The 72,089-nt window shown below is 47.4% G+C and overlaps 1 protein-coding gene and 1 long non-coding RNA gene across 4 annotated transcripts; both read left to right on the top strand.

Moving 5' to 3' along the window:
• The first annotated feature begins 13,738 nt into the window (after positions 1-13,738).
• Positions 13,739-16,568, top strand: LOC122365155. 3 transcript variants are annotated; one of them, XR_006253694.1, is made up of 3 exons: positions 13,739-13,753; positions 15,591-15,717; positions 16,309-16,568. It is a non-coding gene; the product is annotated as an uncharacterized LOC122365155 (long non-coding RNA). The 3 variants fall into 3 exon arrangements; XR_006253693.1 differs by lacking the exon at positions 13,739-13,753 and adding an exon at positions 15,019-15,061; XR_006253692.1 differs by lacking the exon at positions 13,739-13,753 and adding an exon at positions 15,038-15,405.
• A 24,820-nt stretch (positions 16,569-41,388) lies between these two features.
• Positions 41,389-45,701, top strand: LOC122365152. The gene is made up of 2 exons (XM_043336119.1): positions 41,389-41,603; positions 44,001-45,701. Exons 1-2 carry the CDS (start codon positions 41,512-41,514, stop codon positions 44,596-44,598), a joined length of 690 nt encoding a protein of 229 aa, XP_043192054.1. The 5' UTR covers positions 41,389-41,511; the 3' UTR covers positions 44,599-45,701.
• The last annotated feature ends 26,388 nt before the right edge of the window (positions 45,702-72,089 follow it).

A 72,089-nucleotide genomic window follows, 5' to 3' on the forward strand; every position in this document is an offset into this window, starting at 1 on the left:
AGGTGGGCAGGGGTTTTTGCACTACGGCTGCGGTTGAACTACCGTCTGTGGTAGAAACTTCAAGACGATGGCGCGTTTCATACGAAATCTGGCGCAATGTTTGTTTGCTTCTGAACTATGGGAGTGTTTCAATAACAATTTGTGGATTATTTGAGTTTCTTTATATAAATAGGATAGTATTATGAAACATTTTGTGGAAACTGCAAATACTGATATGATCAATTGCTTAGTTTGGGAATTGATACACATTTTGTAGAGATTTGTCTGGCAAATGGTGTAACAAACCTCAAGCCTATCATGATCTGAAGCTGTTGTAACAAATCAAAATTGCTTTGATGTTACATAGTACCTTGTTGGAAAGACTGGAGCATGGTTCAAGATGATGCGTAAAAATTCAAGATTTGTGCGAAAGCTTGTGACTGAAGAACGAAAACAGTTTGATATAATGGCTCAATCAAACGTCGAAATGGACGACAAAAGTAGAGTTTCAAACTTTCAACATTCCAGCATGTGAGAATAACTTCAAAAATTCATAGTTCTTGTAGTATTGCATTCTTCTTATGTACAGTTATAGGTTTTGTTAGGGTATTTCAAATTCATTGTGTCAGTTGAGATATAGATGGATTGCGGAAAAAATTTAGAATCATTGCATGGTAGCTAGGTACTTGTTCGGTAAAAAGGTATGTGATGAATGCCATGAGGTTTTTTGTGATTTAATATATGGTTGTTGTTGTACCTACAAAAATGCAAGCTTACTAGCAACTAGTTTCTGAATCAAATGGAAAGTATTTGCCATGAATGTAAATATGTACCTGCAAAGTATGTCAATAAATTTGTGTGATGTTGACCAGAGTTTAATCATCTGGGCATTTATGTCGCTTCTTACATTAGACGTGTTAAGCAAAGTAATTACGGATGAACTTTGTGCCAATATCTTCAATGCACAATGTATGTAGCATGTCTACAACCCTCACTGATCCTGCTAGCTATAGGCATTTGGCACCAGCTTGACCAAGAGCATGAACTTCACAGTTGCACAACCTTTTGTCATGTACCACCAGTCACTTTTTTACTTAAGGTGCACATAGCAGTGCACACAACAATGTGCAGAGGGCCTACACTAAAACAACATGATTAGTGTGCACTATGCACAGCATTGTACCCTGATTATTTGAATATTTTGACCACTCAACAGTCAACAGTCAGGAGATAATTATTGAATATCACATTTATTATACATCACTTGTCAAACAAGAGCATGATGACACACATTTTGACAAGCAATCATGGTAGTATTCCAATAAGTTGGACAGTCACCTCCCTGGGCGTCATTTTTCCAGGAAGGTACCTCTGCAGGTGTTGTGGTAGGCTAGGTTGAATTGGGTTAAGGTAAGCGAAGTAAGGTGGTTAGGACCAGGCCAGACCGTAAGGCCTAGGGTCAGGTTGATTTTAATCTTTCATTCTAATTTGACATAGATAGGTCTATTACCTATGTATTTGCTCCAGCCTGAATTTCATTAGGTAATGAGTTAATTTTGCTTTGTTTTTATCTGTCTTGTTTTGTGTTTTTGTCCCTTATATTTTGCCCCATAGGCAAGGGTGGAGCTTTTCCAGGGAAGGTGGTGGAGCATGATTGGAGGCGCTCAACCAGACGGCATAGGGGGGCACGATTTCTGAACGCGCACTGATGCCTGATTCAAGCCACGCTGTCTTCATGCGGGGCGGCGCGCTCAGGGGGCGTCGAAGTCTAGTTCCTACCAACCTGGCACTCCCATGCCTACGTCACCACGAGGACGCCCGAGGGCATTTACATGTTGAAGATAGGGAAATTGCCATAGTTTAGAGCCGCCTGAAGGGCAACCTTGAGTTACATGATAATGTAAATGTGTGCTAATATGATCATCAACATGCTATTTATCCAAATCCAGGGCCAATTAATCGATAACTTGTCACGTTTTCCAGTGGTGATGCGCTAACTTTTGTGGTTCTTGCAGCCAATAAGGGTGTTTCATAGTGCGATTCAGCCGCATTATCGACTTTAGTGCCATAAACCGCCACGGAACATACGATTTGCAGCTCCCTGGCGTGATAGCTGCCAGTAGGGCTCCGGAGTCGGAGTCATGAAGCCGGTCGGAGTTGACAGTTCTGACCTGAGTCGTCGAGTCGGAGTCGGAGTAGATTTTAAAAGCTGGAGTCTGAGTCAGTCACCGAAATTCGATCCCCTCCGCAGACCTTTCAGGGTTCTGTAGTCGGAGTTGTAGTCGGTCGGAGTCGACAGTTCTGACCAGAGTCAGCGTCAGAGTCGATTTTGAAAGCCAGAGTCGGAGTCGGAGTCACCAAAAATCCATTGCCTCTGCAGACCTGCTAGGGCTGTGGAGTCGGAGTCTGGATTAGAGCCGACATTTGAAATCAAAGTCAGAGTTGATTTTTTAGTCTGAGTCAGAGTCGGAGTCATCAAGAAACCCATCGACGATCCGCAGTACCATGCAGTAATTGGGCGCTGCCGATCGATGCCTTGAATTGCCTATGAATTGAATAAATAGATGACAATTAATTAGGTAGGTACCTTCTGTTATTCATCCCCTGCCACTTGGAGGACTTACTTTCAGTAGAAAAAGACGCATTATTTGTTTGTTTATTTATTGACAAATATTTTTTGAGCAGTTAGGGATACAGACACAAAACACAATGATAGCACCTCGCTGGTGCAAATCATTGCTAGATAATGTTGAAATGTGTTGCCATTGAAGAATCTGATTTTCCTGGCGGCTCTCGTTTTCAAGTAACTACTGGTCTTGTAAATATCTCTTGATTGCTCACCGTCTGGCGTCTTCCAAGGTTTTCTGAAAGCTAATCAAACGTTACCATGGCTGCTCTTGATTGCATGGCGCTTGCTGGTTCTGGGCTCTTAATTGGTGGTTCTTGCGTCTGATCCTGTTGTTTCATGTTCCATCACATCACATTAAATTTCTAATGGAAGACACTTATACCTTTTATTTCACTATCAGTCGACTTGAATTTACCCTGTGGCCTGCTCGCCCTTTTATTTCCACGCTAGAATCTACCAATTATTGAAAAAGCCTCGGATAAAAAAGCAAGAAAAGTATGCCAAGTTCAATAATTGAGACGATCCTAGAAAACCAGAAAAAAAAAACAAAAAGCCGGTCCATCTTACTTCCCCCACTTCATAACAAAAACCAGGCAGCAAAACATGCGAAAGAGTCCTTAGCAACGCCCTAGCAACGCATTTGTCTGAAATGCGCAATATGTGTCACATCTGGAAAATTTAGTAGCTACTTGATTATTCAACTAGAGTTGGACTATATCAGCTAGGCTTTTATATAAAAATAAGTGTTTGCTTATCGAATTTATAGCAACTGGTCGCTTAACTTCGAAGTAATGATTTATTACAGAAAAAGCTTGTTTGCGACATATTTGTAAAGAAACAACGGAAATAGCTTTGACTCGTGCGCTATTCTAGTACATTTTTGGTAGAAAACTTCGTCCAACCTTATGTTTTAGGGCCTTGGGCGCGCTACTTAAAGGAAATAGTTCACTTTCACGAAATCATTTTTTTTGCAATGGATTTATGATTTTTTATGTTCAAAATGATCAGCAAAGAAAATAAAACCTTTTTATAACAAAAGATTATTTTCTATATTTTTGATATAGGAAGAACTTTTCAGTTTCTGTAAGGCACACGCGATCCAGTATGAAAAGAGCATGGGTCCCGAAAATTCTTCAGAAGCTAGAGAAATTATCGCGGCCACCGGCATTTGGGCGATCTGCTCATGCTTTTGTTACTGGAGCGCCTCTTTCCCCGAGATTGCGCCGGCCGCCTGCCATGGACGAAAAATACACGACTTTGAAATCCGGCTGATCGTGGGAAAATACCGCCGGAGGTCTCGGCTATATGCAGGAATTCACCGGGATGTATAGTACAGGGTGTCCACATAAATTTGATACTCAGGTTTTCTGACATAAAATCTAAAATAAACATGTCCTGTCAAAAATTCAAACAACGTTGTATTCCAAATCGAATGGCAAAACGAACGATATCCAACATAAACGTTTACACTCAATCGTTCATTCGTTGCAGCCCCTCAAAGTAGGCGCACGATATATGGTTGTAGGCGCCATCCTGACGGACCACCTGTGACACTTGGGCATGGACAGCAGTCGCACATGGTTAATCGTTTGCATGGTTAATTGACTGTCTCTTTCGTTTCTGGCGAATGTAACTCCTAAATGGATGATGTAAGAAGGCAGGCTTCAGTGGCAGACCTCGCTCAGCCCGCTCCGTGCAGGTTATCGGACGGGTGGAGCGGTCCATCACGGATAGCCCGGAGAGGTCTGGGTGGCACCGGGCTCAGTCTCGGACTGAGACGGATCCCTTTGCCGAACACAATCTTGCCAAAAACCTGCGTTTTCTTCCATTTAGGATTCAAGTTTGACAGAAACGGACGAAAGAAACAGTCGATTAACCGCAAACTGTGCGACTGCTGTCCATGCCAAAGTGTCCCAGGTGATCCTTCAGGGTGGCGCCTACCACATATCGTGCGCCCTACTTCGAGGGGCTGCTACGACTGAACGGTTGAGTGTAAATGTTTATATTAGGTATCGTTTGTTTTGCCATTCGATTTGGAATACAACGGTATTTGAATTTTTGATATGACATGTTTATTTTAGATTTTATCGCAGAAAACCTGAGTATCAAATTTATGTGGACACCCTGTACATACCACTGCCTCGATGTATAGGCTATAGCCTGCAAGCTGGCTTTGGTGCAAACTGCAAACATGTCAAACATGGTATAGGGCGGATTGTCGATTAATGTAAGCGAATCAGACGTTCAATTGACAATTTCCGATTCTTATTCGATAATTACGGCCAATTATATTTTATTTTAGGAAGTGTTATTAGGAGCGGAGCAATAAAATCTCATTTCTCCCCTGTCTCTTTACCTATCTCACAAATCCCTTGCTCACTCATCTTTCCTCTCCATAGGCGGCGGAACGGGGAGGGCATCGGGGCACCGTCCCCCCCCCCTTTGATTTTGGCATTTTAACATTAGCCCTATGGGCGTTGCATGGAAAGAATGGGACCAAAAGTTGGCAGTGCCCCCCCCCCCTTAATTGAAGGTGTTCCGCCGCTACTGTTCCTCTCTGTAGGTATCAGTCTCCTTGCCGTCCTCCCTGAAATCTCTGTTAGTCTTTTCCTTTTCCTTCATTAGTCTTATCCTCCTTTCTCTCACCACCTCTCTCTCTCTCTCTCTCTCTCTCTCTCTCTCTCTCTCTTTCTCTCTCAGTCTCTCTTTCTCTCTCAGTCTCTCTTTCTCTCTCAGTCTCTCTCTCTCTCTCTCAGTCTCTCTCTCTCTCTCTCTCTCCTCTCTCTCTCTCTCTCTCTCTCTCTCTCTCTCTCTCTCTCTCTCTCTCTCTCTCTCTCTCTACCCGTCCGTCTGTCTATCTCTTTGTCCGTCTCTCCGTCCGTCCGTCCGCCCTTCCGTCTCTCAGTCCGTCCATCCATCCGTCCGTCCATCCGTCTCTCTGTATGTTCGTCCGTCCGTCTATCTGTCTCCCCAGACCCCATCCGCCCGCCCGCCCGCCCAAGGCCCTAAAACGAGTCCTCAAATTAATAGGTTAGGGGCATATGCCCCCCGGACAGGAGCCTGAGGGGCATTCAGTACAAGTATGCCCCCCCCCCATTCAGACTTACACTTCTTACGCCTATAACGAGGAACTAAATAAAAATTGATTAGAAAGCCTTCCTAGTAACTAGGTACTTTTGTGATCAGAGTCGTTTTAGTAACCTCAATTTAGTTGTCATTGCCTTTATTTTGTCTAAAAATATGTTGCTTCTTACCACAAGGGAGCAATGCCGCTTCAACCCTATTGACCGTATTGCGTAACGACGGCAGTCATATTGCGCAAGCCAGGAATCGGCCGCCGCCTATGCTTGGGAATAGGGACGGTTAGAATACGATTTACCTGTATGGCCGCAGCCAGCGCAGCGTAAGCGGGGGGGGGGGGGGGACACAAGGGGCGCGTGCCGCCTCATTAGATGCATGGTGCCCTATGGGCCCGAGAGGCCCTGCAGTGCCAATTAGTGGCCGCTCAGGGTCCAAGCGTGCCTCATTTCGACTGATATAAGACCCGCAGGACTCGTGAGAGCACCTCACGGAGACACGGGCTCCTGAGTCGCCACACATCACACATCTCCATAACGGCCCCACTCCGACTTCTGATAGCCCTGTGCTGGCCTCTGAGTGCTCTTGCTGACCCATTAAGCGTCAGCTCAGCTCTAATTAGGGTCCTGACCCATACCCGCATGGAACGGCTTCGCACCAGTGTCTCTGAGGGTCCATAACGGCGCCTGTGAGGGCCTCACACCGGCGCCTCTGAGAGCCCAATACCACCAATCTGAGGGACTAGCACCAATGTTTCTTAAGGGCCTACATAGGCGGCGGCTCTGAGGGCCCCACACTGGCGCCTCTGAAGGTCTTACACAAGCGCATCTGACGGCTACCTACCTGCAACTCTGTGGGCCCCACACTGGTGACTCTGAGGGCTCCCAGGGAGTCCTCCCATGAGAGCCCTCAGGCGTCGCTGCAGCGACGCCTGAGAGTCCCATGCCGATCTATAAGGACTCCACAGGGCTCCTGAAGATAGGCCGGCAAGTGAGGGCCGGCAAGATAGGCCGGCAAGTGTGACGTCATCTTTGACCTGACCTGAAAATGACCTCAGTAAAAATTATAGACCTTATCCATTTGTACCCTGCACCGTTTACCGCTTGTCGCTATCTTGCTTTATTCTCGAGATCTCGCTGTCGCTCCCGCTCGTAATAATGGACAGGTCATAAAAAATACCTGACCTGAGGTCAACGCAGGGCGACATCCACTTTTTTATTTTCGTATATGAATGACAATTGATAAGGCTTTAATCGTCATCAGACAAAATTACAACTTTCAGTGGGGAAAATAGCAAGGTCACTCTTCGAAAAATAGGTCAAAAGGTCACGTGATCAAAATTTTCAAAAATTGAAAATGCGAGATAGCCAAAATGTTTGTTGGCTGATTGTGAGTTGAACCATATAAAGTTTTTATCGTAGAAAACCAATAGTTTCTGAGTCGCCAAACATAGGGCTGCAGCGCGACCTGCTGGAATTGCCCGAGGCTATATCTCGGAAACCGTTGTTCGAAGAAAAAATCCTTGTCACAGCTGGCTTCCCCGCCCATCACAACCCCTTACACCAGTTTTCAATGAAAAATAAAATATGAGGGTGCAAATTTAATTTTTTATTTGTCGATTTGTCGTGGAACGCCCCACGTGTAATAGCAGCGTGTTGCTATCACCGGTGAAACAGGGCCCAGGTGGCCTACCATTTGTTTTTTTTTTTAAGAAAAAAAACTATCGTATCAGGGCTATGACGAAAAATAAGTGGCCTAAATCCGATGAGAAGACAGGATTTGGGGGTACCCTAGGAGAAGGTTTGGCTCCGTGACCTGGTATGCCCCCCCCCGCGCTGAAACCCTGGATCCGCCAGTGCGTGAAATAATGCATTAACCCGCGCCCCGCTGGGGGGGGGGGCAGAATCTGCCCCCCTCCCGTTTTTCGCCAATAACTTCTAAACGCGTTACGCCAGCGACGTCAAACTTTCAGTACCTTATCATACATCAATTTGACACATTCCTTGAAAATTTGAACGAAATCCGTCGGAAAATTTTTGAGAAATTGACGTTTTAGTGACGTCATGTTCGCCTTTTTCGCCTCAAAAACGGCAAAATTTCAAACGCCGCTAACATCTTCATTTTTAAAGGAATCAAGACGTAACAAAAAAGGTTATACGTGATTCCACGTTGTCTATCAAATGGCTATCTCGGTTTTTTGAAAATTTTGGATTTTGGCCCAAAATTTTTCAAAAAACTGATTTTTTTGGGAAAATAGTTATAAAATCCAAAATTTTGAGTGTATCGAAAAAACCGGAATATATGTCAGAGAAGTGGTCAATGTGCATCTACATACCAATTTTCAGAAGAATCGGTTCAAAAATGTGGGAGTTATTCAAAATTTTATGACGTCACGACACACAAAATTTTTGAAAATTGATTTTTTTGGAAGTTCTAGACCTCGTACGGAAACAGAAATAGCACCATTCGATTCGGCGTAAAAAACTGCATCAGATAGACACCTTTTTGGGCCTTAACAACCAACTTCAAAATTTGACCTCACTTGACCTGACCTTGACCTGACCTCGACCTGAAATTTATCCAGAGGTGGTCCATATCACTTATTGAGTGTGCCTATTGAATTCTATGAGTAAAATGAACCATAAAACATGTGTCGCACATGCCCTTTTCTATATTTTGTTTTTGGTGACCTGACCTGACCTGACCTGACCTTGACCTTGACCTTTGAATGACATTTTATGCAACGAATATTGTCTTGGTAGTCTAAGAACACGTTTTGGGCAATCAGTCTCAGTCCATTCTTCGGCAGCTACGGTGCAAGGCCGATACTGTAGAAACTTGCATTTTGTACCCTTGACCTGACCTTGACCTGACCTCTGACCTACTTAAGCAAAAAATTTTGGGTTCTTAAGATCCGCCTTGTTGAGAGCTTTCGATTGCCGTTTTCCCCGTCTTTCTACGACCATCGGTTCGGAAGTTAGACAGGGGGGGCAGAATCTGCCCCCCCCCCCCCCAGCAGGGCGCGTATGGCTGAATAGCCCAGCGGGGCGCGGGTTAAAGATTAAAGAACCATGCAAAGTTAGCCCTTTGACTAGTTTTACTGGCAAGGGCGATAATGTTCCCCTGAATGTCCTTATTGATCAGTACGAGAATTTCTCTAGAGTTCTCGTAGATAATTTCTCTAGTTTCTGAAGAATTTTCGGTACCCATGCTCGTTTCATACTGGATGCAAATATATGCAAGGCACACATCCTCAACGCAAGGCACCTTTTTCGGGACGAGAAATAGAATATCTTTGCGTAGGGTGATCGTTGGGCTGTAAAAGCTCCTGATTTATGCTCGTCTCAGCCCAAGCTACGGAACTGCTATTCCAGTTCAAAACCCATGTTAAAATGTGAACTATTTCCTTTAAGTCCCTAAAAGAACGGGAAGTGATGCCGATAGAACCTTCAATCATTCTGGGCTAACGCTTATGACTTGGAAAAAGTCGCGATCCCAATTCAATCGAAAACCTGTGGGCTCTTGTTCAGCAGAAGGTGTATGAAGAGCCACCAGCCATAAGCCAAGGCCATATAACCAGGTATGGTCATCAGGCTTTTTTTTACCGTCCCCCTACCGGGCCCGAATGACGTCACTGGGATGGTAACTCGCCGGCCGCCGTCCGTAGCCATTATGGAGGACGGACGTTTAAATGCGTTTTCAGCGGATTTTAGTGCAGTTTTGATGTCCGATGCAAGGCAGAACGGTGTGATGTTTCCTCAGTGAAGCAAATCAGGACCAGCTGTTACTCAAACCAAAGATTTGGCGACATTATTGGGATCGGACCGAGCCCACGTGCGCCCCGCCGGTGATCCGGCCAGCACAATGGCGGCTCTCTCGTAGATTAAAATCGCCATAGTTTTGCGCGAGGCTTCGGAGTCAATGGATTTCTGGTGACTCTGACTCCAACCGCGACTTCCAAAAACCAACTCCGACTCCGACTCCGGGCTGAGTAATCAACTCCGACCGACTCCAATTCCGACTCCGCAGCCCTGCCAGGTCTGCGGAGACGATGGATTTTCGGTGACCCCGACTCCGACTCGGTTTCCAAAATCGACTCCGAGTCCGGTCAGAACTGTCGACCCTGACTCCGACTCCGCAGCCCTGGTTTTACGTCTATTTCGCCCCGTAATTAAGAGAGGGTGTGTGAACTGCACAAACCGAAATTGTACCGTAACACAAGCATACACATTCCAAACTTCTGACTGGAACGAACCAAATGCGTACACAATATACCGGTTTATGTCATACCATAAATCGTAGTTATAAGTTAAAAACCATATTGGACAGATTTGGTAGAGGACAGATAAGGCACAAGCCTAATCTCTTGCGACTTGAGTAGGTACAATAAAATGCTCCGAACTGTCGGAAAGTTGTAAAGATGTCGCCTCTCCAAACACAATGTGCCGACTGACCACGCGACAGCCAGGAACCGGGCAACATTACACGTGAAACAGAGCGGTGGCACCTCAGCCCAGGCTCCCCAAGCTCGTCAAGGCGGCGAGAACGGTCCGGCAGGTCGGTAGCAGGTTCACCACGGCAGCGACAGGTCAGGCAGGTCGACAGCAGATTCACCAGGGCGGTGGCAGGTGCGACAGGTCGGCAGCAGGTTTACCAGGGCGGCGACAGGTCCGGCAGGGCGACAACGGACCTGTTTCACCAGGGCGGCAGCGTAGACGCGGCGGCAGGCCCGCTGGGGTGGCAGCAGGTCCCAGGGCGGCGACAGGTTCGGCAGGGCGACGGCAGTTTCACCAGGGCGGCAGCGTAGACGCGGCGGCAAGTCCCAGGGCGGCTCAGGCTCACCAGGGCGGCGACAGGTCCGGCAGGTCGTCGGCAGGTCCGTCGGGGCGGCGACAGGCTCGGCAGGTCGGCCTCAGCAGCAGGCAGTCAGCAGATTCTCGGGGCAGCCCTGGTTGAGGTGGGATGTCATCAGAAACTGCACGTCTGGGCGCCGGTGTCGGATGTCGTACAGACCACGCAGCGAGGCTTTACTGCGCAGCACGCCCTGCTGGCAGCGCAGGAGTGTCGGCAGCCCAGCGGGTGCTTTCGGGTCGCCTTCCTCAACTTCCTTTCGGAAACTGGCGCTCGCCACTCAGGGACTCGGGCGACGTCTCCAAAGCTGGGAGACAGATGCTGAAGTCGATATGATGTAATTTTATGCCCTCAGCTCGGTGCCAGTCATTGTGCTGTTATGTGCAGGTAGCCACTCCTCGCTCTCCTGCACGCCGTCAAGAGGACCAGCCCCGGACCTGCAAAACACATTACCAAGTTTATTAACATAAGGCAACATGAAAACAAATCACTAGGCGATGGCAAGCAAAAATAATCAATGCCCAAAGGTACCTTTTCTTCGATTGCCTTTTCTATGTGCTGACATGAAGCCTCAAAACATGTACCTATGTATTTATGTATTGTTTGCAGGCCTGACTCAGAATTCAGGTGAACCAAGCAAATAACACAATTTTACATTAATATTTTGAATTTGAGTCTGGCATTACTGTTCCATGCACAGGTGCGTCTGCGTATAAAATCATATGAAGTAAATGCATTAGGTTAATAGTCTCAACAAAGAAAAATTAGTAGTAGGTAACACAGGTGGTATAAATAGAAACCAATATATAGACAAGGATGAGCTTGTTTAGTTAGCAAATGTCAATTACATAATTTTTACATTAACAAGAATGGGATTTTCAGCAATAAGCATGTCAGAAATCCTTTTAAATTCAAAATTTGCACCCAAAATTTGAAAGTTTAGATACAGATGATAGAATCTGGCAACAACTAATATTGAAAAGAAGTAACAATAAACTTCAACTTTGCACAAAAGATGTGCCAAAATTTTGGTGAGAAATCACTTGCGCTGAATTTTGAGACATGAAAGCCCCTGACGCATCTGACAGTGTGTGAATTTTTTCCAGTCTGGGAGGTAAGCATAGATTGATTTGTTATTTGATACTATTTAATTTGACAAATAAGTAGTTATTTTCACAAAGCATTAATATTTATAGAAGCTAGCCATTTCCGAAACAATTTACAACTATTCCATCTCCTTCTCATTATCTTTTCAACAATGCTAAGGCATTTTACAACTTAATATGAGTTTATCATGCTTCCTTTGAAAGCCAAAAATGACAAAAAAAGGTTAAACCGGGTTGAACTGAAACGTGGCTGATCTGCCTATGATACTCATGCTTATACAGTTGAATTATTTAAATACCTGAGCTGAACTGCTGAAGCTGGTCATTCTTCATGATCTCTGAGACGACAAGTGTGTGAATGCCACTTATGTGTATGCTTTTCCGATCTTCAAACACATAAAAAGTGATATTATTATCAAATAAACAATATTCAAACTCCGTATAACAATACACGCAACGGCTGGAAAACACTGCGCCGGTGCGCCAGAATTGACAGCATCGCCTGAATCTCAGCGACCAATCAGCTTTCGACCATCCCAGTGACGTCACATTGGCAGCATTTGGTAGCAATTTTCCTCCTATGCCCCGGTAAAGGGACGGACCCCCCCTGCCATAAGCACTGCTCAACCCACGGTATATAGAGAACTAGGTAAAACCGGTTCGAAATTACAACACTAAGGTATTTTGACCACTATTTTCAGCTGACCTTTTAAGTCTAAAAAAGAGAACTAAGCAACAAATTTCGATAAGTTTTATTATTTGTATATATATTTTTGATTCATGATCACAGAGCACGTCATGTGTGAACCTGTGAAGCATTAACGAAAATAAATTGTTGGCTATCTCCGCCATTTCAAAAATTATATATCTTAAAATGCAAAGATTGCTCATGGACAAAATTAATTTTTTACAATCAAAAATTAAAATTGAAGGACAAAAAGTAATATCAAAGGCCGACACTCTTTCATTCAATTTCGAAATTATCATGGTTCTGAGCTGTTCAGCCTACCGGACCTGCCAATGCTCTACCTCGAATTGTCGAGTAATTTCAGTGATGTGGGGCTTCAATCATGGTCAATAAATATCAAAATTAAATTTTCTTTCAGATTATGTCAGTTTTGTTGCTTTTTAAGCGTTGGAAACTGCATTTAGTTGATGTTGAATGCACCACCGCCATTGGTGTCCTTGGTCACCCTGTTCCACTAAATGTAATATTTTTCCAAAACTAGACTATGTCGGTGTCTAAAACATTTACCAAAATTTACAAAAATTTTAACGCTACTACCTATCAAAATGTTGAAGCGCTATGATCTTGGGAAATTTTAGAAATGTATTTACGAATCTCGAACTTATATTTTTTGGGACCGATTACTCCTGAACAAAAACATCTCTATTTGGTAAACTTGTTAGGCATATGCTCTTAAAACGTCTATATCAAAATGAGAATTCAATTTTCTTTAAAAGTCCGCATATCTCATTGCAGTTTCGAAGATGTAAGGTATATTTTTTGGTCTAGAATGAATGATCTTCCATTCTGCTGAAGGTAACACTATGACAATTAATGGAATATTACTAAAAAACAAGACAATGTCGGTGTCTGGTTCAAGCTTAATAATTAACATAAAAGAATTCTCTATCTTTTGATATGAGTCATGAAACAAGATGAACTTGGGAAATTTACGAATTTCGGTATTGAAAACCGCAGACTACACTCAGTTGTGCATTGTCTACTGTACTGTAAATGCTGCTAATATACCTCTGTCGCTAGCAGACGCATGTCTTTGCATTCGATTGGTTGAACGGCATTTCGTTTGCTGATGGAGAACACCTTTGTTTTAATTTGTATTTTGTCATCGGTTATGTTATTTGTTTTGTCTGTTACACTGAACTCTATGATGGGGTCTGTTATTTGATTTATTTTGTTAGGTGAAGGTGGAAGGCACTGTGACTCTAAATAATGGAAGGTAGGTGTTGGTTTGGTACCTTGTTTTTAAAACTTATTTTTTCCTGAGATTTAGCCTGTGCGAGCACTAGGCTGGGTGATTTTGTGTTTTAGATCCTTTTCTGAATTCTGTGGTTCAGTTGAGATTCAAATCAAAATAGGTAAAAGGTAACTAGGCCAAGGCCAAAGGTAGTTGATGTTTTGATTGATTTGTCTTGTAGTTGTGGTAATTATCCTACCAAGTATGTAGTCTGCTCTACCCCAACGGCCAGTTGACAAAGCATGGCAATTTCGACGAGATGTTGTCATTGTCATCGTGGGGTTGTTCAGCTGGTGTGGGTTTGGTGCGATGCGGATTTGGCTTGGTGCAGCGCAGATTTAGTGTAGCGTGGTGCGAGTTTGGCCTGGGTGGTGTTTCACCAGTGATAGTGATAGCAGCACGCTGCTATTACATGTGTCAAACTAGGTTTCCATGGAGACATCAACAAGCCTCATTCACATTGCTCCAACACAACCACAAGTGTGACGTCAGCAGAATAGCAGCGTGCTGCTATCGCCCGTGAAACACCACCCTGGTGACGGACTTGACGGGGTGTCAATAAAGCTGGAGTCACCTTCAGCGCTAGCCAGTAAATGTGTAGATAAAAGGAAGCTGAAATTTAAAAACAATCTAACCTTACCTAACCTTACCTATTGGCTATTAACATACTAACCTATACAGTATACCCTACACCCTACCAACTGACGGTGACGCCAGCTTTACCATAAACCGTAGGTTGTAGTTTAGTAGGTAAGGTTAGGTCAGGTTAGATAATGTTTTGTTCTGTTAAAGACTAGGTAGGCATTTGATTAGATTTAAAAGTGAATTTTGTGTAAATGTCTCAAGAACTGGAGAGTCTAGCGACTTCACAAATGGGTGGCAGCATGTGAGATGCCTGCTATATGAATACCAGAAATCCTTCTCTATGCCTCAACCCCCTGTTCTGGGCTGGGCAGACACTTTCATCCCATGTGGGAAGCTCCCCTAGGAGCATACACGGAGCCAGGTGCATTGTCAGGGGCTGGGTGCCCTGTCCACTGGATGGGCTCAGCCCCAATGACTTGTACCAGGGTGCTTGCCCATACCAATAGCTCCCCCTAATTCCTATCATTCCTCCAACTCTGTAGTCTTTTTGGGCCAAAACTTGAAAGAGCCCAACCCAACAAAACTTTAAATTGATTTTGTAACTTGTGGCATAGTACTTACTATTTTGCCAGTCTGGCAACATCCCGTTACTGCCTTGACTGGCTTTCTTCTCTCTCTGGCTGATCCTGTGTCACAGAGCCACATAGATGAGCAGCTACCCATCGTAGGATGCACACTCAACCTCCTGCTAGTTTCTGAGCCAAGTCGGCTTGACAGAGGGGTATGCTAATGCACAGCCACCTAGCCACTGCTGACTAACAGATGCTGGCTGGGACAGACGCTCATCAAAGGTGTTCCACACGACATGGGCATTCTCGTTCTGCATCAAGCCTCAAGGTGCCTCAGCCAAACGGCAGTGAGAAATAAGGGTTGGAATAAAAGAAGAGGACTGAGGGGAAAATCCATTTACCACAATTTTATCACTGTGGACCATCGCGAATGCGTAGTGTAATATACCTATTAACTTAGCAGCCCAGCACACTCAAGAGATCTTGGAAACTGGACCCCAGATCAGTAGATGCAGACATGCACATGCAGACGAAACACCAGCGCCATGCATGGGGCCCAATCTCACCATGGAAATGCCAAAGCACACAGCTCAAGCCATGCTGCCATCCACATGACGTGCGGCCAGGTATCCATATCAGACTAGATATGTGATATCTGAGTTTTTATAACATAACCATTTGCAATCTTTTGTGGCGATGGAACTTTCTTAGCATAAAAGACCGCCGTTGTGTACCGTGCCTGTGGCCAGCTTAGTCGTTTCCATTGTATGCTTTGTGTTTTTTTAGTTCTGAGCATGTTATCTTTCAACAGGCTCGTTGCTGTCGGCGGTTCTGAAGACAGCGGTTCGATCCAGCTGAAGGACGTCACCTGGCAGGAAGTTGCAGTGTGGTGGCCAGTATCAAGCCACATTGTCCAGAAACCATCACATTATCTCCAGGTCAGAAATTGTGTGAAGGTCAGTAATTGTGTGAACCGGGGGGGGATGGGGGGGCGCAGCTGCGCCTTGGTCACCACTGTGTCGAGTTGTGGACGCCTGGGCCACTGTGTCGAGTTGTGATAGGAAAATCCTGCGAAATTCCTCCCACTTCTCCGTATGTCTCTGCTGCTTTAACACAGGTGTCCAGTCTGTGTCAGTGAGCTGCCAGTTGAACTGGTCAGGATCGACCCGCTGTAAGCACCGGCGTTGAACCGTCGGGCCGGTCGCCGCACGCCACCAAACCGCAGCCCCACGCGGGTAATAATCGGGCTTGGACTTCTTGGATGAGATGTTTATGCACAGGCTAATGTACTGTAATTATGACTGAGTGTGCGACAGAAGACGTTGTGACTATGAGTCATACTCGCCGTGGCTGGTATTTGATGACCGTCGTGACCTGTGACGGTCGCCGTGACTGCTGTGTGACGATCACCGTGACTGTAATGTGACGGTCGCCGTGGCTGGTACGTGATGTTCTCAGTAACTGTTTATATAACGGCCGTCGCGACTGAAAGGTGACGACGTGACGTGACGCGACTCGCTCTGTTACAGGTCACTAGTCGCCGGTGCTCGAGCTGACGGCGTCGTTCAAGGGCTCCACGGTGACAAGCGCCGTCACCGCTGCCGCCGCCGCCGAGACCATCCGACTCCTGGGCCCTGTTTCACGGCAGCGTACTGCAGCGCGCTACGCAGCGCTGCTGTGTTAGTGCGGCGATTGAGACGAATTCGGCTCGACGCTCCAGCGTTGCGAAACACCCGTGTCTATGAAGGATACGCCGATACGTCCCCCAGCTTCAAGCCCTTCCCGCCCCCCCCCCCCCCGCCCCGTCCCAACGGTGTTGTTGGCCGAGATTGGGGTTTGGTATTTTAACGGGCTCTCCGGTGACGTCCCGCAATTTGTGTTATGTAAATTGACGATTATGTCGTCTCATTCTGTCTCGATATGCTAATAAATGATAAATGGGACCGGGGACGGAGGTTGGAAGTAAGGTGTGAGTGGCTGTAACCGGCAGGTTTTGGCGAGCGCGATATTAGTTATCGTGAGCGCGCCAGCTGCAATCAATCGCGCGCTTCTGGCGAGAAAATACTTGCTCTGGAACCTAGAAGTTTGTCGTGAAATCCATGTACCTTTGGATTGAATTATTAGAACATAATTTACTTTCGGTGTCCAGCACTGCAGCTCTGGAAACAGAAATATGGATGTTGGCTGTTTGATGTAGCAAGGGCTAACAATCCGCGTCAAGAATCAAAAGCTGTATGCAAATTAAAGTGAATATATTTCAATGAATTTTTAAATTTTGTGATACAAAACATAAATGTGTCAACTACTGATTACACCCGGCTGCAAACACTGTAACGCTTGCAATGCTGTACGGCAAATAGATAATATAGATTCTCTGGCGGCCGACTGGCGCGATCCGAGGCTGCTGACTGTTGTTGTATAGGACAACACGGCTGAATGGCTACGATCGAGAGTACGGAACGGTGCTGGTGACTGGCGGACCAGCGAAAACAGGAAAGGAGATGAATAGCTCTAGCTCCCGTCTGCGCGCGGAAGGGCGCTGATTGGCGCGGCTCGCAGACTCCATTGGCTCATCAGACTGTTGTTGGTTTTCCTCCTCCCCTCCCACAGGCGTAGCCAGGTAGCTTAGTTGTGCGCGGAAGCGAGCGGCCAGAGCGGCGCTAGGTGTCGCCCTCCCAGCGACCGGGCAGTGCAGCTGGACGTGCCGCGAATGGTCCGCCTCTGATCTCGGCAGTCGGCACACTCGGAAGAGAGCGGCCGGACACTCCATGGAGTTGCATAGCGTCGATAGGCCGTATGGTGTCGCTGTCGTAATTATAAAAGCGTAAGTAGAAGGTTGAAGCAAGATATCGAATGTTTTTCTTTACATTTAATATCGCAAAGCACAGCTTTTTGCGCTGGCTACGATATGTGCGCGTCGGTTGCGGCAGTAATCATCGAAGAAATATATGGTTTATGAACGTTTCTTGATCATAAAATGATAAAACATTGCAATGTTTGCCTGTTGTGAAGAAAACTCCTATACTGCCGCTCTATCGTCCGGAATTATTCGTGTTTGATTACGGCGATTCCGCCACTCTATCAGCTGATTTTTGTTTCCGAGTCACGTGACCAACCGGTGTCTCCCTGGCTCAACCGCAGGCACAGGTTTAGACGGCGTTGGTCCGCATCAAAGCCAGTGTGCTGGAGAATTCATTGGCTGAAATACTCCAGAACATTCACCACTGTGTTTTTTATGAAAGGTGGCTACAAGCTCAGTTAAAAGAAAAAGTACCAGATTGTTTTGCTTTTTAATTACAGGCAGGGTTTCGGAGTCGTGGTAGTGCTCATCCGACTCCGACTCCTACTCCGACTCCGGGCTCCTGACCGACTCCGACTCCGACTCCGACTCCGACTCCGGGTCTGATACAAAGGGCAATGGTGGCTGCCAAAATTCCGCGTGATATGACGCTCCATGTTAGGTCTACAGGGTGTCCGGAAAGTCCTGGCGCTTTTCAACGTTTTTAAAATAAATGCCTTTGGTCCATAGATACTCAACAATAGAACAAAACAATGACCAGGAACACCAAGCCACAAGCTTCTTCTAAGTGCCCATTCATTGTAGCCACCGTCTGTGCCGACGACGGCCTCGACGCAAGGGCGGAAACGCCTGCGGGTTTTGACGATGCAGGACATTTCCTGTCCTCCCATGCTGTCATGATGCGAGTCTTCAGCGACTCCAGGCTGGGATGAGAGGTGGCCTAGAGCTTATTCTGCAAAACGCGTAGCATGCCTTAGTCGAGCGGGTTAAGACTGGGATAATAAGGTGGCCTAATCTCATTTCACTACAGTGATCTGGTCCACCGAGCTCCTCTGTCAGTTTGGTTTGGACGGCAGCGGTGTTGTTGGAGGGCGCTCCGTGCTGTTGAAATGCGAAATGACCCTTAGGGCAAGTCGCCTTGATTGTCGTGTCCAGGAACCCCTCGTGGACCAGCCTGTCAGTCATTTATTTGACCTTGACGAAGATGATGGAACATTTGTGTCCATCAGACCCAAATTTTCTTCGATTGTCGCTGAAATGCTGCTTCAGTCTCAGGTGGCTTTGGCATCCCGTGGTCGTAACTGAGTGAGAATATTTTCTAAGAAATTTCCGATCCGGAATGCACCTTTGCCTGCTCAACCGTTCGCTAGGAAACGCCGCATCGCGCTGCAACTCGCGCCTCGTTCAAGCCGCACCGGGCCCGGGCTCTCAGCGACAAGGTGCATCTTCGCCCATATACCTAGCACTGAAAACGGTTTCAGGGTCATATTTACGCGACCCCAAGCTGAGCAGTGAACGAGGGGTCAGATCTGCGGTGATTGGTTGAAAGTCCAATAATCACAACGCGCGTTAGACGACGTCCAAAAGAGGCGCCAGAACTTTCCGGACACCCTGTTCGCGCACCGGGAGATCGCTCCGGTTTCGTCCATGCGGTCACCATTTCTCCCACGTGGACGCAGCTGAATCCTTAGAGACCAGCGGCCGGCGGCCAGCTTGAAAACCCGCCGAGAAGCACGAGTGTGGCCGTATCATGACCACGGGCATCGCCATCATGTCGGTCTGTGTTTGTGTTAGGCACTTTTCGGAGCGATAAAAGAAGAAAGTAAATATACAGTTGTCATTAAGTCTTTGACACTGGATAGTAGAAGTTAAAACGCGAATACAAAATGCTTGCCTACTAAATTATGACATAACTTGAAATTTGTAAGATGCAATGTTAGCTTTTCAGAACAAAAACAAGGTGTGTGAAAAATACCTTATTTGTGATCACCGGAAGCGAATTTTACCGTGGGGCCACTGGTTAAAAACAACTGAAAAGTGATAGCACGGATTGACTTCAGTTAACTTTCCGGAGTCGGAGTCGAGGCAGCTGGACCGACTCCGACTCCGACTCCGACTCCTGGCTGCTTACCACGACTCCGGGCGACTCCGACTCCGACTCCGACTCCGACTCCGAAACCCTGATTACAGCTGCAAGAAAGGTGTCCGGATAATTTCGTTACACCCCCTGTAATGTTCAAATGTTTGCTAAATTCGAAATCAGCTCCAAAAACTAGCCTAGAAACATGTAAAACTCGAAAAAGAAACCGAGGTCACCAAAGGTCATTGAGCTGACCTGACCTTCAGGTAACCTTGACACCCACCCTAATGCATGGGACCAGCATCATATCACATGTTTCAACGCTTGAAACCACGTGGAGACTGCAACCGCGCGGCTAATGCGAGCCGACATACGCCGAATCGCGATTCGGGCCAAACATTGTCTCGAGAAATAGGTCACAGGTCAAAGGTCATTTGGGTCAGGTCATGAAATTTTCAGGGTAGGTGTAAAATTGATAAAATCGGGGGCATTGAAAGTTTCGTCGCGATCGGACGGTTTTTACGCGAGTTACTCACGAAAAACCGATAAAGCGCACCCAAAAAGGCAGAAATATGCACATGCGATATACTATACTGCGAAAAAAGTGCATCATTTTTTAACGTCGCCGACAAATTGTAATTACCCTAAGCTCAGGCAGATGTATGGTAGAAAATCCCCCAAGTGAAATACACTACGGCGGAAATAAAATACCCTACGGCGGAGCTCGGTTGCAATTTGTAAATACGCCGCTCGAATGCGGGAGCCGCCGCTTCAACAAACGCCAAACACTACTGCACGATCGAAGACCGACAACAGGCTTATATGAAAACACACTAGGTTGTAATGGCTGGGCTGTCTAGTTTGAAGCAATCCTGGGTTCAATTTAGGGTTGTTTTGCAGGAACGATTCCGGAGTCATTTTGATCTTTCATAATACGATATGGAAGCATTAAGTTCACCATTTTGAGACGCGCCAAATATTTTAATTGTTTTGCGTAAAATTGCCATACATTTTAATATCTTTTGACTTTCGATGACTATGCCGAATCACCATTCACCGAACTGTATCACATAGCATTCCACAAAACCAACGCTGATTGGTAATCGTCTTGTTTGCTTATGATTGCATTACCTAACTATTGCAGTTTATTTGACATAATCGTTGATAGGGAAGCGCTGAAATGGATTATGTGCATAACAGGCAGGGTTGTATACCAATCAAGTCGATTGAATTGATTGATTTGATTCACCGCGTATTTTGAGTTGATTGGATTGAGTCGATTGACTTTTCGAGATGACTGGTTGACTGACTCGTTTGACTTTAGCGACTGGTTGACTGATTTGATTCCCGAAAATTAGAGTGACTCGTATGATTGAGTCGATTGAATGGAAAGTTGAAATAAGTTTTAGTTGACGAAAAATAATTACACCAATTGATGACATCAACGATCACAAAACTACACTGAAAACTGCTTGTCATCACAACTGCAATATGGGGTAGATGGCCAAATAAAGAACAGGGCCTAAACATGAACAGCCAACTTTGACTTTCAACTGCAATAACTGCTCCAATCCTGTGATAGAACCTGGCGATGCACCTACCTACCTTTCTGCACTCAGCAGGAAACTTTTTTTAATCCAGATGATAAAGTGCAAGGCCCTATATACTAAAAAAGTGTGATTAATTACTAATTCACATCTCCACATCTCCTCAGAAACAACCCACTGAACTCTATAAATATCTGAAACCCCTACAAAAATAACTGAAACAAAAGCGCCGTTTTCGTCTCGCTAATTATTACATTAATAGCTAATTTGCTGCATTGTTTAATTTGCAGCAGAACGTTTGTTGATCCTTTTCTCCTGAGAGCCTAGGCAAAACATATTTAATATATTTCATTTTCCTTAAAATATTTTACCGAATATTATTAAGTGGTTTTATTTCAAATAAAATAATAATTAAAACGAAAATTGGTGTTGTACAACCGATTTATTTTATGATGATCTACCATACTACATGATAATCAATGACGTCATCTTACCAAAAAATCAAAAGACGTAGAATAAGGATTTATAAAAGCTTAGCATACTTCTTGGCAAAACGTTTTCTTTGTTTTTTTTTTCGCAGTCGCACCAACGGCATTTAATTTTCCTTGTTCTTCTTCCTTTGTCCTTAACTTATCCTGTGCTTCCAGAGTCCCTGTCCTTTCCATTTCCTTTTAAATATATTTTTAATGCTCATCCCTATCCCCCAGTCCTAACAGTTTCAAATTGTATTGCAATAAAATGTTTTGAATTCTTCACATATAACCTATCTACCTTCGTTGGTACTGTTGGTAGCCAGTGACACATCTAGGCAGGTAAGTAGGTACCTACCTGCTTTCCTGCTGTCTTCATAAAGCATACCTAATGAAGTTGTCAAATTTGTAGCACATTTTCAACACTTTCATATCAATATGGTGTCAGTGTGGCATGTAACCTAGCTAGGTTCATTATGTTCAGGGTTCAATTCAGAAGAGCTCCGCATAACTCACATAAGAGACAGACGGGGGCTTTACATGGGGTAGATGGCCTGATGACTTAGCTGGAATATGGCCAAAATTAAATTGACAACTTTTAGGTGAAAGGTGGTGATTTGGGTTAAGGGGCGTTTGTTGAAGTCAACTACTGGGTTATTTTGCACCCATTAAATGAAACTTCTGCTCCAATTCTACCCATTGAACCTCAATATCATGATCCACCTGTCCATCACTAGGTATCCTTCCTTATTACAAAGAAACTTTGAATGGCATGGCGATTTATAATTTTAAATGACAATATTTTTGTTTCTTCTGTAGGTAGGTAGGTAGGTAGGTACACCAGACTGCTATGGACACTTTTCCAAGTTGGTGGGGCAAAAAACCTAATGTATATCTTGGTTTGAGTCGTTTGATTGAGTTGATTGATTCCTTTCATTGTCGCGTTTGAGTCGATTGAATCAATTCCCGAAAACTGCTCTGACTTGATTGATTTGATTGGTTTCCCAAATTTGTCGTGATTGAATTGATTGCTATTGATTGAGTCGTATACAACCCTGAATTAACAGGAAGTAATTGCAAAATGATGCATTAAAATCTCCAATTAACTTGTGGGACCAGTTAAAAATAAGTCAAATGAAACCTCAAAACTAGAACTTAGCTGTTTCGATCCATCTAGTTTGAAAGGAATTTTTACTGAAATTAAAATGAAATACAATCGTACGTTTCTTCTATGCAAGCACACATTCACTGTAGCATACAAGTAAAATGCATTTCTCTTCTAATTCGAAACAAAACCATCGCTGCTTCTAGTAAGTGGGTTGGCTCTCGCGAGCACACTACAACGCTGTCAAGCCTTCTAATCTCATCATCTCCACACGTGCGTAAAAATCTCCCAAAAAATAACCTGAAAAATCTCGTCTTTTTACGAAAACACGCTAATTAGGGTCGTTTCGGGCGGGCGGCGGCGGGCGCCGTGCCAGGTTCGGGGCGGGATTGGCGTTTCTCCGCTGGCTTATCACCGTTGGGGAGATAGGATGGGACATCTAAGCCGAGAGGTAGCCGGCGCTCCGGCACGCATATGACGTCATTATGGCACGCATCTGTCATTATGGCACGCGGCTCACCGTAAATCGGCTACGGTTTATGGCAGATGATAGTCCTGGTCCTGGTTGGATCACGGGATGTGCATCAGCTGATGCTTTGCATGGCTCGTAACGAAGGAACAATCTTTACTTTAAGTTACTTCTCTTTACTTTGAAATCTTTACTCCGAAGTGGACAATTGAATTACTAACAGCAGATATTTGTAGGGGAGAGTGGGGCAAAGCGGCCACCCTAACACTTCTCACGATGCCAACGCTTGATTTTTAAACTTGGAAAGATTCTTTCTATACCAATGTGATCCCTATTAAGTTGCCTTTAATTTCAACTGCGTTTTATTTCCAAAGGCGTTCACATATGAAAGATATTGACAAAACTTTAAACCTATGCATATTGGCCACTTTGCCCCATACCCTGGGGCAAAGCGGCCACCGGCGTCTTCTCAAGTCCCGATATGAGAAACAAAATAGTTGCCTCGTGTACGACTAGGGTATTTGATGGTGACAAGGTTAAGCGAGGATGGATGGTTACTTTATCATCTTCCACCTGTAGGTAAACAAAGAAAGGATTTTCATGAAAATAAACATTTAATTGCATTATTTGGTAACTCATGCAACTGAAAAGTGGCAAAGATGAATGCATGACACACATTTGAATATAAATAATGTTTTTTATCCAGATGGAAGCAACTTATGCCCAATTGGGGGGTGGCCACTTTGCCCCGGCCACTTTGCCCCGCGCATACCGTCCGAGACAAAAATATTCCAGCTTAGCTATTAGTGGGGTAAAAAACATTAAAATTGGTAGAATACATGTACAATACCCATGCAATGCATGGACAAGAACGCTTATAAAAATTCCAAACGGTTATGGAATAACATAACATTTAAAAATTGTAAACATAGTTGGTAACCTGGCAAGAAATGCTTTTCCGTGTTTCACAGAACAATGGTGATGGGCCTGAAACCCCGGTCTGGCTCATTCGAACGACCGTGCAGAGAAGTATAATTGGAAACCATGAATTGGAACTGACGCCAGCTATGAAGGGCTAAAACGATGGGTGGCCGCTTTGCCCCGGGTGGCCGCTTTGCCCCACTCTCCCCTATGTCATTCACTCCCTTTGTAGCAGGTGTCTCAACAGTCCCTGCCAGCGATTGGCAACTCTAACAGTCAATTCTTAATACGCACACATTTCTATCTGGTTTTGGTGGAGCACTGGCTAGTAGGTGGCTCAGCCGTCACTGATAGTATTTGTATATGACAGCCCCTGGCTATATGTGTAGGAACGGGGCTGTTTAGCCTGAGCTGTCACCAATACCGGCATGCAGAGACTCGCTGTGACATCGTTATCGTCAGAGAATGTCCGAGTGGTCGTTGGCAGGCTTGGGCGAATTCCGTTCAGTGAGGTTTGACAGCGGGTCGAACGAATACGCCAGCCTGGGCGAGCTTATACCTACTGTTAACGCCAGACCCCTTGAGACCCTAATTTTTCGCGATTATTTTTAAATGCGTGGAAGAATTTCAACCAAGCTCAGGACATGGCCGTTTCAAGACCTGCCGAAACTTTTACAATTTAGATATTTTATCGCTATTTCAATATTTCAGGCACTTCTCATTGACTCGTAATGTTAAATTTCGAGCAAGATTTTCACCCGGTGTGTAGAGGCTATCACCAGTCAGTCTGTGATACGTTATGACGTCACAGCTAAGCCCCGCCTCTGTGGTCTTGGCCTGCGGCGGTTTCGGGCCGGCGCGCGGTCACTCTCGCTGTGGCGGGGAGCGGGGGCGGTCGGGCGGTGCCGAAAGCCGGCGAAGTTGTGCGTAACGTCTTGACTGACAGTGCCCTAAGAGCGACATGATGACTGAGGAGCCATAAATGCTCAATGCGCATTGCTTATACAATGCTGATATGTTAGCTGATATTTGTTTTATTTTTATAAGCTGCAAATGACGGGCAGATGGCATATATAACTGGCATAAGGTTAGGAAATATTAACCTGTATTTAAAGCCTATGACGTTGCAGATAATGCGATAATGGGATGTCAGATGTCACCAAGTAGCTGCCGATTTGTACATCGCTATACAACCATCGAACAACGCAATAATAAGTTAATTGCCTTCGCTTCACATCATAAGGCTCGCTCGTATTTCAAACAGATATCCTACATCGAAAATCGTATTTGTTAGGAATCGTTAACGTTTGTTCGAAGCACGTGTGAGTAGTAGGTTGAGGAGTGATGGTCCTCTTGGTCCTATATACAAGAGTCAACTCACATTTACTTGACCGTCTGCTGCAATTGATTCATGCACGTGAAGCGTCGGCGAAATTCATAGTCCTTTACAGATGGCAGGGGTGTCGTTTGTACAGAGGTCGCTGATGGGCACGGGTCAATGCCGCAGTCGTGGGCGGAGCCTAATGTCATGACGTATGAAAGCCTCTATCCAGGATGGAAAAACAGTTAACATTACGAGTGAATGACAAGTGCCACAAATATTTAAGTGACAACAAAATGTATTTGAAGAAAAAGTTTCGGCAGGTCTTGAAACAGCTACTTCCTAAATATGGTTGAAATTATTCCACGCATTTAAAAATAATCGCGAAAAATTAGGGTCTCAAGGGGTCTGGCGTTAACAGTAGACGAGCTTACAGCGCGCACCGGGCGAGAGAGAGAGAGAGAGAGAGAGAGAGAGAGAGAGAGAGAGAGAGAGAGAGAGAGAGAGAGAGAGAGAGAGAGAGAGAGAGAGAGAGAGAGAGAGAGAGAGAGAGACAAAGCACGCATTGGAGGATGATCACTGTTCATATATCTACATCCACAGCGGCACCTCTGAGCTTGCATTCAATACGCACTTACGCAGTGGTATAATGTGTCGCGAACGACTGCAGATGAATTTTCCGTCACACGTCATTTGCTGCCCACATTTTCTTTGGTCATTACCAGTCGTATAATGATCAGCCGTTGGAGGGTCACTAACGCTGTAATTTATTGAGCCTGCTGAGATAGATATGTGCACTGGTCAGATTCAGATTCTCTGTCTCGGTATAGGCAAGGAAAGATGTATCCACTCTAAGGCAGACAAATCCTTGTCATTTCCAGTGAAAAGTTTGATTTCTAAGCACATGGGAGTATGTTCACAAGAAATTTTAATAATGGTCCACTCCTAAAACGACAATTAAATTGTACAAAGCGCCAAGATGAGCATGACGAATTTGGAAATAGCTTGCGCCATAGCAAAGTAATAAGCTCAAACATCCCTATAATATAACCCAAACACAAGTCACGGTCCTGCCCAAACGTTTTCGTTGCCCCTGAGCGCCCGTCGCCCGCCCACCAGAGTGTTGTGTCCCGTCCCCCGCGGCGCGACGCACAGCCTGTCGACTCCGTTTGTTTAGTTCTGTCTCCGGTGAGAGCTAATCACTGCTGACTTCCGCCACCGGTTCGCAAAGTGCCCGAGGAAAGAGAGAGAGAGAGAGAGAGAGAGAGAGAGAGAGAGAGAGAGAGAGAGAGAGAGAGAGAGAGAGAGTGAGAGAGAGAGAAGAGAAGAGGGAGAGACAGACAGACAGACAGACAGACAGACAGACAGACAGAGACAGAGACAGAGACAGAGACAGAGACAGAGACAGAGACAGAGGAGGGAGAGAGATGGAGGGTGGGTAGAGGGCGATCGTTTCTGCCGCGGGGAGGGGACGAAAGCCCCACCAGTAAAGGAAAGGGCGAGAGATTAGGGAATATTGGCGCACATTAGCTCTGATCTCTGGTCGGGCGTGTTCCACGCGGTTCAGCCGGAAGTCAGCCGACTCTGGGGAGATAAGGACTGCGGAATAGTCAGGATATTAGGGAGCGCGTGGGTCTGCGTAAACGGAACGCTGCTGGAGTAGAGGCGGAGAGAGGGGGAGGGGGATGGTAAGTGGGCGGGGAGAAGGCATGACCTGATTCAATCTGCTTATTATCACAATCACGGCTTATTTTAAGAATAAATTTTCAATGTGACTTTGGGTGGATACGATTTTAGCAAACTCGGAGCTGTAAAATATGTTTTTTTTTTGTCGTAGTGGTACTGTTCTTTGTTCTCAATTCTGCTTTGTCATGAGAGAACTTCTGTCCCTGCCTTTTCTAGTCGTCCTCACTTGCTGCAGGCAACGTGTCTGTATTTGTGCATTATCTATCCTGCTCCATGATCTTTTTTCTTCTTTCTCTCTCTCTCTCTCTCTCTCTCTCTCTCTCTCTCTCTCTCTCTCTTTCTCATTTTCTCCACCAATCTCAGCTAGCTGTCTGCCCAATCAAAGTTCAGCCTTTTTTATTATCTTCTTACGTGAATACTAGGCCACTCATCCCATGTCAGTCCCAGCGGTGAAACTTTCCGTGACGAAGATACCGAACTCCCTCGCTTTCGACGCGTGGTAGCCTGGCCGAACAGTCCACCATTCAAACTATTCAGTCCTCGGGGATCCAGCCTGGATGGACCGGGGACTGAGGTCTCTGACCGGACCGCGCTGACTTCTGACCGGAAATGACACTGAGACACTGGCAGATTCAGCAAGGTGGCTTTAGACGATGCGGAAGGTACACTCCCCGATAAAATTATTCACTATAAAAACAGAGGATTCAGCTTTATTGTACGCCGTTATCAATTTAAACATACTGTTTTCTCGTGGGGATTATGGGAATTAATTTTTATGTGACAAAAATGGCATAAATCTGTCAATTCCCGACGCCGCGTAGTGGCGAATTGCCCAACTGTTCCTCCCCTGGATCCGTCAGTGCTCTGAGGTGATCCGCCGGCTTCAGCGCGTCATTTCCGGCCCGCCGCTGCCACGTGCAGTCTGATGGACTTCAAACAGAGCTGAGCACTTAATGAGCCCCGAGTACGGCTGTTTTGAGGCATCACTCCCACGCAGTTAATTACTGTGAAACGGTCAGACTGGCTGAGGTAAGTTTCAGTCATGGTATCACGGCAAGTTCGGGAAGCTCGATTTCAAACGGCAGCCTTGTTCATATTGCATTAGACGATTCACGATTAAGGGAACACTTTGCACTGGTTCAAAGCAATGAGAGTGAAAGGGTGAGCAATTGTTACGAGAGAGCGAGCGCAGCGAGCGAAGCGAGTCTTTTTACGAGCGAGCGAGCGCAGCGAGCGAAGCGAAGTCTTTTCAATGTAACGGAAAAATCTCAGTATGAGCGGCCCGGCCCGGCCCGGCCCGGCCTGTAACGCTTTTGAGAGGCTTATATCTCAGCAACCGCTGGACCGAATGGCCTGCGGTCTTTTTTGCTGGGTAGCCCCATCCCTTCTACCCCGTAATTGACTACTTTTGATACATCTCAGTGACCGTCATGGCACGTGCCACGTGAGAAGTCAAGGGTGTTCAAGCTGTTTTGCAAAAGTAGTGATTTTGAGAGGCTCATATCTCAGCAGCCGCTTGGGCGATTGTCTTGCGGTCATTTTTATAGGGTAGCTGCATCCCTTCTACCAAAGGTCGGATACTCTTCATCTCTGTGAGTGACCCCCACTGCACGTGCAAAATACAACAATAAGAGGTGCCAACTTTGTTCCCATTTCAGTAATTCGGTAATTACTGGGGCGATTTCGCTGAAATTTGGCATACAGGTAGGCACCCACCAGGCAATGCATTCCCATGTGTTGCGGTTAGGGTGCTACTGCACGTGCGCACGTGCAGGGGGCGTTTCCAGATCTCGAGAACGGCTGGGCCGATTGCGCTCAAATTTGGTACACGGTTGGGGACCGGTTAGTAGGGTGCCGTGCAAAAGTCATTTTGGACCCCGTTTGCACGTGCGCACGTGCAGAATGCCGCTTCCAGATCTCAGGAACGGCTGGGCCGATTGCGTTCAAATTTGGTACACCGCTAGCGACCGGTTAGAAGGGTGCTTTGCACAGGCCCGTTGGAAGTACCCTCTCGCCCTTCTGCACGGGCAGGGCTCACTATCTCGCTCGCTCGTTCTTCGCCCAAAAGGCGTTTTACTGGTTACGAGCGAGCGAGCGCAGCGAGCGAAGCGAGTCTTTTCAATATAACGGAAAAATCTCAGTATGAGCGGCCCGGCCCGGCCCGGCCTGTAACGCTTTTGAGAGGCTTATATCTCAGCAACTGCTGGACCGATTGGCCTGCGGTCTTTTTTGCTGGGTAGCCCCATCCCTTCTACCCCGTAATTGACTACTTTTGATACATCTCAGTGACCGTCGTGGCACGTGCCACGTGAAAAGTCAAGGGTGTTCAAGCTGTTTTGCAAAAGTAGTGATTTTGAGAGGCTCATATCTCAGCAGCCGCTTGGGTGATTGATTGACTTGCGGTAATTTTTATAGGGTAGCTGCCTCCTTTCTACCAAAAATAGGATACTCTCGATGCATGTGGGTCACCCCCAGTGCACGTGCAAAATACAACAATAAGAGGTGTGAAATTTGTTCACATTTTAATAACTCGGTAATTACTGGGGCGATTTCGCTGAAACTTGGCATACAGGTAGGCACCCACCAGGCAATGCATTCCCATGTGTTGCGGTTAAGGTGCTACTGCACGTGCGCACGTGCAGGGGGCGCTTCCAGATCTCGAGAACGGCTGGGCCGATTGCGCTCAAATTTGGTACACGGTTGGAGACCGGTTAGTAGGGTGCCGTGCAAAAGTCAGTTTGGACCCCGTTTGCACGTGCGCACGTGCAGAATGCCGCTTCCAGATCTCAGGAACGGCTGGGCCGATTGCGTTCAAATTTGGTACACCGCTAGCGACCGGTTAGAAGGGTGCTCTGCGCAAGCCCGTTGGAAGTACCCTCTCGCCCTTCCGCACGTGCAGGGCTCACTATCTCGCTCGCTCGTTCTTCGCCCAAAAGGCGTTTTACTGGTCAATATAACGGAAAAATCTCAGCATGAGCGGCCCGGCCCGGCCCGGCCTGTAACGCTTTTGAGAGGCTTATATCTCAGCAACCGCTGGACCGATTGGCCTGCGGTCTTTTTTGCTGGGTAGCCTCATCCCTTCTACCCCGTAATTGACTACTTTTGATACATCTCAGTGACCGTCGTGGCACGTGCCACGTGAAAAGTCAAGGGTGTTCAAGCTGTTTTGCAAAAGTAGTGCTTTTGAGAGGCTCATATCTCAGCAGCCGCTTGGGCGATTGACTTACGGTAATTTTTGTAGGGTAGCAGCATCCCTTCTACCAAAAATAGGATACTCTCGATGCATGTGGGTCACCCCCAGTGCGCGTGCAAAATACAACAATAAGAGGTGTCAAATTTGTTCCCATTTTAATAACTCGGTAATTACTGGGGGCGATTTCGCTGAAACTTGGCATACAGGTAGGCAGGCAATTCATCCCATGTGTTGCGGTTAAGGTGCTAATGCACGTGCGCACGTGCAGGGGGCGCTTCCAGATCTCGAGAACGGCTGGGCCGATTGCGCTCAAATTTGGTACACGGTTGGGGACCAGTTAGTAGGGTGCCGTGCAAAAGTCAGTTTGGACCCTGTTTGCACGTGCGCACGTGCAGAATGCCGCTTCCAGACCTTAGGAATGGCTGGGCCGATTGCGTTCAAATTTGGTACACCGCTAGCGACCGGTTAGAAAGGTGCTTTGCGCAAGCCCGTTGGAAGTACCCTCTCGCCCTTTCGCACGTGCAGGGCTCACTATCTCGCTCGCTCGTTCTTCGCCCAAAAGGCGTTTTACTGGTCTTATGAATCACAATAAACGGTTGCGTTTGAATAGTAATACGTTGTTGCTGCTGAGGTAACTGTTTAGGTATGTATAATGGGTATGTGGCATTCATACGTACAATTTGTTAAATATGCAATTGATTTTCATGAGTGACCAATATGTCAACTAAATCCTGACACACTGATGTCCACCATACTTCTCCGATACCCATCCACGCACGCTAATATCTCTCATGAAATTCCTTAGTCACCGGCAGTGCTTGCAGTGGCAGATATTTCTAAAGGGAGCGGAAGCACTCGTTAATGCTGGCCATATAACCGACAGTTTTATAGCTCTCTGTGTCACCGATTGCAGTTAGACCTGAATTACAGACGAACATTTTCAAATTAAAGCTGTGCTACGTGAAATAAGAGCGGAGGAAAAAATATGGCCGCATTATTTCTGTCTTTTGCACCAGTCCATAAAAGGCGGTGTACAAAATCACAACGGCATGTGTTTCATGTTTGAATTTATTTGAACTGGCTTCGTAATTTTTTATCTTTTCATCCCTGTCAAAAAAAATCTCAAAATACCGTCTGATTTGCGTTGTGAAATATGCTGATGTTTAATGCGTCAAATCAAATCCTTTAACGACATCAGACTCGTTTGGCAGCGTGATCAAATGTCGATGACGTGGTTTGATTCCGATTGAAACCTTCCTCATTGGCGACATAGCATTTGCAAAAAAGAGTGGATGGCATCAGGATGGCCTCTTCAATTCACGGTTGTATGGTGAAATCCAGGCATGTAGCCAGGATTTTGCTCAGGGAGGGGCCACAGATCGCGACCTAGTGTCGTATACCCCCTCCAAAAAAGGAAAGCTCCTCGGATTTGGCCCACTATTTGGGGGGAGGGGGGGTGCAGTTGTTTTTTCATTTAATTTTATTTAATTTTTCGCCATCAGGGGGAGAGCTTGGCCCTCGTGCCCCCCCCCCCCCTGGCTACGTCCCTAGTGAAAGCACTGATTGTCGCTATGAAATAACCACTACTTTAATGTGATTTACGTGTGGCATAGATGGAATGATCAGCAGTTATGCTAACGACTGGGTCTGGGTCATACAATGTCTGCAATCGCAACTATGTTTATCATGCATAACTTTTAATGCAGGAATGGTCTATTTGTCAGCTATAAAACCTGAGCCGGATCACTCTGCATATTGAAACTATTTCGACATGAGTACCTAACCTTACTGAAACCAGGAGCCCATCCTAAGACTCAACATTTCCATGAATATTCCCTGGCCACTGGTTACAACTGCACTGAACAAGAAGATTGTCTACTGCCCAGGTACTGCTGAATGCGAGCATAGCAGAGCCGTTAAACAAGCCCACCGGGATGAGTTTTATGAGGAAATTCTAAATAAAATAACTGACCATTAGAAAACACCACCTGCGAGATACGCATTATGAATGTACAAATCACACGGTAGCTTCAGTGATTCCAGAAAATTATAGGTAATATTACCGGCATTTTCTTGTTTGCTCCTATCCATACCAAAGTAATCTAGCCAATTTTAGCAATATCCACTACACTTCAACGACTGGCTAATCTCAGAGGAGAAATTCCCATACGCCGAGATATCCCTTTAGCATTATCCTAGCCGTGCGGGAAACATTTGCACGTGATCTTTCCTACACTGTTTTCCGGCACGGGTTGATGACCTACAGTTCTGGTGAATTTTTGATAAAAATCTTAAAAAAGGTGATTTCAATAATTAAATTGTGAGTTTCTGAATAGATATTAACCGACGTATGGGAAATATCTTACTGAACTTGCTCTGGGAAGAAAAATGGAAACCTCGGTCTTCAAAAAATCTCCGGCACTCGGCTACGCCTCGTGCCTACAATTTTTTAAAGACCTCGGTTTCCATTTTTCTTTCCCAGAGCCGTTCAGTAATATATATTCCCGCCGCCGGTACCTCGGCTGGCTGTAAAATTTCCGCCATATGCCGGACCAATAACGTGCCATTACCGCGTGATGTGCCATCAGTGAGCCGAGCTCTCCATCAGTGGCGCCGGCCCATGACGCGCCAATAATGCCGCTCCAATATCACCAGACCGGCGCGCCGTAGTTGGCAGCTGACGCGCCACATTCGCCCCTGATGCTGCGTCACTATCGCAGCCGCCGCGCCGGGTTTGCCTGCTGTTGAAAAGACGGAGGTTTAGGAGACGAGGCTGGGCGAGCTGAGGATCGCGCGCTTTGAAGCTATGAAGAGACCAGGCTTTCGCGAAAAAGAGATGCTCGCGCAATTCGATCTGTCTTGGTTCGGCCATCTTCATTCGGCTGTCTTCGTTTGAATGTCTCGGAGCCAGTACGAGAGTCCCTGTTAATTCGACGGTCTCGGTTCACTATTCGACTGACTTGTTTTGAGCGTTGCGATTCGAGCGCCCCATTTCGAGTGTCCCGGTTCGATCCACCCTGGTTCGATTCGTCTTGATTCGAGCGTCTCGCTCCAGCGGCAGACAGAGGTCCGAGATTCTCCGGCGCCACGCGATTGAACGTTGATGGTTCGACGATTTTCAGACTATGGCCAGTGATGGCTTCACTTAGCGGCAGCCGGCCCACGGGAGGCGATACTGACGGGGTGTATACGATACTGGCGCGGTGCGGATGATACTGGCGAGATGATACGAGAAAAGCAATCGATAGCTTTTGAACTCTTCTTTTGATAAGGTCATCATCAAAATTGACCTCAGATCAACGGTTTAGCCTCCAGAGGGCAAAAACTCAAAAAAATAGCTGTTTTTACGAAATGTGTTTTTCGACAATAACTTTTGACGTAAACCAGCTAGGACATTTCTATTGCCAGAATCGTGTTCCTCTCGACGAGACGCGTCGAATGAACTATAATTTGACCTTGAAAGGTCAACTTGAAAATTTGACCTCAGGTCAAGGTCATGACCTGACCGGAAAAGGTCATGTTGCATATCATTCGATGCGTCTCAACAAGACAAACACAATGAGACCATCCCCAGCGTCCTATCTCTTTCCAATCGAGAGTTATAGGCAAAAATCTGTTTGTAGCCTCAAATGACCTCGGATGACCTTTCTAGAGGCTATCAGCAAAAAACTCACCTTGGTCGTCACGGGTGGTCCAAATCATTGTGATTCTGAAATATTTGGACTGTTCCTATGCATACACACGGATTTAGAGGCATTTTCATTTTTCTCCGTTGCCTTATAATGGTAAGGTCACGCCACTGACCTGACTTTACGTCACGGATATAAAAATCCGAGATATACAAATTGTAGGTGCCCATAACATCATGCAATCCACCAAGTTTGAAACCTTTCTGACAAACACTGCAGGCTGGACATGATTGCAAACTTTTTTAGGCTTGGTCAGTTAACTTGACCTGGTGACCTGACCTGACATGACCTGGGGTCAAAAATTTCACACATTGTCCAAAATTGATGTACAAAAAGCTACCCCAAGCGGTGCGGCGCTGCGCGCCGCGTTTTTTTATTTACACACAAAAACGCGACAGGGTGGTAACATATGCCCCCCCCCCCCCCACTGGGGCGAAGGTTAAGCAAAAAAGAAAAGAAAAACCTTATTTTATACAGTTTAATTGGTTTGATGCAAATGGCCGCCGCCTCTAAGGCCGCCATTATGGAAGAGATGACACGTGACGTGTGTCAATGCTTCCGTAAAATTATGGACATTTTACTTAGATTTCATCGCGATATCATTACAGTGGTGTCTGCTATCTATCAGTGTGCCTCGTAAGTAATTATTTATCAAGTTTTGTTGTGTTAAACATTTGTTTATGAAGAAAAATTGGCTGCGTCAGTATCGTCACCAATCACCATGCTACTTGGGTTGAACTGTAGGTATCATAGGTTTTGTTTACATTAATGGTGCAGCCGAAGGTGTAGCCCATCATTGTCAATTGAGTCACCACTTTTGGATCATGATAACACACTTAACCCTGTCTTACTCTTGACCGGACTCGAAATGAATGACTTGAATTGAAAGAACGTTTGATGGTTCAGGCATGGACAAGATTCAGGGTTAAGTTATTGTTCTAACACCTCATGCAGATGACTTGAATCCACATTCCAGTTAAATAACTAACCTGAATATTTGTTAATAGTTACAAAATACAGTTATAAATGTTTTTTTTTGCAATGCAAATAAGAGATTGCCTGATTTGTTTTTGTTACCTTATTTGAAAGTATTAGGTACCTTTCAAGGCTTATCATATGTCTAGAGAAAGTTTGAAGCACATGTTTGATAATTCCCTGATTTCGGTATCTAGTCGGTATTTCCCCATATATTTGAAAATCGGTTCGGTTTTGGTAAACTCTTAGTGGTTTTGGTCGGTATCGGTTTGGTATTGGTTTCCAAAATTTCTGAAATTGACATCACTAGTAGAAATGCATCACCAAAGACTGCAAACGCATGGCTTAGTGAGCACGTGCACAGATAACGCATGTGCCGTCCCAGCTCAACAACATGTATAATCATAAGCATAGATAACATGAAGCATGTTATCTATGTCATAAGGCATGTACCGTTTGTGGTCTGCTGAGGATGAGTTCATTCACAACGATGCATCACGACGGTGTTACGGCAGCAAGATGCAGACCAATGGCCATGCTCACACAAGCAGATCCAAGAGCGCTGTCACGTGGGGTATATAGGTACTCGTATCATCCCTCCCCCACCCCAACAATATTCGAAAGAAAAGTAACAGCTCGCCGTTTTTCACATGAAAACTAGTTAAAACAGGATATCTGCTCGAACTTGCACAGCACCGCATAAGACGGCAAAATTTGAAAAAAAAATAGAAACTTTGAGATACCTTCTTGACATTTTTTGCATGAGTGATATAAAAGCTAAGATTCTCGTCGTCACATATCAATTTAAAATCATATTCATCAATTACAAAGAGGCTGAGTTTACACGAAATCCGGGAGCACTGATCATTTCTTAGAACTAAAAGAAAGAACTAACTCTGCTCGAACTGATACAACATACTTATTTCGTTGCGCTCCATGAACTCCAGACTCCAAATGGGCGATGAAAGGTCACGGTAACTAGCCAAGCTAACTTGCTTTACTGCAAGTGGTTACAGATTCAAACCGTTCACAACCACCATATTGCTTGCCTAGGTTCCCAGGGGGCAGGGAGTACACATGGCCTCGACACCAACCAGCCACTACATACACAAACATCTCCTCACCTTTACATGTCACGCTGCAATCTTCTGCCTCCAACCTCTCCCCTCCCCTCGACAGTCCCCTCTCACCCTCCACCCGTACCTGCCGCGCTACCGTCGGCCTCGACACTGCCCTCGCCGCTGCCGTCGGCACACTGAGCGTCGAAAGCGACGAGCGGCGGCTCGACCGGAGGTGCCGCGACGACGGCGGCCAACGCTGGCGACCCGCCCGCGGAAGTTAAAACCGTCGGCACGGCAGGCCGGGCTACAAATCGGGCGTAATTTGTCCGGGGGACAGGTCATTTAGTGCTTCTTTTCTGTTGCTCTTGCATGACATTATTTGTATAATATCGTCATAATTGAACTTTGATAGAATTTAACCATGCGTACTCCAAAAGGGATAATGAACGAACACAACATAAGTTTCCCGTTCAGCATTTTCTGCATAAAACTGTTTTAACCCTCGCCCGCACATGGGGGGTGGGGTGGTTGCCACCCCCCCCCCCAGGTAGTCTTTCTGCTCTGCACTCAACATTTTTAGAGCTAGAAGACTGATTTTTCGTATAGCTGCTCCTCTATCCTTTTTTGATGTCCACTGAAAATTTCAAGTTTCTGTGATTTTTGGTTTCGGAGATATGACCTTGTTTTTCAGGTCATGTCATGACCCAAATGGCCAATTCTCAACATCTTGCGTTGGCTATGAGCCTTGTGAGCTTTTGACACCTTGATTTCAGCCTTTTTTGCCAGTCTTACCTCCCACCTATCATCGAACATGCTGTTCGACGATGTACAGATGTCAAGGTCAGGGTCAAGGTCAACCTAGGTCATCTAAGATAATTGCGTTTTAGGCAAGCTGAATTTACTTTTTGTTAAGTTTTTTGACTGCATTTTTGGTAAAAGCTTGTCAGATCATGATTTCATGTAATATGGACACATAAACAATCGGTGCACACATCAGTATACACACAGACACACACAGACATACAAACACATATCATTGACCTTGACCTAACTTGACCTGAAATGACCTCAGCGGCAAAAACCTGGTCGGATAGTGTGACAAAGAGGTTCTAGCTGGCTTGGCACCAGAAAAGGGCATCGTCATCGGTATATGATAAGCAGCGCACTTGATATCCAACGGTGACCCAAAACAGCAACATTTTTTAGTTTGAACTAACCTGGAAGGTCAATGACTGACCTGAGAAGGTAAAACTGGGTATCATTGGATTCGTCTCTTCCCAAAAAATCTTTTTGGTCCTTACCGCTAAGCTCTATCTCCAACAGGAACGAAATGGCGCGGGGGGGTGGCAACCACCCCCCCCCCCCCCATGTGCGTTCTAGGATGGGAAAATGGCATGTGCGGGCGAGGGTTAAACTGAGAAGCGAAACTTTTTTGAACTTGAAGGTAGCTCATAAATATGACATGGAAACGTATTTACGATTGACCTATGCAGACCCCAAAAACCCGCTATGTTATCTTCAACAGTTTCGCCAGTGTCGTGACTTTTGGTCCAAAATTCATCTCTCCTGACTTACTATCCTCCCGGTGTGAACAATTAAGACTCGTACAATTTATGGAGACATGAGAAGTAGAGATGCAAACGAAAATCCGGGGATATTGTGACACAACTTCTTCGGGATAGTTTTTATTTCTTGATGGGTTTGCCAATTCCTTTATTCTTCTATTTCAAGATTATTTTCCCAAAGTGGGAAAATAATTTCTATCAAGTAGAGTACTTTTGACAAAAAATCGGGGAACCTTTCGAATTGAACAGTCTTCAGTCGCATGACCATAGTCGCGGTGACCATAAATGTCGCATATTTCTGACCGCAGAGCCATCCCAGCCAGACGGCATGGCCGCACACCTAACCGTGACCCCTGGCCCTGTATAAGCTCCCTTTCATGAAGCCGCCCTCTCAACGACCTCCCCCTCCCCTTCCCTCTTCTCCTAGGTGGGCGGCCCGTGACGGGATACGACACAGGTCATCACTGTAACTACCCCTCCTCCTCGAATGTCTCTGCCCTACCCCTCCCCCTAACTGCGGCCCAGGTCAGAAGGACGGTAGGTCACAGTCGTTAATCTAAATAGCTTCAGACGACCAACGCCTCAGGGGCAACGATCCACGGCCTAACGACTTGCTGATAGTGGGAGGGGGGGGGGGGAGGGCTGAGGGGGCTGCTGTGTCAGGCTGATGGCTGTCAGTGTCATATATACCAGTGTTCTTTGTCAGTGACAGTGTCATGTGTCAATGTCAAGTGGCTGTCAGACTTGATATAATGTTTGTGTATTTCTCTCTCTCTCTTTCTCTCTCTCTCTCTCTCACTCTCTCTCTCTCTCTCACTCTCTCTCTCTCTCACTCTCTCTCTCTCTCTCTCTCTCTCTCTCTCTCTCTCTCTCTCTCTCTCTCTCTCTCTCTCTCTCTCCCTCTCTCTCTCTCTTACTGCAAGGGAATTCATCCAAAAATGTGCTATCAAAACACCTCTACTCTGAAAACACAAAATAAAAGGTAGTAGCTGCTCGGCACAACGCCACAGCTAGTAAGAAGTCAACAGTTTGATCTCATCTTTCTGCTGAGACGTCAAAACTTCAAAGAAAACAATGCTGCTGACAGCCACGCCTTTTTCGTAGGACCCGTTAGTTCCACACAATGGGTCTGAGGCTTTTGGAAACTTTTGGCGACAGTTCAACCCGGTTTGGAAGATCAAAATCAAATGTGTCAAACTTGTTACCATGCATCGATTTCGAATAGGGCATTCTCTCTCTCTCTCTCTCTCTCTCTCTCTCTCTCTCTCTCTCTCTCTCTCTCTCTCTCTCTCTCTCTCTCTCTCTCTCTCTCTCTCTCTCCATAACTCTTACCAAAATCATAAAAAAATTCACGTTTTTGATATAATTATTAGAATCACGTCCTGTATGCAAGTTGCCTATCCCGTGACCGGAGAACAAAGTAGGTATATGTGCCAGAGCCAGAATTACTATCAAATACACAATCAAATTGACGATGACTTTGGCCTTATGCAGCGCTCATGACCCTGAGTAACACCCCTGACCCTGGATAACACCCCTGACCCTAACCCTCGCCCTGGCAGGGCATTTTTCATAACACGGCCTGGCAGGGGGGGTCGATGCGACCCCCCCCCTCGCGATTGGCTCCTATGGCACCTAGAAACACCAAATTTGGTAGGTAGGTGGGCCCCCTGGAGTTCTCGCCCCTGTGCAAATTTGGTTGCTCTAGGTCAATATTTAGGGGGGTTTTGGGGGGTATAAATGTAAAAATTTCGCTAAAAACAGGTCAAAAGTTTTTCGCTTATAACTTTTGATCTAATTAAGAAAGAGAAAAAAGAAAAGCACCAGTGAACTCAGCACGTCAAGGCGCGTCGAATGATATACTTTTTAGCTTGCTTAAGTGTACTTAAAGTTTTTCTTAAATTTTAAGTAAACTTAAATTAATAAATTAAGTTCAAGTTAACCAAACTGTATCATATCGCATATCATTCGATTCAGCTGATCACCAGGAACACAATGGTACCATTTTTTTAAGCTCTAGCGTTATTATGTGCCAAGTTATTGGCAAAAACGTCATTTGACCTCAGTTGACCTCATTTGAAAAACTCTCACTATATGGAATAGACACCGCATGGTTCCGCAGTTATCTTGAAGGGCACACGCAGCAGGTACGGATGCCGGCGACGGAGCAGGCTGCGGATCCCAGCGGTGCTGGACATGTGCCGGCAGTCGCCAACCAGCTGTCGAAAACTAGAGATGTGCCCATCGGTGTTTTTCAGGGTGGTGCGCTCTCTTGTTTACTTTACCTACTGTATGCCAACGACCTGAGCCTGTGTGTCAGTGAAGAAGTCAGCATAATCCAGTATGCTGACGACACGCAGGTGCTAGTCAGTGGCAAGAAGCGAGACTTGCCCAATCTTATTGAGCGGATGGAAAACGCACTCGCGGCTCTTTTCCGCTGGTTTAGCTGCAATGGTATGAAGGTTAATGCCCAGAAGACCCAGATGATTGTCCTCGGCACTCCTCAGATGCTCCGTGACCTTCCACCTGTTTCGCTTAGCTTTAACGGAACGACTGTAACAGAATCGCGAGTAGTCAAGAATCTGGGGCTCACTATGGACAGATCGCTGAATTTTCAAGCTCACATCGACTGTATGTCTAGAAAATGCTCAGGTATCCTTATAGCACTAAGCCATGCTCGTCATGTTATACCCGGCCAGGCACTCAAAGTCATAGTTGAGTCACTTGTGTTGTCTATCGTGCGATATTGTTTATCTGTCTACGGCTCGTGTGGAATTACTCAAGTGCACAGGATTCAAAAAATTGTAAATTTTGGTGCCCGTGTTATCACCGGCAGGCGGCGAAGTGACCACGTGTCAGATGCAATCAAACTTCTAGGGTGGCTTACAGCTGAGCAGCTCATCGATTTTCACACTATATGTGCCTTGCAACGTATTATCCGGAACGAAGAGCCCACAGGCCTGTACCTCACCATCGGTTCGCAAGCAGACGAGATCCACGATCACAACACACGTCGAGCCGTAAACAGGACGTTGCCGCGCATACGCACCGAGACGGGTCGGCGACGACTGTGTTACCGAGGCGTTTCGCTGCTGAATAGGCACCGACTGGATCCTGCAGACCGTAGTTTCCGCGTTAAAGTTAAGACGGCGCTGGGAGCTGATGATGGATGATGCTCTGCGAGTGTCAGTCGTTCGTCGCCAATCTTGAATTGTGGCATTCTCACAGGCATCAAACTGAGTCCCCCCCCCCTTTTACTTAGTCATGTATTGTATTAGGTATTATGTGAGTGTTTGCGAGATTGATGTGCGATTTTAATTATGTCTGATGTCCCAGTAACATTCCCCATTGATTTACTGATTGACGTGAGAAAGTGAAAAGCCCCGTTTTACGCGGACCTTTTTCGAATAAACTGATTCTGATTCTGATTCTGATTTGACCTGACCCATGGATAAGTACACCAAACAACGAAGCACCAAGTGACCTGCTGTTAAAGGGACTATCCCACTTTTACATTAGGTTTGAGTTGAGATAGCCAAGTTTGCGGCGAGGTTCAGAAACCACTATCTATCTAGGTTGCAACCCCCGCGGCCTCGTGGTGTTGAAGAAATTCGTTCCCTTCATTTGAAAATGGGCCTTGTACAAGGCCCTATCTCTTAACCATTAACGGCAATCTGATGACGTCATTTGCATTTTGAGCGCCTGTCACGTATTTCATTCAAGTACCACTTGATTTACCAATAAGCTGGCGCTGTCGGCGCACGGAGCTGGAGTATACCCACCGATCTTCGTTTCCTTTGTCTCGAATTTGAGTTTTTTTCTGGTTGTGGGATAATGATGAGTTAGCAGCATGAGTGATCTATTTATTTTGTTTCAATTGGTCATGCCTCGGCTTTGCTGTGTCATTTGCGGAATATATAATTCTCGGGGTACAGTTTTCAGGTAAGTTTTAATAGACTGCTTTTGCCTCAGGAGGTGCCAGTTTTGTCAAATTTCGAGGCACTGGCATTGCCATTTTTATTATTTTATTCATGCAAGGTAACAATATGGCAATAATTGTCTTTGGTTTTGGTATCCGCACAAATACTTGGAGGGCATTTCTTTATCTCGTTATTCTTCGTCTCTTCCTTTTTATGCAAGGTTCAAGAATGATATGCCACAAATATTTGTGCTTACAATGTATTATTGTAAAAGCAAATATTTTTAGCATATTTCTCTCCATTTTGTCTACATATTTGTTTTGCATTTTTTCACCTTCACAAATCATGGTGTCAGGTGTGCAAGTCTTTGACGGCTAGGCCTTGTGAAGGTCAGACAAAGAAATGTGACCCAAGAAGAAGTTTGCAGACAAGGAAATGGCATACAAAGTGCACCTCCCCCTTGTACATCCTAATGGACCACACCACAAGTTTCTTTGAGAGCATCCTTGATTTTCAGTTAACCGCAGGTTGTTTTAACTGAAAATCAAGGATGCTCTGAAAGAAACTTGTGGTGTGATCCATTAGGATGTACAAGGGGGGGGGGGAAGGTTCACTTTGTATGCCATTTCAGTGTGAACAGTTTAACGCAGCTCAGCTCACTTCAGCTCACGTTCCGCTCAAACCAGCTGCACTCGGCTCAGCTCAGTTTCAGCTCAGCTCAGCTCGGTTTCCATTCAGCTCAGCTCAGCTCAGTTTCTGCTCAATTCAGCTCAGCTCAGTTTCTGCCCAATTCAGCTCAGCTAGGGGAGCTTTTCCCATATAATAACCATCAGAACAGGGTGAGAGTTCCAATTAGCACCTTTGGCTTTGTCCCACTCCCAATATGATATGGTGCTTATCCCACAACCAACCAACGAAAAGGAACTTTTTGCCAATTTCTAATTGTACATTTTTCATGCAGAGGTAAAAAACCTAATGGATGAAATTAATTTGATCTAAATGACTGCTTTTGATATTTATAAGTTATAAGTGAAGAAAGCTGAATCATAATTGTCACCAATTTTGGGGATAACTTTGTGGGAAGAAAACAAGACATTTCCCCACAAAAACAAACCTGAAGTTTGAAAAGAGTTTATTATTTTAATAAAGGAAGTTGAATTGCAGGTCAGAGAAAATGGTTGTCGACTTCAATGATACTTCAGTCAGTTGAAAGGTGGAGATCGCAGATGTATGATGATGCTGTTGTAATTTTGGACTTTATTCTTTATCCCTTGCCTGCACGGGGGCCCCCCCCCCCCCCCCAGTTAGTATTTTCTGCTCTGCACTCAACATTTTTAAAGCTAGATGCTTGATTTTTCGCATCAGTATAGCTGCGTCTCAATCCTTTCTCAGCGTCCAATGAAAATTTCAAGTTTTTGTGGTTTTTGGTTTTGGAGATATTACATTGTTCTTCAGGTCATGTCATGACCCAAATGACCAATAGGTACCCAATATCTTGCGTCGGCTATGGGTCTTGTGAGCTTTTGACACCTTGATTTCATTTTTTTGCTGGACTTACCTCCCATCTATCATGGAATATGTTATTTTCGATGTTGTATAGATGTCAGGGTCAAGGTCAATGTCAACCTAGCCCTAGGTCATCTAAAAGCATTGCATTTTAGGCTAGCTGTTAACTTTTAATGAAGTTTTTTGCTGCATTTTTTGGTAAAAGCTTCTCAGTTTATGATGCCATGTAATAGGGACACACAAACAAACCATTCTGTGCACACATCAGTATACACACAGACACACACAGACAAACACATATCATTGACCTTGACCTAACTTGACCTGAAATGGCCACAACCAGTAAAAATCTAGTCGCATAGTGTGACAAAGAGCTGTTCTAGCTGGCTTGGCACCACAAACGATCAGTATATGATGGGCACAGCACGTGATATTCTAACGGTGGCCCCAAAAAGCAACATGTTTTAGTTTGACCTGACCTGGAAGGTCAATGACTGACCTGAGAAGGTAAAACTGGGTATCATTGGATTCGTCTCTTCCCAAAAAAACTTTTTGGTCCTTACCGCGAAGCTCTATCTCCAACAGGAACGGAATGGCGCGGGGGGGGGGTGGCAACCGCCCCCCCCCCCATGTGCGTTCTAGGATTGGAAAATGGCATGTGCAGGCGAGGGTTAAAGCATAGAGACTAGAGTAGAGATATACTTTGTCGTGTTTTGAGTGCAACGTCACAATTCTATAACTTTTTGTTTCAAGGGTATGGATATAACTCGGTCGCATTTTCGATTGGCGCAGTTGCGATAGTCCACGCCCACCGCCCTCCCGCATATACCCCAGCTCTGACCGTGTCCAAACCCCTCCTGTGCACGCCCCAGCTCTGACCGTTCCCCGTCCCCGCCCCCTGTGCACGCCACAGCTCGTTGCGGGACAGCTCGTACACGGAGGAGGTGGCCGAGGACTCGGAGGGCGTCGCCGGCGCAGCCGCCGCGCAAACCGAGCTCACAGCGCTCCGAGCTGTCAAAACTCCGAGCTGGAGGAGGCCCCTGCAGAGGAGCCGCTGCCGAAGGTACCGGCCGCTGCTGATGACCCGAGCAGGCGTCCCCGACGACGAGCAGGACGAACGGCAGGTGGCGCCGCTGGAGGAGCACCACGTCAACGAGTCCTTCATGCGGTACGGTACGCTGCCCAAAGGCGCGCACATCGGCGCCTTCCTGGACTCGCTGCGGGAGAGCGGTTTGCGCGGCAGTGCGGAGGGTGGCGAGGCGGCCGCGGGAGCGGCAGGCGAGGCCCGCGCGCTGCGCAGTCACACGGAAGCAGAGGGCGTGCGGCCGCCGGCCTCCGCCGCCGCCGCCAAGAAGCCCTCAGCCATGGTGCGGTCCAACTCGTCCAACAGTGAGTTTCAGAGACCGCGGCTGTCGCGGCTCAGTCCGCTAGTGTTTGCCGGCGCGGCGGGGACGGGGCCGGCGCGGAGTCGGCGACCGACCGGCGCCGGCCGTCGTCGCTCCAGAAACTGAAACCTGCCGAGCTGGGGTTTCCCCCGCCGCCGATGGAACTGCCGCCTCCTGACGACATCGAGGCCGACTTTATCGTCGACCCGACGTTCCCGCCGCCGCCTGAGGGATAACTGAGGGACAACTGGCCTGAGGGACCAGTTGTCGAGCGGCGGTCCCGTGATGCCGCCGGCCACCCGGTGCCCAGTCCGCGCACGCAGCGCCGCGCCGAGTACTCGAGGCCGTCACCAGCTTCAAGTCAGCGCTTCGAAAAACGACAGGTCGACGGGACAGGCTCGAGCAGGCTGGCTCGGCCGTCGCCGCTGCCTCTACCGCCGCTGCTTCACATCTGCCAAGCGCGGGACTCTCAAACCGCCGCCGCACCCGACCAGCGCGCCGCCGATCGGCTGCAGCCGCTCGGCCGGCGCCGGCAGCTCGGCGGAGGCCGTGCGCGACCTGGCCGCGGCCGTGGAGCGCAGCCAGGGCGCGCTGGAGGCATCGTCCGCCTCCAGCGTGACGTGCATGCAGCTGTCGGACAAGCTGGGCCTGCTGCTGACGGCGTGCGGCGCGCACGCTGGCCAGGTGCCGCCCACCGGCTGGCTCCGGTTCCGCGCCCTGCAGCGGCGCCTGGAGACGCACGCCGGCACTCTGCGCTCGGCCGGCGGGCGCGCAACAGCAGCGACGCCCAGCGGCTCTTATCCAAACTAGCCAACACAGTGCGTGACATGTTCAATGTGGTGCAGCGATGAGAGACCGGCGACTGCGCTGCCACGAGCTGCCCGCGCCGTTTGTTTTTGTGATATCTAATATCCATTTTATTGCGTTGACGGTGGCTCTTCTACGATTTAGTGGAACCAGTGTGTGCGCGCCGCCTGCGGCCACCCGGTTGACATTCCTTCCCGTCTCTGTCTCGTTTCTTATATACAGCAATCGAATGAGTTTTCATGCGTATCCTGTGTTTTGCGGATGCGCAAAACACAGGGCGTAACAGGCCGCCGCCACAGCCTGTTACGCCTTAACTTATGTGCTACACAAACAGTCATCGTGATCTTATGATACCCACAACCTACATACCAACTGTTCTAACGATGTGTACAGTAGGTCTATTAAAAAAGTCCCCAGCACCAGTGGGCGCTGCCTTCGCTGAGCCGAACCCCCGTATGCCTGTCCCGTATCGCGCCGGTATCAGGTCAGGTAGGGTCAGCGGGACCGCTCGGTCCGGCCCGCGGGCGGTGGACGGGCGGCCGGTAACGCTTTCCGCCAGCCAGCTGTAGAATCCAACAAACGAGACGGCCACCGCTCAGCGCAGCGAAACCGGTGTTAAAGAATGGCAGTAGATGTTCATGGCCACAATGATTATGAGATAGTCATTGTTAGCCACAGGAATGCCTAGACTCTCACGCCCTGTTGGAGGGGAAATGGGGATTGAGCATCATTCTTATAACTCAGCTTTGGGCATTTAAGTGGTATTCGAAGTAGCGTCGAAAGTAGCAAAAAGAAGAAAAATACTTCAGCCAATTTTAGATCGGTTCAGAGCAAAAGGTCATGTCACCAGAGGTCATCGATGGTAAAATTTTGCTTGGACAGGATGCGTTGTGCGCACCGGTGCATTGGGTTTCCAATTTCCATGGAAACATCAACAGACTCGGAAGCTCGTAACGCTAGCGTGGAGCCGAATTCATATCAACCGCCGCTACAATGCATGGCAGCGCAGCGCAGCGTGCTGCAGCGCGGGGCCGTGAAACACCGCCCAGGGCTATCCATGTATCAGGGCAATCCAACCCACGTGATGGGCTCGGCCCCAGCGGAGCATGAGGCTCAGGACTCCCGCCCAGGCCCCCTGTCTCCCCCTAATTCCTGTCATCCTTCCCACTCTGAAATCGACCGAAAGAGCCTAACCTAACACAACAAGCAGCTCGTTTACCGCTATGTCTGAATAATATTGTCAGATTTAATTAAGGTCAACGGCTTAGCACGTAAATAACAGCAACTGCCACCATCGGTATTATGAGAAAACCAATTGCTTTTCCACAAACACTAAAAGTTTTAAGCTAAACCTGCACGAAATTAATTTTACCAGTCTCGTGTTCCTCCTATCAAAACGCTTCGAATGAATCAAAAGTTGATCTTTAAGCCTCACCGGCACAGGCCATTTTGCATCCTTCGACGGTTCAAGGGGGGGGGGGGTTGGCACGACCCCCCCTCGCGCTTGGCCCCTGATTGAGCTAGAGCTTCGCGGAAAAAACGAGCGTGCTGCCCGTCACGAGAGGAAGCCGATGATACCCAATTTTAAGGTCCTAGGTCATCGGGTGACCTTCCAGGTCAGGTCAATGACCCGAAAATCGGGAAAATGGGGACCTGTTAGAAAGTCGTAAAGTGTGGCTGCTATGGGGTTTTCCGGGGTGCTGATCACGAATATCGTGCTAGTTTTGATCAGAGATGATGTCTTAAAGCATTTAGACCAGGTCGGATCAGGTCAGGTCAGGTCAACCGGTAGGGGTCACGACGGGTATTCGTAATACCTGTCATCCGCCTCTGACAGCTTCGTAACATGTTACGAAGGCACCAAAACTACTTCGTAAATGTTCAAATGGTTGCTAAATTCGAATTCAGCTCCAAAAACTGGCGTAGAAACATGTAAAACTCGAAAAAGAAAACCGAGGTCACCAAAGGTCAATGACCTGACCTGACCTTCAGGTGATCTTGACACCCACCCTAATGCATCGGAGCAACAGCAAATCACATGGTTGAACGCTTGAAACCACGAAAAGCTTGCAAACGCACGGCTAATGCGAGCCGAGCCGATAAACGCGGAATCGCGATTCCGGCCAAACATGGTCTCGGAAAAGAGGACACAGGTCAAAGGTCATTTGGGTCAGGGTCATGAAATTTTCAGGGTAGATGTAAGATTCATCAATGCGAGGGTACTGAAAATTTCGTCGCGATCGGCCGCTTTTTACGCGAGTTATTCGCGAAAAACCTTGGAGAGGGGGGGCCGTTGCATCAACCCTCCCTCCCTGTGCCGGCGAGGGAGGTCATTTGAAGAATTTGGCCTATGTTCAAAGACATGACCTGACCAGAAATGGTCATGATTGATAGCAGGATATTAGATCCGTATCGTGAAACTTTACAAACACTTTAGCCCCGGTCCCACTAGGCGTTGCGACCACTTACGACCGCCAACGACCCAAATCATTGCCGACCACCGCCGACCATCACCGAATGCTGCAGATCCATCGTAATTACGGTCACATATATAACGGGTCGGCAATCATCGTACGACTAATCTCACAAGAGGTGGCAGACCATCGTACGAAGTTTGCCGAACCAAGAAAAAATTGGGGCATGAATCGCACGAATGACGTGCGAAACTCGGTGACAGCCGTGAGTACGTTATGCGATAGGTAATGACTGGCCGCCGACGAATGAAGATCTGTTCAAGAACTATCGCCGATTGCCGCTAGATTGGTAAAGAGCGGATGTTCCGCTAACCATATTGGTGGCAGGGGGGGGGGGGGTGTTTACATCCATCCCTGAGGCTTTTCGGGAATATCTTCGAAACGGCTGGAGCTATGATGCTGAAATTTTCTGACTTTTCTTAAAACTAAGCTGGGCACTTTTCCTAGACATTTTAACCCGCGCCCCGTAGGGCTACCGGCGGACCCTACCACCCGTAGGGGGGGGGGCCGTTTCGGCCCCCCCTAAGATCTCGGAAAGTTACCGGCCGATTTTCAAAATTCAAACGGCGTTCGATAGCCCCACCCGGGACCTACCTTGTGACCAAATTTCATTGACCTAGGTCAAACCGATGACGTCACAGGTCAGGTCAAAGGTCAGATTTTCACCGTTCACAGGCATTTCAAGAAATGTGTTGTGAAATCGAGTAAATTGGTAATTTATTGAAAACCATCGATGGTACATTGTTCGTCAAACACATACTTTGCTATCTGAGGTCACTGATACCAGGTCAGGTCACAGCGAGGTCAGGTCACCGGGGGTCACAATATGAAAGTGTCGTGTGATACATGTTTTATGGTCCATTTTACATGACAAATGCGATTATGTGGGTTAGGCAGCCTTTGGGGCCAGCCTAGGTCACGTTTTGGTGAAGGTCAGGTCAAGGTCAGGTCAAATTAGGTCAAATTTCAAAGTTGATATTTTTGCATAAAATGGGTATCGATTCGATGCAACTCGTCACGGGGAGTCTAATGGTGGTCTTTGTTTTGCTCTACGAGGTCTAGAATTGCCAAAAATTGAGTTTGAAAATTTGACGTCATCATTTTTGAACAGTTTTTTCGCTATAACTTGGCCAAAAAACGAGGTATCGATCTGAAATTTGGTATGTAGATAGAAGACGGTAGGTACTATCACATATATTCCGGTTTTTTCGAAACTCAAAAAACTTTTTGGATTTTTTTGGCTAATATATCCCAAAAAATGCTTTTTTGATTTTTGGGGGTCAAAACTAAAAAATTTCAAAAATCCGAGATAGCAGTTTTGTAGCCCTGTCAATTGTACACCTTTTATGTCTTGATCATTTTTCTGTATCTTCAAAGCTGTAGGCCTGACAGGTCTTCTCGCGAAGGTCTTTTTTCGGTCGAAAATGACAGAACATGACGTCACTCTGACGTCATTTGTGGCCAACCTATCATAGCCTCTGGAAAAATTTTTGGTCACAATGTGTGAAATTGATGCCCGGAGGGGTCCGGAAAGTTTGGTGGCGATATCTCCAGCCGTTTAGGAGATATCGACCGAAAAGGACAGGGGGGGGCCGTTTCGGCCCCCCCCCTACGGGGCGCGGGTTAAGTTGATATCTTTATCAGGGGCGGTTCCAGGGCATGGGGAATCGGAAGGTCCAATTTGTGAAGCGAGTCATTTGGTTAAAGATCACGATGCTGATGGATTATAACTGTAATTATACATTATGTAGGTATATCAACATTATTTGTAGCTATACCTAGCAGCTTTAGAAGTGAACAAGAAACGGATCATAGGCGGTTCCAGGGCAAAGGAGAGAAGGTCAATGTCACCTCCCACTTTCGGTGCCCTGACGCCGCCTATGAATATTCAATCTTATTTTAGTCATTTTATCACACGCTTTGTATTATAATAAGATTATTAATTTGCCAGCCCGTTTTGGTGACAGCACCAACAAAACATCTGATTGATTATGTATTCCATGTGCCTCCAAATCCCATAACCTGTATTCGCCTATGATTTCGAAATGCTCATTTTTGTAATACATGTCAATATCTGATTCATCCTGCTTTAATCGGCAGTAGTTGCGTCAAAATTGGTTGAAAAACATGGCCGTGGTGAGGACTTGAAAAGGCATCTGAAATGTGCAGTTTTTATCCCCCCTAGGTACTGCCCCCTATTTGCGTTTTTGGGACTTTTTTTCTTCAAAATGTAGATCATGTTGAGGGAATCAAATGCCATTCGAATTTTGAAAATCGGCAGGTTATATTTTGACACGAGCCGCATTTTCGGGTCAGGTCAGGTCATTGACCTACGGCGTCAGAAGTGAACCTCTGCACGATCTTCAGAGGTCGCAACTTCGCAACGCTCTCAGTGCCAGAGGAGCTTTCACAAGGAGATTAAACTTACAGGACCTAGTATCCTCTAGAGGTCTCACAACTTGTATAGGCATCTCAGATTTTTCCTAAAGGTCTCATGACGAAAGGTCGGTTACGTGACCTCACCATTTCAAGTCAATGGAGAAAAATACAAACTGTTATTTTGGCGTCAGGAAAGACCTCAGGCTATCCCAATCCCAAGCACATCAAGTCGTGATTTCATGCACTCCTTGCAAGTTTGATACGTCACTTTTGCATTGTTAATGTTGACTTTGCGTGACGTCATTTATGACTTCACTAGGTCCATATTAGATTTTCGTCAATAACTCCTGATCGATCCAATGGAACTAGCGAGTCGGGAGAGCCAGCAATGGAGTTCAGGAAGACCCGCCAAATCAAAAGATATGCGACATGACCTCATTCGACAAACTTCGTGACCTAGAAGCCCTGACCTGACCGTGACCTGAGGTCAACGCCTTAAGTTGACCTTACCCCAACAAAAAGTATATCATTCGACACATCTCAACAAGGCGAACACGATGATGTCAAAATCGCGGCTCTGCGGCCGCTTTTTGCCAAGTTATTCGTTATGGCACTTGACCTGACCTAAGAGTTCACCGGTTGACCTAAGACCTTAAAATCGGGTATCAACAACTGTGTCTCGTAACGGCGCACACGCTCGTTTTTTTCTGCGACGCGCTAGCTCCAGCAGAGGCGAAACGGGGAGGGGGGTCGTACCCCTCCCCCTCTCGGCCGGCGCGTAGAAGAAACCCAATATGTCCGGCGATGGTTAAGATCTCGTTCTTTTCCAGAGTCAACTGTTCAGCAATTCTCTTTGTCTTGGTCACTTTCCGTGTCGTGTCCCCTATGTTCTGGAGCTGGGCCGCCTGGAAGCGTCGGGCTTTTTGAGCCGGATCCCATCCGACTCCTGAGAGGCACTATATCCCGCGAGTAGCTGGGGGGGGGGGGGAGGCGTTAAACGCCTCCCACTTTTTTCGCCGCGCTATAGCATGCCAAAATTTTGGTACCTGTAGGGAATAGATTGAAGTTTATTGTGACAAAGTTAAAAAAAAAAAATCGGTCGGAAAATTTTTGAGATATCAAGGTTTTAGTGACGTCATGATTTCTGAGTTTTCGACCAAAACGGCATATGTTCAAAAAATCATATAAAATCACAGAATAAAGATACAGACATGCCGTAAACGCCATTAGACTGCCAATACCATGAACAATCAAATAGCTTTCTTCAATTTTTGATTATCGTTCCGTATTTTCCAAAAGCTTGAACTGAATCTTGGCAATTTCTCGTGACTTCTTCACGACCATGATACATGCATTTCTGAAATGGAACTTTTTGAACCAAACACTTACACATATGATAAAATGAATGCCACCATCGTGTTCTACGCCCAAAAACATGTGTCACAGGCTGCGAATATCAGTTTTGATTTTCGGGGATATTAGCCTACCTGGTTGACCTGACCTTGACCCTGACCTACGGGCTACGCTTGACTGACCCCTACATGGATCTGACACTCTTGTAGGCCTTATATGATGGCTTGTGCACCGTTTTGACAGAGTTTATGACGAGAGACGCCATTGCGAGGTTCTGAAGTCCATGCTACTGAAAGCCCGATTTCAGGTGTTTGACCTGACCTTGACCCGACCTGTGACCTCAAAATTCAATTTTAAAGTACTCATCTGAAGCGTCTGGTTGCGTTCTTTCGTTTGCCGCCTCGTGCGTTTCGCTGCGCCTATTGGTTCTCGAGTTATCGGCTGGGGGCGTTTAACGCCCTCCCCCCCCCCTCCACAGCAAACGGCGGGTGGCGAAATACCCCATTAACTGCCGGGATATAGTAGGCGGTGCATCACTTCTTATTTCTTCTTGCGCTTTTTTTATTTGAAAATCTACTGGAAATGGACGATTTTTTTTACGTATCCCCTTCCTCGTCTACGGCTGATCTCAAAGTGAGAGCACTATGTTCGCGGCCGTGTGATAAGGGTCGGTATGAGATCTGAGATGTCCGTACCACAGTCGCCGACTAATTGCCGACTAATGCCGTGCAATCGGCCACCATCGTGCGATTGTTCGACGATCGAACCTCGGTGGTCTCGCGACTGGTTGCTGATGTTGGGAAGAACGCCGTGCGATTATCAGCGACTTGTATACGACCGCCGACCGCTCCCGACTGCCCGCGACCACCGAAGCCTGTCGTGCGATACTCGCCCTCCTACTAGCGAACAATGAAAGACTTGTTGCGGTTTCTCGCGAACTCTTTGCGATCAAATCGGTCGCCAGGAGGTTTTTAGTGCATCATCAAAAACCTCTTAGCGACCAAAATGATCTCGCGACGTCTGAAGACAAGTCGCTCATATCAACATCCAAGCGTACGAGCTCTTAAAGAATTGCGACAACCTTTTGCCGACCACCGATCGTGGGCGGTCGTAAGTGGTCGCATCGCCTAGTGGGACCGGGGCTTAACTTAAGCATGTCTATCAAAAATATTTATTACATGGCTCATGTGTATAAGCTGGGTGTGTGATCATGCTTACGAGTATGTTGAACGCAGCTGATAATGTTCTGTTGGCCACAATTTCTATATTTAATTATATTAATTATATTATATTTAATTTAACCTGGGGGTGTTTATAGATAAGTCGCTTAAATTTTCGAAACACATTGATTATACATCAAAAATAATAAGTCGAAACATAGGAATCATTGCAAGAGTGCGATATTTCTTGAACAAAATTACTACACTTCTTCTTTACAACAGTTTGATACTTTCATACTTGAACTATTGCTGCATCATCTGGGGGAATAATTATGATTCCCAATTACATAAACTACTCATCCTACAAAAACGAGCGATTAGGCTAATTGAACATGTCTACCCCCCTCAGAGCTCTGAACCCATCTTCAAACAATATAATTTACTGAAAGTAAATGATCTTGCAAAGTCACAGATGCTTTTAGTTATGCATAAATATATAACACATCAATTACCAAACATATTTAATGACATATACAAAATGCACGCAGGTGCAACTCATCATACACGACAAATACAACATTTGATTCAACCTTTCTCCAACCGTAATTATAGATTATTCACTTCTGCTCTTCTAGGACCTAAACTGTGGAATGAAGTAATGCCCCCACAATTCGGTTCCGTAAATGATATTCCCCTTTCAAAAGCTGTAATAAAGAAGCTGATTAAAAAACACTTTTTAGATAAATATAGGAGCTGAACAGTCTCATATGAACTGTTCTGCATCTTATGATGCGATCTGCACTGCCCTTGACAGTCATTGCACAAATATTGGAAATATTTGCGTATTTGAAATGAAGTATGTAACTTAATAGAATAAGTACATATAACAAGCATACATACCTACAGGAAATTCATACTCTGTAACTCCCTTCGGAGTTTTCTTCTTCTTTCTTTCCTTTTGCTAGATCGAGTCCAGTAGCCCATTTCCTGTCGCCCTCTGGAGACCCGTCTAGCAACAAGCTCTGCTTAGCTGGACGGGCTCGAGAGGCGACAAAATAACCTTGCATGAATCTGACCACGACCAGCCTGCTTGCTCCCCCTGCCCCTGTAATAATGTATGACTGACTAACTAACCATGGTATGAATGCATGGTAAAAAAAAAATCGTAGTACTAGTCGAAGCTATTTTTAGCTTTGATTACTTTCAGCCTCTTGTATGCATGATTTATAACACTGTTTGTTTGTGTGCACAGGGTTTTTTGCTTCCATTTTTGTTCTCTTCCTTTCTTAGCAGGGAGTGTCACGACTTAAATACTTTTGTTTCATTGGTGTTAACGTATGGTTCTGTGGTCGTGCGGGACCGTGGGTGGACACTCCTGGTCGTCTGTTCACGGGCGGCGGACTATTTCGTAGTGCAGTAAAAAAAAAAAAATTATCCTCCCGGATTTCATATTTGTATTAATGGCACCTTGACGATGTCGAGAAAAAAAAACGCTTAGAAGATTTGACAGCCTGAGATACATTCAGTATAAGGAAGGGTCAAGGGTGCTAGATTCCTTCCGTCCTCGCTATCCTCAGGAAAAACCAATCCGCATCGCCCCTAGTCTTCATGCTTCCCTCTCTGGACTTGAGGTCACCCCACCAGCCAACCTGTAGTTGATGTCGGTTCCATTCCAAGACACATAACCCTCTTCGGGTGACCGTTGGGGAGACGGCTGGACCGCCCGACATGGCAATCGTCCCACGGGAACAGTCACGCCGGAGTCCGCAGATCACTGTCGCTGGCTCGCACAACCAAATTACTACACCAGAGCATAGTTATGTCATAGCTCTGCAAGGGCCTTCTCAGACCAAAAAAGATGGCTCCCAACAAAACAAACAATTTTCTCATTCAGTATTGTATCTCATCAGGCACCACATGTTTTCAGAGTGTTTATTATGCGTTCCGTCCAAAAAAAAGCGCAGTTCAACTTTCTCCCATTGACTTTAGCGATCTCAAAATTGACCCGACCTTTCTGTCAGCAATGTCAAACTTGCAAAGTAAACGTTTCAAATACATATACTGTTGCCCATTGAAATCACTGAAGGTTCTAAAGCGATCGGTTAGTCGATGTATTTAGATATGATGAGCACAGTAACTTTCCTTGAGGTAAGGTCACTTGACGTGACCTGGTGTTATGACCTTGAATTGAAAGACTTGGGCGGGAAAAATGGATCATTTGAAATCTTAAAATGTTAGATTTTAACAATAATTGCAAACACTATCCCGGCCAAATAGTGAGTGAGAAGGGAGCGATTCCCCATCCCCATGTTTAGCTCCTATAATTGAGCTAATTGCTAGAGCCTCGCGGAAAAAAAACGAGCGCTTGCGTCGTTACGTGACGCAGCGACTGTCACCCCATTGTAAAATATCAGTGACCTCTTAGGGCAGGTCAAGGGCCCCAAGGCATTGGATCGGTTTTTGGTGAATAACTTCGCAAAAAAAGGTCGCATTATCGTCATTTCGATACAATCGTGTTTTCTGTTCAGTGTTCTCAGACGCGTCGATTTATATGCTTTTTTGCTTAGGTGAAGCAACTGTAACGCAGATGCGCTACATTTTTTCATCTTTCATGCGGAATAGCAAGCCGTGCCCCAAGCAAAAGTGCAATCATTGACCAGATCGCAGGACGGCCGACCGCGCGCCGGGGTAGCCGGGCGCCGGCGCACTCAGGCCGGCCCAAAAACAGCAGCTGCACCCGACTCGGACGAAAATAGGCAGAGGCTGGGACCGGGAACGCGGATGCCGATCAGCCATGTCGTCCGATGAATGGAGAGCCGGGCTGTGCACGCAAACAAAGTCATTTGACCCCCTGACCGTCGGCCTCAAAACCATCTGGCGCACCGCACAGACACGGTCAGTCGGCTAAATCGGCGGCGATACCTATCTGCGTCGCAGACCGGCGTACACAAGGGGTGCAGCCGGCTTTGACAACAAGGCTCCGCTGTGGACTACCACCCCCAATTCGTGAGAACCAGGATCTGAAGTCGACAAATAGCATGCCGGAGCACACCACCTGCCAGTGGCGAGTCATTTATCAGTTGAACCTTTGGAAAACAAGACTCTGTCCCACGCTCGGCACCCCGCCAGAGAACAAGGAGAGGGGAGCGCAGACCGGCCCTGATTTGAACCAAAACAAGAAAGGGGAGCGGGGACCGACCCAGTTTGTACGAAAACAGGATGAAATGGAACTCGGTCGCCAACGACAAAATATAGGACCTCTGGCCGGAGCTGACTTCAAAAACAAGGGGGAGCGGAGGGCCAGCCCCGCCACCTGGCGCCCCAGACGCCGTGATCGCCGGCGGCGAATTCCACCCGACCGCTGCGTGAAAGGGTGTGACTGCCATGGCCGGGGGTGCCGAACTTCAGCAAATCACGAACGTTTGAAGGCGGAGCCAAACGCACTTTCTGAGAATGGAGGACGAAGATTGGACAAGGAGATGCTGCCCGGCCCTCTGAAGTATGACGTCATCAAAAGTATAAGTTGATGAAACGGAACTGGAACTCTCTCTCTGGCTCTCTCTCGGACGACGCATTCGGCCTCTCGCATCGCGGACAGCCCACGAGACACCAGCGGCTGGCATCACGGCGCCGGCGGCGGCTCTGGCCGCCGGGCCGGGCGCTGGACGGACACGGCCATCATGTCAGCGACTCCATCTCAAGTAAGGTCACGCGGTGAACACGGGTGCGCACCTAGTCCCTAAATCCTTCAAGTACCCCCCCCCCCCTTTCGTTACTGCTATGTGAGCCACATTATATTCCCCTTTTTTAGGTGTCGTTGCGCAATCATTTAGGCCATTCAGTTTAGGTAGTTCAATTTATTTTGGGAACCTTCAGTCTAGGTAGCTTAAATTAACAATCTGATTTCGGTCAATTATTTAACTGTGGGCGTGGTGCGAGACGCGTGCCGACGTGGAGTGGACCCTCGTCCGGCGCCTTGTGGTGATTAAGACGGATGGAGGGGATTATGCTCCGTGGGGAGTCGGGAAAGGGACGGGCGACTGTGCACCGCACCGTGCGGCGTGTGAAACTCAGTTGCTGGACGGCCGGGTCCCAGAACGTTTTCTTTAAAATTTGGCAGGTACAGGGTTTGAAAGTATTGTGTCAGCAAGAGTGTAAATAAATGTGACTTGTAAATATTGTAATACGAGTGTAAGGAGTGGTGAAAGAAAAGGACCGGAGAGTAAAATGTCACAGACCATATGCCATCTACACAGCCGGAGAGGGAGTCGTTGCGGGGGGAGGAAGTGGTTTCGAGGTATACAATTCGCCATAGTATTTGGTAACAGAACAGTTCTTCCTGTCTGCCTGGTTCTCAAGGGACATCCAAATCCGATAGGGCCCAGGTAGTTTATCGAGCCCGTGGGGCCCGATACCACCAAACGGGGGGGTGGAATCCGTCGTCACAGCCGTCAGTGATCGGCTCAGTTGGGGTCAGTCAAGGGGTGGGCCCAATTTTTCTAATCTCGGAGGCCACGACAGTGGCCAGGCTGGCCTCAAACATCTGAACCGATTCCACCCCTTGTTGTCGTCTGGTCAGTGCTGGCCGGTTACCCTCCTGCCTAACAGCGCCCGCACAGGAGCTGTTCATTCTCCTGCCTAACAGCGCCCGCACAGGAGCTGATCATCCTCCTGCCTAACAGCGCCCGCACAGGAGCTGTTCATTTTCCTGCCTAACAGCGCCCGCACAGGAGCTGTTCATTCTCCTGCCTAACAGCGCCCGCACAGGAGCTGTTCATTCTCCTGCCTAACAGCGCCCGCACAGGAGCTGCTTATCCTCGTCAGGTCAGCACTGGCCGGGTCATACGTTCCCATTTTCCAACCCAGAACGGCCCCAATTAAGGAGTTTCCGCTCAGCCTGGTCCGCACTGGTCGGTGGCTTAACTTTGAAAAAAGGGGTGACGGTGGAGGACGAGAACGAGAAAGACGAGTTGTTAGTTCGAGCTAGAGTCTCAGTAAATCATCCCCACTAAAGTCAACCCGCACCTAAGATGAATAAGGGACTCAGAGGGGACAGATAATGCACGTCACGCCCCTGTGCGTGGAAAGTCCACCGGCGCGGCCATGGGTTAGGAGGGAGATGAGACGCGAGTGAAAGGGAGGAGGACTGTACAAATAGATAAATCGGGTTCCCCGAATGACGCTGAACTCGGACAGACCCCACTAGATATTAGGCCTCGATTGAGTAAGCCCTGGATGCGTGCAATAAGTCGCGAAATTAAACGTGAGGATGAAGGCGAGTCGGACACAGACCGCCGAGGAGGGTTTCAAGAAATGTTACCCGGTCAGCCTCGTGTCCTGGCTCGGAGGGGACGACGGATGTAGTCTGTCTAACCTCTGGCTAGCGGGACACGGGACCAGTGGCCCGATTGTTCCGGCCCAGGGTAGGCCTGGGTGATAATTAAGGTCACGTGGGCCGTCGCCTGGGATGTGTATCGGCGGGTGGACCGCCGCGAGATGACGGTGTTCCGTCTCGGATTAACAGCCTCGGAGGCTGGGCAGATTTTAGGCTGCCGGGCTGGCCCGGAAGCCCTGAACTATGACTGGAGCGAGATGCGGTCATCAGTATCACGGATGGACCTTAGTTACCCAGCCCGGTTTCAAAAAGATAGGTAGGCCCGCTATCGGTCCCTCAAGTGGTCGGCGCGGGACGTCATTTGAAGAGCGACATAGATAGTTTCGGAGGTGGTTAGGACCCCGGGCGTCTTAGCGAGGGAATCGCATGCCGCCGGAAGAGTAATGCCCCGCGAAGGAACGTATAATGCCGCAAGACGGGGGTGAACATTAGATACCGAGCATTCGAGTCGGGTGATCGCAGTCAGACGGTGCTGGCCACCCGCAGTCAGTCGAGTAGCTCCGGCCATGCTCTGGTCCTTTCGAATAGGTCTGTGACGACAGCTTAACTACCAGCCACGGATAGATAGGGCTTTGGACACCTATGTGCTGGTAGTCGACGATGTGTGTTGAGTGCAGGATGTCCCCGAGTGGACCTGCGTGCGTGGAAGACGCGTGTCGTCTTTGTAGTTAGCCGACGAGAGCTAACCCTTTTTAGGTCGCCGGGTTGGCCCGGAAACCCTGAACTATGGCTGGTGCGAGATGCGGTCATCAGTATCACGGACGGACTTTAGTTACCCAACCCGGCTTTCAAATTTTAGATACGTCCGCCGCGGAAAGCCCGGGCTACTGAGTGCCCTGCGAGCTCTAGCTCCGGAACCGTGGGCTGGAGTGTGTTAGAGATGCTGACTGACCACTGGCAGCAGAAGGTAGGTCCACACGTGAGTGGCAGTAAGACAAGGGCTGCGTACGTTGTTGCAAAGGTTTACCGGCCCATGCTGTAAGTCCACTGTTCGCTCAAAAACCTGCGTGCGTGTGTGTTTATTATTTGTGTGTAGGTAGTTCGGCATGGTCTTGGACCCGCTATAAGTCGCGTAATTCAAGGGCGGAGTGCCGAAATCTGTGGTGGTTCGTATATTCCATTCGTGTAGCGTGAGCATTATGAAGCGTTTGTCTGATGTACGGAGCATTGTGGTTATGAAGGGATAACGGTTAATGAAATTTAAGGCCAATGACTCAATAACGACTTGCGCACGCCTTAGCACCACCGGGGGAAGTTAGGAAAAAGGGGAGGGACCGGAGATGGTCAACTCTGGTAAATTACGAGGTATAAGTGGACGAATGACAGGGTTGTAAGAGGATGGATAAATGGACGAATGATTGATACATATATCTGGTGGGAGATGACCCTCAAGCTAGGAAGGGCGCTGTTGTCTGAGAGTGGGACCTTGGGTTATGTAGAGTTGAGTTCTTATTTCAACGTGATCAAGGATAATGGGTTATTATTTATCTCTCCTCCCATTCCTTAACCCTGGCCTATGTGTTTCCGATGATTGATCGCCCCGGAAAGACAGAGTCAGAGTCGGAACGGGTAAACAAGGGGCTGGATATAGAGATGGGCTTCTATGGAGCGCGCCGACGGAGCTCTCTCTATCTCAACCAGAAGACACTGCCCGGTTAGCCCCCCAACGCCGCGAAACCCCGCTACACAACTTAGGATGTTTAGGTCAATGTCATGTTAGGGCAACACAGGTCACGAAGCTGTTGAAAGGAGGACATGCTGCATAACATTTGATTCGGTAAGTCTTGCAGAGTCCATTGATGGCTGTCCCGACTGGCTAGCTCATTTTGATCGGGAGTTATTGACGAAGCACTCCTATTGACGAGCACTCCGACACGCAAGGTGAACAATGCAAAAGTGAAGCATTAAACCTTGCCAAGAATGTATGAAGCCACGATTTCATGTGCGTGAGGTATAGTTTTAGCTCATTTCCGACGCCAAATTACCAGTTTCCATATTTTCCCATTATGCTTATATCATGACACTAAGTGCATTATGGATTTGCATCATTTTATAACCGACAACCGTGCAGTCTGCAGAGGTTTACTTAAGACGTCATAGTTAAGTGACCTGACATGAAAACGTGGTTGATTTCAAATGATCCGGCTTGAATCAAATGTAAGGCATATGAAATGTCAGCCTTCTATCATCAGTGTGCTTTGAGCTACCGCAAAAAAAAATACATGGTGGCGGCATCCACCCCTTCTTCTCGGCCGGCGAGGGTTAAACCTCGCTTCGAATTATTGCAGATAATGATGCGACCGAAAACAAAGCATTTATCTGTGTCTAGAACGGCCGCCGACTTGTTGGACAAGATCCCCAATCTTAATTTGCTAGATGGGAATAAAATACTCGGCATATGATACATATATACCCCTCGATTTCCCCTCGCGCAAAGTCAATTCTTATCATCACTGTCGCTTTTTTTTTATCCGAGATGATGTCGCCACTAAACGGGTTGTTTTGTTTGCTTGCTTGCGTTGAATGGTCATTACGGATTATTGAAGGATTATGATATAATAGGAATGGGGCAAGGGAGGATATGCACTGCAGTGCAGGTGTTTAATTTAGATCACAAAGGCATCGTTTCCGGCATCGTGCAGAGTCACTATCTTCCCCTCCTCTGCACTGCGGCATCTCTGCGCCCCACACACGGCGTCCTCACTCCACGGCCGGCCGCCGCCAACTGACCCACTCGCCGGGCGCCGCGACCTGACCCGTGTCACTGCCGCGGCCTGCGCAATAGAGTCGGGGCTGGAATCCGGGGGTTCGGCCGGCCGGCCGCCTCTGGAGCGGGGGACTTTTTTAGTAGACCTACTGTACGAATGATCGTGTGCCTGTATTTTACCCATGCCTACTTGTTTTTATGCTAATTGACATGCGTTGATGAAAAGCCGCGAAGGCGGATTAACGTGAATAAATGAACTTGAACTTGTATGCTTTCACTGAAAGTGGCACATCATTTTAGGGGATATATTAATATTCAGATAAATAACGTCAGTCGCGGCGCACTCAATGGTGCGCAGCTCAATGAAACGAACAACACGTTTGCGGTATCTCTCCTAGCTGGTGAAGGGAACGACAATGTCATGGGATTCGTAAAGTCTACGACGGCGAGCAACATTCATTACGAGGGCAGCGTCTGCGGCAATTGGCCACGGTTCACAGGTCCGTTCTCGGCTGGTGGCAGACGCCAACGACCCGGGCACAGCTGAATACCAGCCGGCCGCCGTCAGTCCTGCAGGCAGCGTCACTGGCGGCCGGCACATCGAGCGAGGACCGAGGGACGGCTACAGCACACAAAATACGCGGCGGACACTCCCCGGGCGGCGTGGCGCGGCAGGCCACTGCGGCCGCCCCTCTCCACACACATATACATACTCACATAAACACACACTCGGCGCTCGCCAGTCGTGTCGCGCCGAGCTCACAGTTTGATCACAGCAGAACAGGACGTGGTGAGCGCCCGGGTCCCGGACGGCCGGCCGCCGGGCCGCAATCAGCCACCGGCACCGCAGGTCGCACACCGTTCTGCAAGGCCGGCAGCGTCGCGAAAAACACCGCCGGGTCGTGGGCCGCCCCATCATACACTTTGCTGAGACAGACGAAGATCTCGTCGATGAAGCCGAAGTGGACGTTCACTGATTTTACTCTTTTAATTCCGAGCTGGCAGTGTTCACAGTTTACAAGATCACAGGCTCGTGCTAAGGTGGCGTGGCGCGCGCCGCCCCACAGTCTGGCAGTGAGCCTGAGAATCTGCATCTGAGCGGCGGCCAGCTGACTGGAGGACACCTCACACTCAGCCTGTTTCTCGAGTCGCCGCTGCACCTGCGCGCCTGTTCGACCAGCCGCGCGCGCCCCTGCTCCAGGCGCAGGTCAGCCGCGCGTCTCCCGCTCTCCTGCTCCAGCTCGGAGAGTCGCGCGCGCAGGTCCTCCAGGGTGTGGTGTGCTCAGCCTCGGCGGGGCGCGGCGCTCTGCCTCTAGCGCGGCGGCCAGCTCCGAGTTGCGATGCGCCAGTTGCTATTCGGTGGCTGACAGCCCGGCGACTAGACCTGTTCTCCGACTAGGCCGCCTGGGATGGACTTTTACGGATGGAACGCCACGATTCTACGATCCTTGTCCAGTTTCTGCAGCAGCAGAGCGAGTCACTGGCAGCGCTGTTGCTGCCAGACGACGGCCTTCGGCGCCCGGCGCGTCGCGCAGCGGCACATGCGCCGCGGCGATCGAGCACGGCGCGCCGTGTCAGCTGATAGCTGCTGAGCGCCGCTAACCCCGGCGCAGCAGCTGGCGGAGCGCCGCGCCACACGGCAACCTGACGGGACGCGCGGCGCGGGCGGGTCAGAGGGGGAGTGGGACCCGACAGGGTCAGCCACATCACAGCCACACCTACCTCACCCCACACTGACAAAGTGCCACCACGCCAGGAAAATGTTTCACCTCAGAATAGCATGAACCTAGAAATAAAACAGGATTGCATAGCTCCTGTATAGAATAGTCAGAGAAATATAGCATAGACACAAATTATTGGACCGTAGGCAAGATTTTGCTGAGGGAGGGACCACAGGTCGGGGCCTAGTGTCGTAGGTACCCCATTCAAAAAGGAAAACTCCTCGGATTTGGCCCACTATTTTTGGGGGTGTGGTGCAGCTGTTTTAATTTATTTTTATTTTTTATTTAATTTTATTTTATTTTTCACCTTCACAGGGGGAGACCATGACACCTGTGGGCCGTGGACACCCCCTTGGCTGCATCCCTGCACTGAATGAAGAAGCAAATTGAAGAAGCGGCTTTGACCATAGGCGCAAAAATGACACGGAACAGTCAACAGACTACATTTTTATGGAGCAGGCTTCATTTTTTATGCAGTATGTTATATAGTGAACATTGCATGTTTTATATAGGCAATTTACTCTTCACCAACCCATTTTGCTACGCACTTATCTACTTTTCAAGTTTCAATTGATGGGTCAATGCTCGTGTATATAATTATCAGTATCAGTCGGGGAAACTATGGCAAAATCTGCCATTTTTAGCAGTCTGCTATTTTTAACAGAAATCTGCCAAAAATGGGTACGCATGTGATGTCATCGTACCCAATCATAGCAGATTTGGGTGCAGCCCCATACAAAAGCAGATCTGCACCCTAATTGAAGCAAATGCTCGTCAAATGCCTGGCAGGTTCATGATGAGAATAGTGCTGAGAATGTCCTGATATTTTTGTTCAGATCCGACTATTTTCAAATTCATTATTTAAAAATAGTCGGATCTGAACAAAAATATCAGAGGACATTCTCAGCACTATTCTCATCATGAACCTGCCAGGCATTTGATGCGCATTTGCTTCAATTAGGGTGCAGATCTGCTTTTGTATGGGGCTGTACCCAAATCTGCTATAATTGGGTACGGTGACGTCACATGCATACCTACCCATTTTTGGCAGATTTCTGTTAAAAATAGCAGACTGCTAAAAATAGCAGATTTTACCATAGTTTCCCCGACTGGTATTCAAATATGATGCTGAGACATGTTCAATCTCTGACCAACTCCTCGTATACAAAAAAAAAATTATAGTAGTATGCAAAAGTCATAACTCAAATGTAGTACGCTGGCTGAAAGGTTTGTAGGTTGTAGGCATCTGGCATCGAGGTTTTAGGTTAGTATTACAAACATTTTAGGAAAGTAGGTAAGGTTAGGTCAGGAAAGATTGTTTGTGTTATTTTCATTCAGATTTCAGACTTGTTCACTTTGTATCTAAAATTGACACAAACATGTTAAAAGTAATGGTGAAAATATTAAATATGCTCCTTTCCCATGTGAATTGTGATGTTAGTATTTGAATTTAATGTGCAGGAAGTCCAAAGCCCTGTTCGGGCAGCGCATCCTATTGCAAAATTTTGCACCACGCATGCGCAGTTGGGGTCTCTCGGGTGCCAAGCTCCGCCCTTCGGCGTATGACGTCACAAGTGTGACGTAGGCTCGCGCAAAATCTTTCAGTTTTGCGCAAGAAGAAAATAGTAGCTGCAGGAGGCGAAAGTGGCGCGGATTAAAGTTTACCCTCATATATTTCTTATTGTAAGTGGTTAGTATGGTGTTGTTTTGGTATCATTATCTTTCTTTTCAGTGGCACATTGCTATTAACCACATTTGAACGCATTTTACTTAGTAACTGAACGAAACACACCAGTCCATCCGCGCCACGGTTCGCCGCGTGTCGCGTGGCCCTCGGCTTTGCGAACCGGCGGAGAGGGGGCGGAGCATGGGCGGAGCCAGGCGGCTGACATCATCGCATGTGTGACCTCACACTCAGCAAAATATTTTGCGCGGACCCGAACAGGGCCCAACAAACTTACATTGACTAGGTATCATCAAGGTATCATATTGCCAACTACAAAATCAAATGAAATCAAATGAAATGCCTTAGAGACACTTTTGTTATTGTATGAGCCGCGTCATATTTGAAAGCAAATATATTTGCTGCCAAATTTCCCCCCTCATTGGCATGAAGTAAATCCTTCATTACGTCACAGATCCGATCTAAATGACGTCACGATGAAATATAAAAGTCGCAATATCTCAAAAAGTATAGTATGAAAATGCGTAATAACTTGCAGAATTCGTCACAATACCCTGAGTAACATTTCCGAATCCTAAACGGGACTTTTTTGAAAGTGGGATAGTCCCTTTAAGTACCGTGGTTTCAAAGCACAAAAGTGATAGAACGAAGCGGATATCTCCAGTATTTTCCGAATTTAGTATTTTCCCATAGGCTTAACATTACGACGTAATGACCTCTAACTGACCTCAGGTCAGTAACCTCAAAAAATCCGGAATATATGTTATACAACTCGGTGAACTTAGCACATCCTGGAAGTTTGAAAGAAATCAGTCGAAAACTGTGAGTTGGACAGGTGCAAAAAGAAAATTGAAATTTGACCATGACCTTGTACCGGTTTTTCTGACCTGGTGACCTGACCCAAGGTCACCCGGACCTGAAATTTTCAGGTCATATGTAGAAAGGTTGCCCCATAGGCTGTGCCAAATTTGGCGTTACGCTATCTTCGAAAAACCTTAGGGGGGGGGGGTCGCATCGACCCCCCCTGCCAGGGCGAGGGCTAAGTGACGACCCTGACCATGTAATTCACCCCTAACCCCTGCAGCCCCCGAGCTGAGCTGCCCCCTCCCCCCCCAGCCGCTTACACCCGACACGCGGTGCTCTTCAATAATTCACGCTTACAGACGGATCACCAGCCGGCGAAACGGCCGCTAATTAATAGCGCATGCCGCATTCATGAGTGACAGAGTCGCCGGTGGCGTGCGGTTGACGGCCCGTCACGGTGACCTGTCACGGTGACAGGCCGTCATGATAAGGAGGTCGGGTACACGCCGACAAATAGGGACAGTGCGACGGTGTGACGGGTATTGGTAGAGCGGCAGGTTTGTGGGTGGTGGGCTGCAGAGTGGCAGGTTTGAGGGCTGGTCGGCTGCAGAGTTGCCGAGAGATAGCTTTGTAGAGCAGTGGGCCAATAGAGTACCGGGTCAATAGAATATCACAGGATGACTAGAAGAGGAAGGTCTGTGTGATGGTTTACCATTGAGAGACAAAGTTGTTAATAAGTTCTTATATTTAGTGGTCTGCCACTGTGAGAGTGGGTGACATACGGATTTGCCGGTTCATTTCGGTCACGCTTGAAGTATTCATTAGGTTTGACAAACAAGACTGGTTCCACAAACGGTCACCACTCGAAATCAACTGCATTTGACCTAAGCTCTTCTTCCCCCCCTCTCCCCAAAAAAGTTTCGACATTAACCCTCGCCCGTATAGGGGGGGGGGGGGTCGAACGGACCCCCCATGGTTTTTCGCGAATAACTCGCGTAAAAAGCGGCCAATCGCGACAAAACTTTCAGTACCCTCGCGTTCATCAATTTCACACCTACCCTGAAAATTTCATGACCCTGACCCAAATGACCTTTGACCTGTGACCTACTTTTCGAGACCATGTTTGGCTGGAATCGCGATTCGGTGTATGTCGGCTCGCATTAGCCGCGCGTTTGCAGTCTTTTCGTGGTTTCAAGCGTTCAAACATGTGATATGATGTTGCCCCCATGCATTATGGTGGGTGTCAAGGTCACCTGAAGGTCAGGTCAGGTCATTGACCTTTGATGACCTCGGTTCACTTTTTCGAGTTTTACATGTTTCTAGGCCAGTTTTTGGAGCTGAATTCAAATTTAGCAACCATATGAACATTTACGAAGTAGTTTTGGTGCCTTCGTAACATGTTACGAAGCTGTCAGAGGCGGTTGCCACCTACTACGAATACGCTTACTGGTTGACCTGACCTGACCTGACCCGACCTGGCCTAAATACATGAAGACATCATCTGAGTGATCAAAACTAACATGATATTCGTGATCAGCACCCCGAAAAACCCCATAGCAGCCACACTTTACGACGTTGTAACAGGTCCCGATTTTCCCGCCTTTGGGGTCATTGACCTGACCTGCAAGGTCAACCAATGACCTAGGACCTTAAAATTGGGTATCATCGGCTTCCTCTCGTCACGGGCAACACGCTCGTTTTTTCCGCGAAGCTCTAGCTCGATCAGGGGCGAAACGGCAAGGGGGGGTCCAACGGACCCCCCCCCCCTTATACGTTCGCGGCTGGAAAAACACCAATACGGGCGAGGGTTAAACAAGAACACAAAAACACGCGTCATTTTACGTATAGGTATATTGCCGGAAATGGAACACCAAAATCTTCTTGCATGATGATTTACATACCTATTTATGGAAAAAATATATTTGCTGAAGAAGAATATGCAACCCCTTATGAAATACCCATTTCGACCATTACGCGCACAAACACCATAGAATTGTATTAACCCGCGCCCTGCTGGGGGGGGGGGGGTGTTTGAACACCCCCCTTGCGGTTTTTCGCAAATATCTCAAAAACGGCGGCGCGTAGCGCCGCCGTTTTTGGTACACCTTATCATACATCAATTCTACACATGTTGTGAAAATTTCAGACCAAGGTCATTCAAGGTCAGGTCACCAGGTCACTTGAAGTGACCTCACCTCATAAAAAGTTTCAATGTCTGTCATAGCTACACCGAGTGACCGATCGCTTTGAAACTTTCAGCGATTGCTAAGAGCAATAGCATGTACAAAATGTATATCTCAGAATTTTGATATCGACGACCTAAGGTCAGGTCAATTTTGCGACCTCCCCATTATAAGTCAATGGGAGAAAATTGAAATGCGCCTCTTTTGGACGAAAGACATTATAAACACTCCCAAACACTGAATTACAAGTGGTTTAGACACACTGAACATGAAAATGGTGTCCGTGACCCCTGTTTATGCCCTGAGGTCATCTTAGGTCACGAATGGTATCTAACAGTTTTTCGCAAATAACTTTTGATAGAGGCATGCTAGAGCGATGAAAACGCCTTAGATGTGTTCAGCTCGACGATACGGATCGACTGATATGCAACATGACCCTTTCCGGTCAGGTCATGACCTTGACCTGAGGTCAAATTTTCAAGTTGACCTTTCAAGGTCAAGTTATAGTTCATTCGATGCGTCTTGACGAGAGGAACACGATGCCGGTAAAAGTAAGCTCGTACAAGGCTTGGGTCAAAAGTTATTGCAGAAAAACTGTTTCCGAAAAAATCGGCTATTTTTGCAGTTTTTGCCCCCTGCAGGCAAAACCGTTGACGTTAGGTCAAATCTGAGAAAATTACTCAGAAAGGGCGTTAATAGGGCTATCGAATGCGCTTTTCCGCGGCGCTGTAGCTCTATTGGTTCCCGAGTTATGCGTTGGCTTCTTGGAAATTGTCGACATTCGACCTGGAAATCGGCGAAATTTTGCCTTCAATGACCTCTGGTGACCTGACCTTTGACCTGACCAAAAAATTGACCGAAGTGATTTCCTCATTATTTTTGACGCTCTTTCGAACGCCGCCTTCCGCGTATCGCTACGTGGCCCAGGAGCCGAGTTAGAAGGGGGGGGGGGTGTTCAAACACCCCCCCCCCCCAGCAGGGCGTGGAAATCCAGGACCCCCAGCTGGGCGCGGGTTAACCTCGGGAAGACTTCCTACACCTCTATCTACTTCATATAATTGCAGCATAGGGCCTTGATTGTAGCGATGGCACTAGACATACCATGTCTAATGCGTTAAAATACGACCTCTATCAAACGAGCGTGCTTACGTCTTCTACATCAGGATTTCTAATAAATCTTTCATCTCTTATCGTCGGTTTATGCCTGTTAACGCCACCGTTTGCGATAAAAGCTTTTCAGCGAGCTGCTGTCGAGCCTTGTACAAACTGGTTATTAAGTATTCCCGCAACACGGGTTAATTAAGTCGCTCAGCACATGTGGGAGCGTGTAAAAGAACTCGAGACTTCATCGCTCGACAGCCGCCGCATCAGTCACTGTTAACCCGCGCCCTGCTGGGGGGGGGGGGTGTTTGAACACCCCCCCTTGTGGTTTTTCGCGAATATCTCAAAAACGGCGGCGCGGAGCGCCACCGTTTTTGGTACACCTTATCATACATCAATTCTACACATGTTGTGAAAATTTTAGACCAAGGTCATTCAAGGTCAGGTCACCAGGTCACTTGAAGTGACCTCACCTCATAAAAAGTTTCAATGTCTGTCATAGCTACACCGAGTGACCGATCGCTTTGAAACTTTCAGCGATTGCTAAGAGCAATAGCAGGTACAAAATGTATATCTCAGAATTTTGATATCAATGACCTAAGGTCAGGTCAATTTTGCGACCTCCCCATTATAAGTCAATGGGAGAAAATTGAAATGCGCCTCTTTTGGACAAAAGACATTATAAACACTCCCAAACACCGAATTACAAGTGGTTTAGATACACTGAACATGAAAATGGTGTCCGTGACCCTTGTTTATGCCCTGAGGTCATCTTAGGTCACGAATGGTATCTAACAGTTTTTCGCAAATAACTTTTGATAGAGGCGTGCTAGAGCGATGAAAACGCCTTAGATGTGTTCAGCTCGACGATACGGATCGACTGATATGCAACATGACCCTTTCCGGTCAGGTCATGACCTTGACCTGAGGTCAAATTTTCAAATTGACCTTTCAAGGTCAACTTATAGTTCATTCGATGCGTCTCGACGAGAGGAACACAATGCCTGTAAAAGTAAGCTCGTACAAGGCTTGGGTCAAAAGTTATTGCAGAAAAACTGTTTCCGAAAAAATCAGCTATTTTTGCAGTTTTTGCCCCCTGCAGGCAAAACCGTTGACGTTAGGTCAAATTTGAGAGAATTACTCAGAAAGGGCTTTAATAGGGCTATCGAATGCGCTTTTCCGCGGCGCTGTAGCTCTATTGGTTCTCGAGTTATGCGTTGGCTTCTTGGAACTTTTCGACATTCGACCTGGAAATCGGCGAAATTTTGCCTTCAATGACCTCTGGTGACCTGACCTTTGACCTGACCAAAAAATTGACCGAAGTGATTTCGTCATTATTTTTGACGCTCTTTCGAACGCCGCCTTCCGCGTATCGCTACGTGGCCCAGGAGCCGAGTTACAAGGGGGGGTGTTCAAACACCCCCCCCCCCCAGCAGGGCGTGGAAATCCAGGACCCCCAGCCGGGCGCGGGTTAACATACTGGTGACGTCACTAGTGGAGGGCGGCATCCAGTGACGTCATTGGGAGAAATGGCGGAGCCCTTCACTGACGTAACACTCGCTATTTTTATGATCACTAGGTGGCAAGCATCGGTAAGAAAAGTGCTTTAGGTGAAAGAAAAATATATCTCAGTGTACCATATGTTGGCGATTAAATAAAAAAAAAAAATGAAATGCAAAATGAAAAGGATTAAGGGACCTGGATGGCTGGACCATGTCGTGCAAGTATATTGGTTTGTTGGCCTGTCTCTCGAAGCCACGTGCTGAGTGCGGTTCTTTCTTTCTTTCCTCCAGGTGATGAGACAGCGTTGCCTCTCCCCTCTCTCTCTCTCTCTCTCTCTCTCTCTCTCTCTCTCACCAGATCAGACTCTCTTCCATGACCTGACACCTAACCTACCCTCGTGACTTCACCTCCCCGCTTGCGCTCATGTCATCAGTTGTACCTGTGACAGCCTTTGGCACTCTTAGACGATCTGTTGGACAGCCTTTGCACTCTGTGACAGTGTGTGACGGCCTGTGGCTACCTGTGACAGCCAGTGACAGCTGACCCTGGGTGGCATATCGGTGCGACAGCCGACAGCGCCGCTGATTGGTCGACACGTGTTCACTGTCAGCACCGTCCGCACGCTATTGAACACGCACGCAGCCACCTAATTTGATGGACCTCCATCCGGTGATTCGTCATTAATTTTATGTGGTCTTTATTCGATGTTAACATTCGAGCTGCGGTGCCGTTTCAATTTGGTTTTCCTATCAATGGCACTAATGCCCGCTCAACTACATAGAATGACATCAACCAATAGACTTCTGCAGGCAAGAAAACCAAGTTTTTGCTGTCTATCACTGATCTGGTCAGCGACATAATTTTCAAGAATCCCAAAGGCAAAGGGAGCTAAAAGGAACACCAAAATTAATATCATAAATCATAAACAGCCGTGCTGATTGTTTTGCGAATTGGGCTAGAGCTAGGAGTTGACACTTTGTATTTCCATGTGTGTTTTTTTAGCGATAGCTCGTACATGCAAATTTAGTTTAGGTTTATCTCCACATACCTAATTTAACGCTGCATAGGCCCGGGCAGCGCTTGTCGAACAGCACTGCGGATCCGAAGGTTGGGACTTTAATTGTGAAAAACCGCCCGCCCGCCGCAAAACCGCAAAACGCGCAAAACGCACGCCCAAAACGCCAACGCAAACTCCGCAAAAAAAACAATCGCCCGCCCGCCGAAATCCGCAGAAAAACGCAAAAAAAACGCCGCCAAAAACCGCCCGTCCGCCGCAAAACGCAAACGCCGCAAAAACGCAAACACCGCCGCCGCAAAAAGAAACCGCATCGCCCGCCTCCAACGGCGAAACGCCGCAAAAAATGGCCGCCCGCCGCAAACCGCAATACCACAAATAACGCCCGGCCGCCGGCAACCGCAAAACGCCGCAAAAAAAACGGCCGCCCGCCGCAAACCACAAAAACGCCGCAAAAAACGGCCGCCCGCCGCAAACCGCCAAACACCGCAAAAAACGGCCGCCCGCCGCAAATCGCAAAACGCCGCAAAAAACGGCCGCCCGCCGCAAACCGCCGCTAAAACGGCCGCCCGCCGCAAACCGCAACACCGCAAATAACGCCCAGCCGCCGGCAAACGCAAAACGCCGCAAAAAACGGCCGCCCGCCGCAAACCACAAAAACGCCGCAAAAAAACGGCCGCCCGCCGCAAACCGCAAAACGCCGCAAAAAACGGCCGCCCGCCGCAAATCGCAAAACGCCGCAAAAAACGGCCGCCCGCCGCAAACCGCCGCTAAAACGGCCGCCAGCCGCCAAACGTAAACCCCGCAAAAACACCCGCATCGCCCGCCCGCCCGCCGCCAAACACAAAAACCGCATAAACGCAAACACCGCCGCAAAAAAAACGCCCGCAACGCACGCACGCCCGCCGCCAACCGCAAACCGCCGCAAAAAAAACGTCCGCCCGCCGCCAAACGCAAACACCGCCAAAAACGCAAAAACGGCCGCCCGCCGTCAAACGCAAACACCGAAAAACGCAAACACCGCCGCAAAAAACGCCCGCCGTAGGCAAAACGCAAACACTGACGCATTAAGACAAATATGGCGCCCTGAGGCAAATGTGGTGCATTCACATCTGCCGTTTAAGCAGCCATTCCTTAGTTACAGTGCATCCTAATCGTCCAATGTTCGACAAAGTTACGCACATTCTGCGCTTTGCGGCAAAAATGGCGCTTTTAGACAAACGTGGCGCACTGCAACAAACATGGCGCATTCGTTAATGTCGCGTAACAATTCATCCACCCACCAAATTCTAGCCCAATCGGACTTAAACTTACAAAGTTATGTACATTTG

This window comes from Amphibalanus amphitrite, unplaced genomic scaffold (genome assembly GCF_019059575.1).
Source record: "Amphibalanus amphitrite isolate SeventyFive unplaced genomic scaffold, NRLGWU_Aamphi_draft 000719F_arrow, whole genome shotgun sequence".
Lineage (NCBI taxonomy): Eukaryota > Metazoa > Arthropoda > Thecostraca > Balanomorpha > Balanidae > Amphibalanus > Amphibalanus amphitrite.

What these genes read in the sequence shown, in the direction of transcription:
- LOC122365152 (XM_043336119.1), top strand. Translation starts at nt 41,512, where the DNA reads ATGAGTGATCTATTTATTTTGTTTCAATTGGTCATGCCTCGGCTTTGC. An exon ending in TCTCGGGGTACAGTTTTCAG is followed by an intron (nt 41,604 to 44,000) that starts GTAAGTTTTAAT and finishes TGCACGCCACAG; the next exon opens with CTCGTTGCGGGACAGCTCGT.